The sequence below is a fragment of the Chelon labrosus genome (assembly GCF_963514085.1).
Source record: "Chelon labrosus genome assembly, chromosome: 9".
NCBI lineage: Eukaryota > Metazoa > Chordata > Actinopteri > Mugiliformes > Mugilidae > Chelon > Chelon labrosus.
This window is the reverse complement of record NC_140359.1, coordinates 3,028,133-3,090,817: the sequence shown is the minus strand read 5'-3', so window position 1 is coordinate 3,090,817 and position 62,685 is coordinate 3,028,133. Positions and strand designations below refer to the sequence as shown.

The window sequence follows — 62,685 nt, the reverse complement described above, 5'->3', positions numbered from 1 at the left end:
GTCTAAAATTACGTGGAACTAAATTTAGATCTTTAGTTGAGCAGAGTAGTCACTTGATTATGATTTTATTAAGTGGTTCTTAATAAGCTTTTTTACATTTGACAGTTGCTATTTAAAGTTCATACTATAAACTAGTTATCAATAGTTAAAGATACTAAAATAGAGCACGTTTATGATTTTGACTCTGATAGAAATCTGCAGGGGAATTAAACTGCTGTCAACGACGTTAACTCTTTATTATAGATATGAATGAAGGGTGCATTTATGTTTATTACAAGATGATTCTCTCTTTCAGTAACTGGTTCAGCTCATACCCAGCTGTGATGCCTCCTCCATGTCTGCCACAGTCTGTGTACCAGTACCTGCTTCAACAATAGACGGCTGGTGTTAATCCAACTAATCATATTTGAAAAATGTTTGTCCAGCGTGGTGCCTAGAGAGCTACAGAGACCTTCAGAAGAAACCTCTGCAGGCTGGACACGTGCGTGTTGTGTTGTTTAGCTGGTGTGAACTTTAATGGAAAAGCTTTCTTCTTTCCTACTCCATGTGAGGAAGGGTAGCGCTGAACATCCTCATCGTCCTCTAAGGTGGCAGTGACATGCGAGAGGCCAGCAAAATTGAGTTGGTCATCATGATGAAGGAGGACATGCACCCACTTACACATCTGCTCTTCTTCATTCCTATAACCCCAAATCATAATAATTGATCACTAATCATAAACATTTCCGTTGTGTGAGTTTGCAGCGTGTTGTGTGAGTTTGCAGAGCGTTTCTGTACTTGTGGCGCGTTTTTGTGTTTGCTGGTGTTGTGAGTCTATTTGCACGTGTTTTCTCAAGTTGCAGTGCGTTAAGCTCTCTCGGCCACTGTACGTTATTTCTGTCATTCTATTTACATGTTTATTTCAGTATTGAGTCCTGTGTGAAAATGGCATAGAACAGAAAAATCAACATACAATTTTAAACCCAAAGCTGCTTCTCCAACTACTACGCCACAGCGCCCCAGCTGGACAAAACAGTATTTGTTGTTGATGTGTTGTTGATATGTGTAAACTTATTTACACACCATTTATATATTTATTTTAGAAGAGTTGGGAATGAAAGACATGCTTTTTCTTTAAAAAATGGAAAACAATCAAATGATTCAATTTCCTGTTTTTTCTACAAACTGCTGTGAAACTGTTGAGCAGTGTTGTGACGTTAGACTTGACTGCAGGCCTTTACAGAAATTAATGTTTGGAGCAAGCAAGAGGCAGAGGAAATGGCTGCAATACAAAACACATTTCAGTTCAAAATGAAGTGAAGGAGCTCTGTGACAAGATCAAAAATTACAGCTCCCCTGATGCAGAAGAGTCCACTGAGGTACTGACCTGTCAAAATCACACTCTGCGGCAAGAAATTCAACACCATAAGCAAAGTCTTCAAGACAATGCCATGATGAACAGGTTTAAAGAAATCAAAGAAGAACACGAAGCAGCGAGGCAAGAACACAGGGACCTTGAAAAGGAACTCAAGAACCTGAAAGAAAAGATTGAAAATGAAAGGGTTTTGAGGGAAGAGTGTGAAGACATGAAAGATGCCACTCAAGTTTTGAGACAGCAGAATGACTACTTACAAAGGAAAATCCAGGGACTCTCCGAGAAGAATCAACACAACAAATCTTTAGATGAATTTTACAACTTCGCCAAAGAGGGGAGCAAAGCCATCCACCAGCAGAATGAAGCTTTGCAACAGGAGATTCAAGAGGTCTACAGATGGATCGGCAATGAAAAGGCTTTGCATAAGTTGAACGACGCAGTGAAAGTGTCACGAGAGGCCATCAGCTGCCACAATGATGCCCTAAAACAGGTACTCCAGGGTCCCAACAGAGAATATGAGATGCTAAGTGGCCAGAAGATCCTGTGTGAAGAGACGAGGACCTGCATCAAGGCTTTGAAGAGAGAAAATGAAAATTTGCGTGGCTGAGTGTGGCTGGAGAAACAAATATTTTCCAGGAGAATTATGAAAAGCTGATGGCTCAGAAGAAAAACGTAAAGTCACTGAAGGCAGAGAAAAAGGCTCTTAGTCACCAATTTGACTCTAGAATACAATGTACTGACTGCAAAGCTCTTGAAGGAACAATCCTTGGAGAAGAATAATAAACTGAAAGCCAAAATTGAAGCACCCAAGACTGCAACAGGTGCTTAGCAAGGTGCCATTGAAGGTCTTCATAGCAAACTCCAAGGTGAAACTCCCTGAAAGTGGAGAAAGATGCCATCAACTGTTCAATGAATTAGTGTTTACTGTCTGAGTGAACAAGGAGAACATTAATGCACAGATTACTGGAGCAACACTGAACAACAAAGGGCAATTTAGATGGTCTTTGGTATCTCTGAATGTATACTCTTAGTCTTGACTGTGGATTGTGGCACATGAAGAACAAAAAGTTCAGAGTGACTTCAGTAAGAAAAGTGAGGAAGACAGCAACAATGAAGGCCTCAGTGACAGGTGTCCATTCGTAAGACTCATGTGGTTCAGTAAATGTCCATTCGGTAGACACTGACACATGTATTTACTTTTGTAGAGTATTTAAATATGAACATCTTAGGTTGGTGGACACCTGAAACTCTCATGACTATGGGCCTGTAAGGACCAGCTTCCTACCTGTAATTGGAATCAGTTTTGATTCTGTTTTTTTCCCCACAGGATGATACTCTAATGACATATTAATGGCCAGAGGCTCCAGTCTCAAGGTGTGAACAGATGTGAAACTTTTTGGGTACAGATATTGAGACTGTTGTAAACTGATGATAGATTCTATCTCAGTCGACCTCTGCTGTTCTGAGGATTTTCCAGTTTAACATAGATGATTTCATTTATCCCACCTTCTCTGCATAAAAGGTGTTCTCAGAGGATTTTGCTGAATCCTAGTCTGAAGAGCTGGCTGTCCTGTGCTGAGCCATTCATTCATAAATGTTGTTTTTTGTTTCCCCAGTGTACTAGTCTTTACATTCCTCACTGCACTATATTTAAAATAAAACACTCTTTTTACATACAGGTGTTTATGCATTATAAGGACACTTGTCTCCAGGCCGGAATGTTTGTCTCCCAAAGACATGTTGAATGTCAGAAATCTCACTTTGTTACGCCTCCTTAGATGAGAGCAGAGAGAGATGGGGGAGGAAAGACCAGGAGGGAAACGCATATACAAACAGTTCTGCCCTCTGACCCTGCCTGTCACGTAGCACACTTCAAAAACCAACCACACAAAGCACTCAGGTTTTATGACCTGACAGTAGATGATCATGTGCATCAGGGATATGACAAGCTACATTTTAAGATGAAGGGCGTCTGAATGATGGATGATAGAGTGCTAGATCCAGAAGAGGGCAGTGTTGCAGTAATTGCGCCTGAAAGCATTGTGAATGTAAAAATATCCAGTTTAAAAAGAAAAAGGAAAAAAAAATTACATCTGTCCATGTCCTATTTTTTTTTTTTTCTCAAAGTAAATGATAATATTACTTTTCTTTTTAGGTTAATCTTAAAAGGTTAATCTTAGGTTAATCGTAAAAAAAGAACATCGAAATTATGTTTGACATCAACCGAGAAGAATTTAACACAATAAAACAAATGTGCCATTGTTTCTATACTTTTTCAGAAATTGGTTTGTTAGATAAATTACATAAAGGACACTTCTTAAAGTCAGATATTTGTTAATTTGAGTACAGGTTCTTTCCCAATTAATGTTCTGAAGATGATGATCCAACTGCGTTTGTTACGACAAGTTGCAGCAGTACCTGAACACAGCGCAGAGAGCAGCCAACGGCTTGACGTCACGGCCTTACGTGCCTCCACTAGGGCTCAGTCAGCAGCAGAAGGACCCTGAGCAACCGACACATCACTTCATCCCTGCTGCAGGTCCGCTGGGGACAGAGCGGTAAACACGCAGTGGCAGCGTTCGGCTGAGCCCCGCATATAGTTAACTGTTCACCTAGAGTCCTTTCCTCCCTGAGTACCAGGGGATGGAGGAATGACCAGCGGTGACTCCCCTCTTCCTCCTCCGCATCCTCCTGCTGCTCCTCCCTTGCTCGGTCTCCGTGTCCGCTGTCAGCCGTCGGAGCTCTGCCCAGGATGCGGGCTCCGCTGCTCGGCCAGGCTGCGGTGTTTGCGGCGTTGTTGGCGCTGACCACTGGCCTGACAGGTAAGGAGCTGCTGCGTGTCCGTTGCACATCCAGCGTTTAGTGGAATATTTACTGCGTAGGGCCTCTGGGACGGTGCGCATCAGCCCTCAACCACCTTTAACAGGCACGCCGCCCACTTCTGATGAAATAAGCGACTAATAGCCGAGTGTTTGGGTCCTCAGCTTATAGCCGTCTACCGTGGTGTTTGGTGCTGTTTGTCTGTGTGCTTATATTTTAGTGGATTGGTTTATTTATATCGCTAGCTCACTGTGTAATGTACGGAAGAGGATTAGGGCCACGGTAAAAATCGAGGGGTTATGATGCTTTTCCTAGAACTGATCACAGAAAATGTACTTTTTTTTTCTAAAGGGAAAGTCAGTATTTGTCACTTTATTCTTTTTTTTTATCTCTCAGAAATCTAGGATAAACTCTGAGATTAAAGTCTGATTTATCTCATTATTCTGATTCAGGTTTTAATCCCCAAATTGTGGACTTAATGTCCGAATTTTCAGTTTAATCTCTGAACTGTGACTTAAAATTCTGAGATTAAAAGTCAGAGTTTTGAGCTAAAATTCAGAAAGTCTTCAATCAGGTGTCAGAGAACAAAAGTCGGAATTCTGAAGTTAAAATCCAAATTAGGCAGGAAAAAAAATCAAAAAACTTCTGATGTCAGAAAAAAAGATTAGAGATCAAAGTCAAAATTCATATTTTTTCCCATTAATTCTGAGTTTAATGTCAAAATTGTGATTTTAAATTCTGACAGAACTTTTAATCTGATCTCAAAGCAATAAATCAGACTTCAGGATTTAAAGTCATATTATTTATTTTTATTTATTAATTTTTCAGAATTCCAAGATTAAATTCTGAGACCAAATTGGAATTGAGATTTGCATCCCTTTTAATTCTGACTTTAATCCCCATTATTTGCAGATGATGTCCTAATTTTAAGACTTACAGATGCTTTCCTCTCCTCCTTATCAATTATGACCTGCATTTCACCAGTTTCTAACATTTTATTTTTATGATTATTTAATTGAGGGAATGATCTTCAGATTCATTAAAAAAAAAAAAAAAATAAATCTTGTAGTTCTTCGTTGCATCTGTAATCCTCACTGAGCTGTGCTGATGTTCATTCATGATTAGACGTCATTGCCCTTTTTGTTCTGAGATGTAGTGTGATGGTACCCTCCAGCCTTAAAAGCAGTGCTAAAGAGCAATTGATTAATTAAGTAGCTGGCAAAAAGAAGATGGCTGTTGTGATAATCATCCGCTGAATATTCAAAATAGTGCAGTAATCTGAGTAACTCGCATGAATACTTTGCTTTGTGCTTGAGCGAGTCTCTGCTGGTCAAGATTTAAGATACAGCCAAGAACTGATGGGAGCATTTGGCTTTAGTAAAAATGATAAATATTGTTGTCATGACCAATCGCAGGCTCTAACTGGTGCCACGGTGGCTCTGGGCTTTTCCACTCAGTGATATGTGTTGCTGTTGTTGCGTCTGTCTGGGAGACTGTACGGCAGAGATCCCATTAGAGCAGGGAAATGGATGATTCAGAGGCAGAGATGTGAATGGAACAAGTCTGTCGTGGGCCACGGCTTTGGTCTTTGCTGAAGAGGTGTTGGCGGTGGCCTGGTTGTCCTCAGGGACACATTCCTGCTGTCAGGGCTGAAGAGCTTTCCCCCGTCACCAAACTGGATGATGGTGTAACGTCACACGCTTTATTATTGTCTCTACGGTGAAGTAAAGCGCTATACGGGAAACAGCATTTGAACCGTCATGTTTCCCCACAGTCCACTAGTGGTATATTTCTAATTCATTCATGGTCTGCGAACGCTCTCATGTCATCTCATCCAAGTCATCGTAGATCCAAAAAACAAAGATCTATTTAAAATAGATAGATAGATAGATAGATAGATCCTTTATTTATGCTTTGGGAATTTCCATATCCAGTTTAATTGTTTTTGAATTTAAAGCTGTTTAAGATCTGCATTCACATCTGTTGTAAAAGACAGTGACAGCAATATGAAATTAAAGGACAAGCAATTAGCAGCAGTTAAGGCATTTGTCAAGAATGCCTACGTCACTCAGTGCCACATACTTTGTTGCTCTGATTGGTTTCAGTACTGTCCAAGTGCATGCAGAGGTATTTATTTTCTCTGTATCTGTTGAAACATGCCCTGTAATGAAATCCAAATGGTGTGTTACCAGACTCATATGGCTGCCATGTCCTAGTCTTGTGGTACAACAGGAGGAGGAATTTGCTGAGGTGTTAAAGTGGACATTAGGGGCTCCTTTTGACCTTTTCCGTTCAAACTGGGCGATTATGGTTTTATCTGAATAAATAGAGGAAGTCCAACAACCCTTTATAACAAAGTGAAAGCGTTTATAGTTTAAAATAGTGAGGCAAAACATGACTTCAAACTCAAATCTTCACCTACTTGGGTCCCCAGGAATGCACAAACCAAGTGTGAAGTAGATAGGATGAAGAGTTGGTGAGACATAAGACACACATACACAGTACTAGTTGTAGTGGTGAGTTTGTAACTGGACTTGTAGAGTTTCTTGAAGACGGTTCATCCAAGTAGCTTCTTCAGTTCTGAAGAAAAGACGTAAAACTGGACGTAAGCACAAGCACACATACAACTGAAGGAGCTACTTGGATGAGCGGCCAAATATATTCAAGACACTACACAAGTCCAGTCGCCTTTGTTTCTAGCAGTGAGATTTATCTCATACAATTCAGGTACAAATAAACAATGAAGGAGTAAAGCTATTTCTATTAAATAGAAATTTAAATATTTCTATTTAAATAGCTATTTCTTGGCAACCAGCAACCAGGCATCTCGTCAACACAGCCAGGCATCTTGCCATGTTTGGTGCCATTGTGCCTGTGTGGTGATAACAACCTGAGCTCATCTTAACATGTGCTTTAGCCAGAGACACTGCACAGATGAACTTCTTGAACTCTATGCTATGTTAAAGTAAGCCAAGCTAAGCTAATGACATCCTGACCTTAGCTTTTTAATAAACACAACATTGACATGGTGTCCATCATGCTTCTAGAAGAGTATTGCCTTAAAATGGCTTTTGTTTACCATGTAAACGCCATATGAATATCGTCTTCTTGTGGTGTTCACACCCTCATAACTAGAAATTTTCAGAGAGGTCCAAATGTACAGGTTGTGACATATTTGTTGACGTCTTCAGAAAGGCCGGAAGTTTGTAATTTAGTGCTTTCTTTATTGCGCCTAAGCTAGTTAGCTTGCTAATTGTTAGCCTTGGTGGCTTCCAGGCAGCAGCGGTGTTCTTTTGACCTAGACGGACTTACAGTAAAACACTTCTCACATTGTAACCACAAGCTCACGAGTTCCATTTAATGGCAGCATGAGGATCTGGATCCAGTCTTAACACAGTTAAACCCAGCATCTGTTCTGAATACTGTTACAGTTTCACCACACCTCTAGCACGCAGGCTCTCTGTCTCTCTGTCTCTCTGTCTCTCTGTCTCTCTCTCTCGTCACCTATTAGCAGATATCCTCTCTCAACCCGTGATGTCAGCCCTAAGCCTGTGTCTGACACTAAGCCCCTCACAACTCTGAACTTGTTGTTGAGTGTCAAGCTATCCGTCTGTCTGTCCATCTGGTAGGGACAACATAAGGACTATATCCTCTATGGCCCTGGGAAACCGCTGAGGGCTACTGTTGCAGCAATAAATGTCAAGCATCTCTTTTATTATGAAGAGCGTGCTGCAGGAACCTATCACCTTTGTTGAAAGAACCTCACAGAACCTTGTTATTGAGCCAATCAAGACTGGAACCAATTAAGCAGGTATTCACAAAACAAAGGCATAAACCCCAAAAGCATCACAGGCAAATTCTGAGTCAGAAATTAGTATGAAATTTAAATATTTTTTACAGCACAATTGTAGCCATGCCAGCAGCTTGATTCTTCGGATGTGTCCGTTTAATCCAAATATTTCAATAACCAGAGGATAAATCTGGATGCATCTCTGGCTGTTGACCTAGCCACCAGGTGGCTAATATTTTTATTTTTTTTCATTTTATTTTCAGGAAAAATCAGCAACTATTGGGTGAATTTAAATCAATTAGCAATTTAAATCAAGTACCTACTGTATATCTGTGGTGCCCAGAGGATTCATTCAAGAAAACTTGTTGATCCCCTGGTGCACACAGGTCAGAGTTATTACTCATCTGCTGAAATATCTACTAGTATTGACACACCAGTTCATTGTTTCCAGGAGATGCATCCTAGTGACTTTGGTGAACCTTCTCATTTCATGCCATTATCAGGATAAAATCTGAATTTGTCCCGTATTACAAAACTAATGACATTTGCATCTGCTGGTTCTAGGTGATATTAGGACTGGGTATCGCTACTGATTTCCTGACTCAATTCAGTTCTGATTAGCAGGGCTCGGATATGAATTCATTTAGAAACATTTCTGTGTTTGAATCGTTTCACTTAAAACATTGGTTTAACTGTAGTTTCTCATCTTTTATATGTCATCAGTCCAGTCACCTTTCAGTCCTGACGGTGCTCTCAGAGTTGGAGTTTCTGTCATGTTTTGGATCTCCCTCACATGTCGGCTAATGACAGGATTCAGGAAATGGCGTGTATTTCAAAAATCGATTTGAGGTTTTTGTAAATTGATGTCAGTATTTCCAATAAAATCGTTTTGTTTGTTTTTTTAACCCAGCCCTAAGTAATGCATGAAATAAGTTAATCCCAGCATAATTGCCTCCCTTCTCTCCCCTTCTCTATGCTGACATATTGTTGTTATTTTATTTTTTTTGAGTCACCAGCATATCTGAGTGTTGCTGGTTTACATTCAGCTGTTAGGCCCAGCCCCTCAACAAAAGGAAGTTTCTTGATACTGAATTAGTTCAGTTTGCAATGTCCAGGGCGTAACAGACCTCTGTGGTACGTTTGTAAAAAGTTTATCGAAACTAACCATAGCAGCATGACAAACCCGTGGAAGCACCTGAAACTAAAGCATACAGCAAATGGAAATTTGTGTCTCTGTGAGATCCTCACATTAGCTCCTGTCCCAGCTCCAAAATCATAACTGAATGAGCAGCAAGCTGCGGTGCCCTCATTTTTCAGTTTAACAAGACAGGGTGAGATGCAGGGAAACTACAGAAGCTGAAGTATCTGATGGTGTTGCCCAGAAACTGTGGTCAGTTGTATTTGAATGTGAAAGTATTCAAATCGGTTGAGTGAGTTATAGCGTGTATTCAGTGGGGAGTTTCTTTTGGCAGCCAAATGCAACGGGTTCACATTTTTACTCCTGTCACTTTAAAGTTCAATGGTTCTCAGAGGTTCATCATTCTCTCTGTTTTTTAGGATCAGTGAGTAGATTTTAGAGGGCTTGATTTGCAGAAACGCAGTACACCGTTCATCATTATGTGGAGCGAAGGAATGGAAAGCCAGTGAATCCTGCACGCTGGTCCTTTAAGCATTTAGTCGTCTCTACATTTAAGCACTTTTTGGTCTTCTGGAAATGAAATGACAAAGTTAATACTCTGACACCTAGGATCTCTGTGGTCCACGTTAAGGCTGAGAGGAGCGTGGCACTCTGATCTTAATCATCCCATTGTAAAGCTTTGCATAGATTAAGCGCTGCTGCGCTAGCGTCTAAGGGCAGGCTATTGTGTTCGTTGTATGAACTAGGTGTACAGTGTGATGGCTGCTTCATCTTCAATGCAGCAAGGGCCATTACATAAACATGCACACCTGGGTAACTGTTACGAAAATGCTCATTTCACCATGCCAACCTGCATGTATACATGGGATGTGTGGTGTTGTATTATGCTGCATAGAAGAAATTCATTCGTCTGTAATCTCCCAAAGAGATATCCACTTTACCTTTTTTTGACAGCCTGAAAGGAACCTCTGAATAATGGCTATCTTTTAAATGTTCCCCTGCCTTTTTCTACTTGACACAACAGCCTGAGACAAACCCTCCATCCTTGACTTGTGCATCCCTGCCATGACTCACCCCCAGTGATGATGTCACACCTCCTCGGTTGCCATGGATGTCGTCATGGCAACCAGGGTCTAGTTTCTTGTAGCAGAGATGAGAGCGGTTCCAGTGTGGAAGCTAAAGGGGTTAATATTGAAAGCTGGCCTCATTAATTTCTTTCCCCCGTGGCATCAGGAGCACCTCCAGATGCTCTGCAGGACGGAGAGTCCAGCTTTATTCCGCTCTGCACAGCAGCGCTGGCCTCCGACATCTTCTGTTATCTGTGTGTGAAGTAAATGGATGCACTGTCACAGCAAAACAACAAGTGCAATAGATACTCCCTGTGGGAGGCATATGCAGTAATGCTGTGATTCTGAGTCAGCGTACTGTAGGGGTGTAATGGATAAACCCAGCTAACCCCATTTCATTCATTCCTAGTACAAGGAAATTACTTTGGCACTCCCAAATAATAGATATTACTAAAAACAGACACAGTATAATAAAAGAACATAAACAGATCAGCCATAACACTGATTATCTGGTTATCATGGTACCTATCAATGGGTGGGATATATATAAGGCAGCAAGTGAACATTTTGTTCTCAGAGTTGATGTTAGAAGCAGGAAAAAAATAGAAAGACCTGAGTGACTTTGACAAGAACCAAAATGTGATGGCTAGACGACTGGGTCAGAGCATCTCCAGAACTGCAGCTCTGGTGGGGTGGGGTGTTCCTGGTCTGCAGTGGTCAGTACCTTTCAAAAGTGGTCCAAGGAAGGAAAATAGGTGAACCAGTTAGAGGGTCGTGGGTGGTCAAGACTCACTGATGGTCGTGGGAAGCGACGGCTTCCATGTTTAGTCAAATTGTTGAAAAAAGGACAATTCAGGATAATGCTCAATGCCACAAAGAAAAAAAAATGGTACAGGAATGGTTAGAGGAGCCAACGGCTTCATCTCCTTCACTATCAAACCACCATTCTGTTTATTAAACCTCACTGAATGGGAAAGACAAAATTGCAAGATAAAACAACAGGGCAATAAGTTAAAGGAACAGGTTCAATCAGTTTAAAAAGTCTGTATCATCAGAGAAATTCCAGTCATTCCATGGACACTGGCCTCTGTTTTTTGGAGTCACTGTTAAGCCTTCTTGGGGATTGGGGTGGCATTAGATTGGTGGCACTGGTATTCATTTTTAAATTTCATTATGGGTTCTTCAGTGGAGACGTCTTCCCTTTCTCCTTTCCATTAGAGATCAGCCCCGCTACTGTTATCTCATTTATGCACACTCATTTATGAATAAAATAGCAAGAGGTGCACTGCTTAGTAGGGAACCACAATTACCATTAGAGGATTTAGAAATATATACTAAAACAAATTCTCAAAAAGCAAACAAAACACCAAAACCTTTCAGTACGATTTGCAATAACAATACCACAATCTTAATAGCACTTTACCCCCTCATCTGTTGACGTTCCATTAACTACAGAGGCTGCTTGATTTGTATTGCAGAATTTTTAGAAGATATTCAATAGCATTGGTTTCCCTGTATTATCCTCAGATGCCGATAGCTTGAGGTTTGGATTACCCTACACGTACATGTCCCAACAGTTGTTTACCTACACAGCCATAAAGCCTCCAGGAACATGCTTACGCACCTGCACCATAGACTGTTACATATCACATCAGACAGGCAGCGCTGGCCTCCCATTGACAAAACGGTGTTGCAGCAGCAGACTAGACAAGGTCAGGCTGTCCTCTCCTATCAGTTCTCAAGTTACAGGTATGTTTTCCGGCATGGCTTTTTCATTGAGATGCCTCGTAATAGAGCTTGGCAGTCTTTTATGACCTCGAGTAGACTGCTTTTAATTTCGTATCACTAAAGAATACTTCGGCAGATGTGTTGCAGATAAGCTGTTCGGTAAGCCATCCCGTCTGTTTAGAGGTGGTTGTTCCCGTTTAACATGGATGGCTTCCTTTACTCCTCTCTGCACACCTTGCTGTACTGGACAGCCTATACAACATAGCATAGTTTGGGTGTTTAATTCTTGGAATTCTTGGGACAGTGACAGTTACAAAGAGCCTTTCATCACAGGGATATGTAAAAAGCTTTACCCTCTGTCTCACCACTACTCTTCAGGACCAGGTTTGTGTTCACTCAACCAGTCTGCCGTTCAAGTGGCTGAAAACAACATTGTGTTGCATAGTGTTTTCCGATCAAGTTTCTTTTGCCCCCCACTATGATCTCAAATAAACAAAAGTTCCCTCCCTGGAGATTCCTAAAGTCTTCTCTTCCTTGTATTCTCCTAGATGTGACTGGATTCAGTCCAATAAATAGAGCTGTCAAAGTTGTAGTTGTCAATGTAGTGTGGAAAGGGTAGCTCATACCCTGGCTCTAGAAAACCTGTGTTCTCCAGAAATGTTCTGGTCATCCAACACCATAAACTCCCTAACCGTCTCTGGAATATTTTTCTCCGTGACGCTGTCTCCAGGAAACCTTTCTCTTCTTTTAGACACAGTGTTCCGTGTTTGTTGTTGTTGTTTTGGTGTAGCCTTGGCCTGAGTGGACTCCATGGATTCTGTTTACTGATTATTTTTTGTAGGTGTTGAATCAAGTTGGTAGTATTGAATGAGGACCTCCTACTACCACCTCACTAAACATCCACATTGAACAGTTTACTAACTACTGTCTGACTGACTTCATTTTCCAAAGTAAAGTTGTTCCACACAGCAGACATGTTTAGTCATGTTAAGTTGGTTCTTCTTCTTCTCCTTCTTGCATTTTTGTGGAAGAAGATGCTGTGATGCGACAGGGGCTTCGCTTTGGTTTATGGCATAAATAACTAAGGTACAGAAGATCAAGCTTGGCTGAATTCTGGAAACTGGATTCTGGACAGGAAACTGCTCTTTAACAGGTTAAAGAGCAGTTTCCTGTCAGTGAGTGTGTATGCCTTTGCTCCTGTTGAACATTTAATTACAAAGGGTGAGATGGCTGCAGTAGGCCTTACCCAACCCCTGGTCATGCCATCATAAACGGAGATAATGGCCCTGGAATCAGAATTGTCTTCCAGGTTTCTCTGGGTGAGGCAAATGACGGCCACTCCACAAACTGACCGTTAGCACACGTGATCTGTATTTTCATGTGTCGATCATTTGTTGCTGGGCGAACGAAATTTCTCCGCCTCTCCTTTCAAGAAGTAGAGCTCCACCGCTGTGCACCTTCTCCAAGAGTTTGAAACGGCGTTTGAGCTGCTTTAGAAAATAGTCACTATGTTGGTTTATTCTGGTCAGTGAGTTTAATCCAGCCATGACTTTCTTCTGGGCAAGCAAGTCAAAGGCGTTTTCTAGAATGTCAAAATTTTTCTATTAAAATCAGCAAAAGAAAACATTGAACCTGAAATCCTAGAATTGTATTCTCTGTTTTTGATAGTACAAAATTTTGGAAATACAGTATTTAAAGTGAGGAAATTATGAACACAGAAAACATATTTGCAGAGTGCTGTCAAAAGAAACATCTGTGTCATGTCTTCCTCCACAGGATCTCATCTGTGCCCTCGGAGTTTAGACTGTGCCCGCGAAAAACGACACTTCTGCCCACCGGGCAGCTCATTCTGCGGGCCCTGCCTGCACCCTCTGGTGGAGAACTCCCATGGCCACTGTGTGGTCAAGAGGAGACATTTTCATCACTCTACCCAGCCCAGTAAAGGTAGGTGGTGGGTCCTGACTATGATAGCTAGACAGCTGCATTCAGTTCAGCTTGTTCTGACCGTTTTACACTGGAAACATTGATTTGTTAATGTGACTATGGAACACAAAGAGAACATCAAGCAAATGAGCAGTCAGCAGAGTGCTCAAATATATGCTAATTGCCAGCTAATTCATAAGCTTCCCTGCCCATCTGTGTCCTCTTCACATGAGTCATGTGTTTTAGCCTCCGTTTAACATCAGAGGACGTTTGTGTTAGGAGAAATATGTCAGGTAATTTACAGTGTGATTTTTACTTTGGCTGATTTGAATTAAGATCACAGACGACCTCCTCGTTTAAATTACTACAAGCCCCCATTGTCAAACTAGTAACTGTACAAATAGAGCACGAATCGGCAGCTCTGTGATTTTAGTGGGGAGTTTTTATTTTTTTAAGAGTTTTCTTTGACCCATGTCTTATTTTCTGTCTCTTTTCATCTAAGAATTATAAAGGCTGAGTTATAATTCAGAGCTGGGACGTCTGTTAGGGTGCGAGGTCGAGATGTTGCTGACCCATTCACAGGGAAAAGCTCAAAACCATCAGAAGAATGTTGTCGCGGAAGATGATGAGATGGATGAGATGCGAGGCAGCATATACTGATGTGTTGGATTTTTTTTTATATATATAAATATATTATCATTAATCCATATCTGCATAGTAAATAACGCTGTGATAAAGTACAGAGTTATATATGATCTTACCTGAAGCAGAAAGTAGCAGAGACATCATAACCATGGAGGGGGTCATTTCTAATGACGTCCCCAGGTAAAACTAGTCCTGTGTGAATAGGGCTTGCTGTCTGTCAGAGTTAACGTCCGGTGCTGATTAACAGTCATTGATTGTCGTGTCGGTCATGTCTTCTTCTGCCAGTGACGTCAGAAGCACCATTCACACAGGACTAGTTTTACCTGGAGGCGTCATGTGACTTAGAAATGACCCCATACGTCTGTGTTTTGTGTGGTTCATTCACACAGGATGAATAAACTCCGTGTTGTACTCTAATTTACTGACTTTATCTTTGGTTATGTGTCCACTTTCTGCTTCCACTCCACTACATGTCAGAGGTAATATTCTACCTTTTTTGACAGCTTTAGTTACTTTGTACATTTGGATTAATAAGAAAGATTATATGTTTAATATAAAACATGATTTTAATCTGCTCTTCTTCTGATGTGATGAACACATAAATGCATAACTAAATGATGCAACACTTAAAAATATTCTGCTACGCATGTCATCCATTCTTCTTATGGTTTTGATCCTTTTTTTCGTGAAAGGGTCCCTTCTGTGCGGCGACATAGTGATTTTTCACCCCAACAGCTGTCCAAACTCGAGAGAAAAGGCACAAATCAAACAAAACTCTTAAAAGAATAAAAACACACCACCAAATCACAAAAATTCCGATTGGAGCTGGGTTAGTTTTATCACAGGGCCTGTGTTAGGAGAAATAGAGCAGGTCATTTATGGTGTGATTTTAACTAGTTCTAGGTCTAGCTCCCAGGCTAACAACCCTATTTCATAATATTAAAACCCCTGTAGTCTGAGCTCCAGTCTTGAACCACACAGCCAGTTATTGTTAGAAACAGCACGGTATTATATCTCATAATTGAAACTGTATCAACTTAAAATGATTTCACAGTGTGGCCTTGAATTCAGCTGGACTCTCCTACACACTGTTGACACTGTACTAGGCAACACAAAGCAATATCCTGTCACTTGGCTGTCCTTCTTTCTCTCCTCCTCATCCTTAACCCTGTTGCCATGGAGAGAAATTCCATTCATGACTCTGTGGAAGACCTGCTCCATCATTCACATGTACATCTCTTTGTTTCCTCGCCTGTTTTGCCTTCTCTTTTTCATTGTTGCCCTCTGCCCCCACTTGTAGTCTGGAGTGAGATCAGAGCACAGAGCAGCCGGCCCACACACGCACACACATCACTATTTTCCTGCAAACCGAATAGTAATCTGACTCAGTTCCACCTGTCCAACACATATTCATCCTCCCACGTACAGTTTAATGAGCAACACACTCCATCACCCTCAGCTCTGGTGTGTTTGTAACCTGCGTGACTGCAGTGCAGCACAGGATCTCATTGGTGGAGGGACAGTAACGCTGTTCAAACAGTAATGACTGCAGTTATTTTTTATACCACATGAGGGCATGGTTATCCTTTTTTGAAATCATGAGTGGGCATCCTACTATAAGGGCTTCATGGAAATAGACATGATTTCGGAACCATGTATGGAAGTATCGTGTTGTGAAAGTTCTTTAATAAATCACTAGAATGATTCTTTAATTTACAATTTAAGTACTAAAGAACTTTTGATATAGGATTTTTATTTTGGAGGCCTCCACCTTTACACCTGCTGCTGACGTCGTTGGAGTCCGTTCTTCAACACGTCAGGGCTCTTTTAATGGCAAAAGGAAGACCCACGCAATAAGTGTCAGGGGGTTGTAATGTTATGGCTGATCGATTGTGATTGTTTCCTGCTGCCACGTGATTCTTCTGAGGGCGGGGGGAGGTATTATTTGGATGCTTGGTTAAAAGGCAGCGATGGATTCTGATTCTGTGTTCCTCCAGGTAAGGCGAGCACCTACCCTGAGCTGGACGAGGAGATCGACTTCCTCTCTGCAATCATCAGTGAGCAGAGGACCGAGTCCAGGCTGCCAGGTACAGGACGGGTCAGCATTTGTTTCACAGCACGAATAAATCCGACTGAATAAATGCAAACTTTTCACTCCTTATTCCAGCTCCACCCTCGAAGGATGTCAAATCTGGCTCTGTCCATGGAGCAGCTTCCACAGAGCAGCCCACCATCCAGAGCGCATCCTTCACCAGCACATCTCCACCCATGACCACCACCGCGAACCACACCCCTGCTCTGCTCAGCCAACCCATCATCCTCCCCTACCACTCTAATGACCACGTCTTCATCAGTAAGTAAAATCCAGTAAAATATGAATCACTTGTACTCTCCCAAGCCCACATGACCATCAGCACAACCTCCCGCAGGACCTTTCAGACTAGATTTAAGCAAAACTTTTCGGGGAAGGCCATGACTTAATTTCCTGCTAATTAACCGAAGAAAGGATCATTCATTGATTTGAGATCTTAACTCAGCAGAACATTGAGGCCATTTCAGTTAAATGATCGCCTTTGTTCGGCCAAATGTTAGCACTCCACATTCTGGAATCTCGAGACCGACCATGAATTAACCGTAGTGTTGGGCACAACAGAGCCCATATGTGACTGTTGATCAGTTCTGCCTCGCTCCGTTATTGCAGTTGCTTGATTCACTCATTCTCAGCAGCTCCCCTTTCAGCTCCGCACTCATTCCCTGAGCTTTCAGATAGGAATCATGTCTTCGTCTGATGGCCGCAGACCCTTGCAGCATTCTCTCCCCCTGACTGTCTGTTTCCATCTCTTCTCAGTCATGAGCAGCGTCTTTATTGTGGCGGGTTTGCTGGTGTTCATTGCAGCAGGAGCTTGTTGGGTCAGGTAAGATATTTATTACTTCATCTCTACATTGCTGTATGAGACCTGTTTTAGGTCAGTTAGGATTACCAAAATTATTTCTATTTGCTAAATGCCACAATAATGAGAGAGAATTTCTTAGAGAATTTTTTATTACTTTCTTCAAAGTCAGACACAAAGATTACTATGTCTTTAAACAATGAAGGAAAGCCCTGATGATGATGTCATGGCTTTGGAAGCTTCTGATAGGTTAACAGACAACATTTGAGTTAATTGGAGGCACACCTGTGGATGTATTTTAAGGCTACACCTCAAACACACTGCTTTCTTGTTTGACATCATGGGAAAATCAAAAGAAATCAGCCAAGATATCAGGAAGAGAACTGTGGAGCTCCACAAGTCTGGTTCATCCTTGGGTATAATTTCCAGATGCTTGAAGGTGCCACGTTCATCTGTTCAAACAATTATACGCAAGTATAGACACCATTGGAATGTCCAGCCATCAAACCGGTCAGGAAGGAGACGTTTTCTGTGTCCCAGAGATGAACGTATTTTGGTCCAAAACATGTGAATCAACCCCAAAACAAAAACTAAAGACCTTGTCAAGATGATGGCTGAAGCTGGTAAGAGAGTGTCATTCTCCAAAGTGAAACGAGTCCTGTACTGACATGGACTGAAAGGCCACTCACCGAGGAAGAAGCCATTACTCCAAAAGCAACATAAAAAAAGCCAGATTACAGTTTGCAAATACACACAGGGACGAAGACCTTAATTTTTGGAGACATGTTCTGTGATCTGATGAAACTGTTTGGCCATAATGACCATCGTTACATTTGGAGGAAAAAGGGGGAAGCTTGTAAGCCTGAGAACACCATCCCAACTGTGAAGTATGGGAGTGGTAGCATCATGTTGTGGGGCTGTTTTGCCACAGGAGGAACTGGGGCACTTCATAAAATAGATGGCATCATGAGGAAAGAACATTATGTGGAAATATTGAAGCACCATCTCAAGACATCAGCCAGGAAGTTAAAGCTTGGGCACAAATGGGTCTTCCAAATGGACAATGACCCTAAGCATACTGCCAAAGTAGCTACAAAGTGGCTTAAGGACAACAAAAAATGTTTTGGAGTTGCCATCACAAAGCCCCGATCTCAATCCCATAGAAAATTTGTGGGCAGATCTGAAAAGGCGTGTGCGAGTGAGGTGGCCTACAACCCTGACTCAGTTACACAAGTTCTGTCAGGAGGAATGGACCAGAATTCCAGCAGACTATTGTGAGAAGCTTGTGGAAGGATACCCAAAACGTTTGACCCAAATCATACAGTTTAAAGGCAATGCTACCAAATACTAAGGAAATGTATGTAAACTTCTGACTTTGAAGAAAGATAAAATAAAAAATTCTCTAACAAATTGTCTCTTTCATTATTGTGGCATTTAGCAAATAGAAATAATTTTGGTAATCCTAACTGACCTAAAACAGGAGAGGTTTGTTCTGATTTAACTTCAGACTAAAATTCTAAAATACACATTCAGTAAAAAAAAAAACTTGATTGATCAACTTGAGGGTTTAACTTTTTTATTGTCATTCAACACATACCACTACTCTATAGCTCCTTTTTCAATCATAAAAGCATTCTAATGATTCACTGAAGACTAAGGAACTCATTCTGGACTTCAGGAAGTGCAACCTGGCCTCCACATTCCCCAGATCTCAATCCAATCAAGGCCTCTGCTATATGTCTATACATTTGTGATGTTTACATTTAGCGACTGTTCAGAATAATGTCGGTCGCTTTCAAACATCTCGTTTCTGTTTGTTTGTCACAGATTGCAGAAAGGGGTGCGTCTAACTCAGAAGGTGGACTACCGTGCTTACGGACTAATGAGAGCCCAAACCTTTGACAATTTGGTGAGTAGGAAGTTGCTGAAACTTTCACTGAAAGTTGGTTAAAATCTTGGCGAAAGCGTTTTATGAATTTCTTTAAAACCACCATATACGAATATATGGAGCATAAGAATATATACGTCTATAAAGGAATATATAAAGCAACATAAGACTATACAGGTCTATATAATAATATATAAGGTGACAAAAGACCATACAGGTCTATAGCCTATAAGAAAGGTGACCAGGGGTCGCGTTAACCGAATATTTTCAACGGTCAATGACGGAAAAATCTGAGTCTGCCATTCTGACAGATTGCAATTCACACCCCAGACCACTTGGTGGCGAGTGAGCATATTAATTGGCTCTTGTCTCTCTTGATTAGTAGTGTAAGAGTCGGTTAAGTTTCGTTTCTCTGCCGGCCGAATAGATGGCTGCTGACTCCCGATTAAGCAGGGATCCACGAGTATCGGTTATGAGTCGGTTAAGTTTCGTTTCTCTGCCGGCCGAATAGATGGCGGCTGACTCCCGATTAAGCAGGGATCCACGAGTATCGGTTATGAGTCGGTTAAGTTTCGTTTCTCTGCCTATTGTGAGTGAGTGGCTTAGTGCCTTAGTTTTTGCTGTTTGCTGGTGGTCAAGTCGGGTAGTACGTTTTGTTTCTCTGATGAGTGAGATGTAAGATGCTTGAATGGTGCCGTTTATTGATTATATATCAATCAAACGTGATAGGACTCAACTGAGCCGGTTAAATACACGTCTAGATTCATGATTCTAAGAGTCGTCTTTGACGGCCGGTTGTATGAGCCGGATCTTTTTTTCCACCGCTACTGAATATTAATTAAAAATTTGTGAAAATTAAATACTATTTGTGTCAGTATAATTATTTAAAAAAAAAAAAAAAAAAAATGAAAGTGACGGGTAAAAATGGATTATGACGGATTTTTATGACCCTGTCAGTCAAAATGACAGACAACAAAAACGTCTAGTGCAACCTCTGAAGGTGACATAACACTATACAGGCCTATATAAGAATATATAAGGTGACATAAGATTATACAGGTCTATATAAGAATTGTAAGGTGACTTAAGACTATACAGGCCTATATAAGAATATATAAGGTGACTTAAGACTATACAGGCCTATATAAGAATATATAAGGTGACATAAGACTATACAGGCCTATATAAGAATATATAAGGTGACATAAGACTATACAGGTCTATATAAGAATATATAAGGTGACATAAGACTATAAGAATTATAAGGTGACATAAGAATACACAGGTCTATATAAGAATATATAAGGTGACATAAGACTATACAGGTCTATATAAGAATTATAAGGTGACATAAGCAAATACAGGTCTATATGAGAATATATAATGTGACATAAGAATATATAGGTCTATATAAGAATATACAGTATAAGGTGCTACAAGAATATATAGGTCTAGATAAGAATATATAAAGCAATATGAGAACATATATGTCACCACAAATAGAATAGAATATTTATTGGAGGACCAACGGCTGGTCCTTTCATCAGTTTCAGAACTTCAACACGTGCAGTAGGGGCACGTCCTGTGTGTAAATGTCAGCTAAACGATGTGACTGGATGTGGGTGAATACCTCTGAGTTTCTCATGTCCCCTCTGACCCATGGTGTTTTCCAGCCTGGGGACAGGAACTTGGCTCACAGTGCCCAGATGTACCACTACCAGCACCAGAAGCAGCAGATGCTCTCCCTGGAGAAGTGAGTCACACTCCTGGGCCAGACATGCTCATCCCTCCTGGCCATGTGTGTCTGCCTCAGGCCCTTGTCTCTTCCTGCCCTCTCTGCCTCATTGAATCAGTGCTGAATGTTTTATGACGTTGCGTATGTGATCTTTGCAGACACAAGGACGAGCCAAAAGTTCCTGACTCAGGAGCATCAACAGATGAGGAGAACGAGGACGGAGATTTCACGGTGTATGAGTGTCCTGGGTTGGCACCAGTGAGTAAACTGTTCTGAATTAAACTCATTTATCAGTAACAAGTAACATTTATGCAAACTTCGGACTTTTAGTTTGGACTTGACAAGTTTGATTCTGAAGTACAGACTCTTAAGGACAGGAGGATACCTGATGATCAATCTGGAATTGGAAAAGCGGTGTACTTGAAATGCATTCTGGGATCCATGGTTGTCCCAAGTCCACAAAAGTAATCTCTCAGTAAATTCTTGATAAAATGGACGGGGAAAGGAAGACCTCTGAGTATTTGAACTGGTACTTTGAATATGTTGCCAGTCTCTTGATACCGATTGGGACATCCCTAGTTTTAACCACGATCTTCATATGTAGAGGGCATGGTCATTTTTCTTCTCCATAGAAAACATTTCATGTCTGATAATGAACTATGTTCTGTCCATCTTTAGACAGGGGAAATGGAGGTGAAGAACCCGCTGTTTGACGACTCCACCCTTTACGTGCAGAGATTCCACAAGTAAACCTGGACACTGAGGCGTTTCACACTCCTAACGCAGCACCTGTGTGTACAAATGGTTGAATTTACACACTCCACATAGACTGCTGTGCTCAGTCCAACCCTTTAAATGGACAGGATGGAAAGAGTGAAGTAGCCCACATGGAGGAGGGAGAGGAGCATTTCTTGTTTGAAGTAGGACTGAAACTGGGACCAATGTTTCCCACTCTACAGACGCTTTCCATTTGGTTTTATGACACCAACCTTTTTTCTTTGTTGTGTTCACACATTTACTGTCAGCCTCTACCTAAGAACTTCTTCTGGTCAGGTTGTAGATAAACATATCGTATCTGAAAGAATCTGGTTGTATAGGAGACACCGGTGACACAGAGGTTTCTTGTGTTCACTAATGAGTAAATTCTCCTTCTTCCGTTGAGTTCTCACCACAGGCTTTTGTTTTATTTCAGTATTTAAAAAAAACAAAAACGAATGCAGTTTTAATATTTCATGAGCACACCTCCATGCCGCACCGTGAACTGTATCAGTATGTTGCTGTATGTAGCCATTGTGGTCTCAGTCTAGTTCCTCTATCCATTAACTGACGACGCTCTGTAAGAAACCTGAGAGATAATATGCATTTACAAGTTTCTTGTGCAAACTTGCTAATGAAGATTTATACACACACTCTTATACAGTATACAGTATACAGTATACAGTATATATATACCTTGAATGATTTCAAAGGAATTTGAAACCTCTTTATCTGAGCTCTGAAACAGAGTCCGTCTGTATATAGGGTACCTGGCTAACATGGCCCGTCCCCATGGTTTTGTGATTTGTATATAGCTGCTAATATGTACAGGGAAGCAACCTTACGTCTCACTCTGTGGGTTTGTACACATGTTCCTCTCAGTTCCTTAGTGCTGTGTCCTTTATATAGCCTGTATTTGCAGGGTTCCTACACAAGTGTCAGAGAGGTAGAGATGCCCACGTTTTTAAAAAATAATAATTTGACGCATTCTATTTTTTGTACCAGTTAACAAAAGTGAAATCATGTGTAGATGGGGTTAGATAGTACAATGCTTTTATTGAAAGAAAGTGAATGGGGAAATGTTTTCAATTTTGGTAAGTCTGCATTGTGCAAAAGCAAAGGAAAAAGATTACGTCATGCAGCCACGTGACTGCTCACTCAAGGCTTATTTTCATTAAAGACACTAATATGTACACATAATTGAGAACAATTCAGGTGAGACACACTAAAATAGACCCTTCTGACTCCAGACGAACGTCCCTGCTCATCCAAGAATATCTATAAAAGCTTGGAAGCCCATTTATATACCGGAGCTGCAAATTTTACAGTGGAGCATCTCAGAAAAAAACATCCACATTTGCTTTAAGCAGCCAGATAGACACTAGTCCAACCCTTTAAACGAATGGAATGGTGTCCTTTGTCATGCATATATAACCCGATCAGCCACAATATCAAAAACCATGAAGAGTAAAACAGTGAAAACATTGATCATCTCGCTACAATGCAATGATGCAATGCTGGGAAACCTTTCATCCTGGCATGTGCTACACAAACGTAAACATACATAAACGTTATTGTCCCATAGCTATGACACTTCCCAATGGCTGCAGCCTTCCCAACAGGACAGCTCGGCCTATAACAATACAGAAACTGCTCAACAAAAAACATTAAAATAGCAAAAGGTCTTGGCCTCCACACTCCTCACATCCCAAACTAATTGAGTATCTACTGGATGCACTGGAACAAACCTGATCCACATGGATCCCTCCACTCAACCCATAGGTCCCGAAGGCCCCCACTAATAACGTCCTGGTTGCATATATCACAGGACACCCTCAGAAGACTCCTGTCCATTCCCAGATTAACTAATTTGGACACAAAATGTTAGGCATGTGGTTGTAATGTTGTGGCTGATTGGTGTACATCATCATTTGTGGATGATGTATTACACTATTATCACACTGATTCCAGTGGATGAGTTACACCCATCTAAGACTAAAGCAGTCTAAAACCTTCTTTCACGAACGCTCAGTTTTTGTTGAGCTTTTAAAACTGCATCATACACAGATGTGTTCTGTTGATTTCAGTGATGTGGGTGGAACAAGAGGAACAACCTCTGCTCCCTCCAAAAATCACCAGTCTTTTGTCATCAAGCTAGGCTCTGTATAGGGACACGTGTATTAGCCTGCATTAGCTTTAGCTTGGTGTCCCCAATAAGCCTCCAACTGAGTGTATACAGTCCACATAATGGGATATAAAGAATGCACCGATCAACAACTGTCAGTGGACCGCCATGTCAAAATACCTCCGCATCAATTGGATAGTCCTACAACCAATCAGAGACATTTAGTTTTAAACAAATTCAACTCATAAAGCCCGCACAAATGCTTTGATTGGCCCAGCAGATCAGTTCCCAGTGGAACAAACTATGTTTGTAGGTGGGGAAGTTGGTCTGACTTGCAGGCTAGGGAGTTGGGGTTTTAATGGGAACATCTGTCCGTGTTTCCCACCTATAAATCTCATGGCTAGGGGCTGTTAATGACCAGATTACTTATGATTGGAGGAATCAGTTTTCTTTCTCCAATGAAAGGGACTCTTAACAATTCATTACTGGCCAGAGACTCCAGTCTCAGGTTGTACTCTTGTAGGCGGCTCCCAGGGTTTATGGATGATATTATGTACAGATTGTTACCTGCTGTGAATCCCTGATGGATGTTCTTTTACTGAAGCTATTCTTCTCGCCTAGTCTACAGTATATAGGCTGTTTAGGGCTGGATGTGCACAACTACCTTTCTGTATGCTGTATATCGCCCCGTCGCATAGATTTCACCACACGCCCAGGAGGTCTTCTCAGATCCAGGGTTAGACAGATGTGGGGCAGTAACCCCGGATGTAGCTGTGGCCTCTCGCTGTCGTCTCTCAGGAAAGCCACTCTCTGTGGTTCCTCTCTTTTGCCTGCTCCCAACGTCTCAGCACTCCTAAACTCTACTTGACCTGCACACATACACGAACATGTCAATATGTAAAAAGTAAAAATATCTACAGCCCCTACCAGGGAGTATTAACACTGGAGCTCTTTAATTATGTTGTAAAGCCTGTTTTATTCAAAGTTGCCGAGCTTGTGGAACAAAACGACGGACTGTTTATCAGTTGGAGGGTTCTCATGTTGTTTGCCTTTTTTTTTTTTTTATGTTATGTAGCTCTGCTTTCCCTTAACCACCTGAGAGCTAAATTAAAAGCTGGTTGTTTTCTTTTGGTCGTTCTTTCTCTGAGGACAGATTAGTCTCAGAAAAGAACTCTAGAACAAGTTGCTACCGAGGCTAGCTGCCTTTGATATGGACTGTTTTTCGATTACAAGTGATAAGTTCTGTATACTAAGGAGAACTTCTTTACCACCGTGTTTAGCATGCATGTGGATATACCAGAGCTGAAATGAAGGTAATAAATATTTATATAATCTGAAATGAATCGTGGTTTGTTCTCTGGGTTTTTTTTTTTTTTTTCCAAGAAATGACATCTAATCGCATAATTCAGAGCTGTGGGGAAAGATTTTATTAGATTTTAAAGGTCAGATTCACTCAAAAGATTTGGAAACTCCACAGCACACACTGATTCTTTTTACATTAGTTCCAGATAAAACTGCTGACAGCACAGTTTTAATGCAAATACTTTGCTTATATTAGTTACTCAGCTCTGTTCATCTCCATTGCACTCGAGTGGAAAAATACCAGAGATATGTGTGCTGCACTTGAGAAATTATCAAAATCACTAAAAAGAAATTTTTTCCTGATATATAGAGAAATGCTGATGTTGAAGAGTCCAGCTGCTCTTAGAGCTTCTTCTTCCCCTGTGGGTGCAGCAGTCTCTGGATGAAGAAGCTACCTGAGGTCCCAGCAGCCGCATACAGTGGGGTCAGAGGAGTTGTTCAGGATGTTTTACAGTTTGTCCAACATCCTCCTCTCACCTACCTGCTTCACTGAGTCCAGAGGACAGCCCAGGATGCAGCTGGCCCTCTTTATCAGTTTGTCCACGACTTGACTAACTGCACGGATGAATACCACAAGAAGAAAGACAGAAAAATGTTTATATATATACATACACACACACACACACCCACACACACACACACACACATACACACAGAACTTACTACAGCTCAGGTCCAAATGAGGAGTGATAGTGATGGCACTAATTCCAGAGAACCTTCCCGATTGGCCAATCCAGGTGAAAGTGAACTTCGTTCTTCAGAGACGTGCTCCACCCTCTGGTTTCATCTAAGTGGAGGAGGAGGATGATCCCAAACACATGTCAAAGTAGAAGACCAAGGAGTGCTGACCGTCGTGGACCTTCCTCCAGGGTCCGTGCACATTGATGGACACTAACAAAGACAAACATTCCTGACATCCAGTAGCTCTTTTACTGGGACAACATGAGTTATCAGGTTTGAAGTCCCTGCTGCAGTCCATGCAGCTCAGGGGTTGGGGTCATTAAAACAAAGGAACCAAGCAGAAGTCAGTTATATAAACTTGTTATGCTGATACTTTTATCTGTAACAACGCATTTTGTAATAATTTGAAAAAAAAAAGGAAAACAGAAGTATTTATTCATTCAGTTAGAGGTTTTATCATCATGTGAAGTAGATGGAAGTGCTACTTTTCTTACCAGGTCTTCAAAGTTGTCACAGATCTTTAACCCTCTATTGCTTAGTGTTGCCCTGTACATTAACAATTACTGTGTCTCAGTTTTACAATGTTTTCTATGTTTTTACAGTTTTATTATGAAAATCTTAATCTGAATCTACAAATATTTCATGACATTACATATCCATGAAATTCTCTTTGCCTCTTCCTCTTCTATGGACACTGTGCAGGTCATGGTCTGAGGTCAGGTCTCTAAGAACTTTGGGAACAATTCCTTCAAAGAAATGTTATATTGAAATTATAATTTAAACCAATTATAATTAATTATATTTTTATATAGATGTCAAATGGAAACTATGTGTGAGTATGGATGTTTACTGCGTGCATTCAACCTAATGGAGTGTAATTAAATTACATAGACTTTGTCTACAAGGATTCATCACAATATTCATTTTATTTATATTTCAGACAAGTTTCAAATAGTACAAAATAAAGTAAAATGATATTCATTTGACTGTATAAACATGTATAACATGGCAGGGGCCGAGCTGGAGTCATTGACATCGGTGGCAGATGCAAGGACATTGAACAAACTCCGGTCCATCATGAACAATGTCCACCACCCTCTACACAACACCATAGTCAGGAAGAGAAGTGTGTCTATCTATCTATCAATCTATCAATCAATCAATCAATCTATCTATCTATCTATCTATCTATCTATCTATCTATCTATCTATCTATCTATCTATCTATCTATCTATCTATCTATCTATCATCTAAGTAATAAAAACACATTAAAACATTGTCAGCAAGTAATAATTCATACAATACAGGGCTAAGTTAGACAACCAATTCTAGGTATTAAGATCATGAGTCTAAGTCCTCCCAGTGCACAGTAAATCTTCTCAGGACTGATAATCTAAAAATTTAGGTCACTTTGTCACAACATGGACGTGACCTCTGTGTCGTACTTTGATGCAGAGATGCAGAGCGTGTCTACACTGAGTATGCTTCAGAATAACCAGTTTGCTTTACAACTCTTCTGTTGTCTGTCTAGGTTCTCAGTCATCCAGGTCATGGTATTTTCAATAAAAACTAGCTGAAACAAGGGACACTGGACTTCCTTGAAGACGTTTCATCCAAGTAGCTTCTTCAGTTCTTACAGACTGGTGGGGAGACGGGGTTTAAATAGGAACATCTGTAGCATCTGCAACACCTACAGATGTTCTTATTCAACACCCCAACTCCCCAGTCTTTTAGAACTGAAGGAGCTACTTGGATGAAATGTCTTCAAGAAATTCTACAGGTCCAGTGTCCCTTGTTTCAGCTTGTATTTTGGAAATGTATGACACACAACCTTGACATTTAACAGCAGCCTGTTGTGAAAAGTGACTTCCCATGTGGTTGCAACAGCTGGTACAACTTATTTATGGTTACACATACATTACCACTTCCGCATTTTCATACCAAGCGCATACCCAGCCGACCACTGAAGATGTGTTTTGTGGTGCCGTTCCTCCCAGTTTTCTAAAAGCTGGTGCATTTAATCTTAAGTCAAACTTGTTCATTTGCATGCGGTAACCCAAAAATCAGCTGTCTCAATCAAAATGCGCCAACCACCTGTAAGCATGACAAGATCAAATCATTAGTTGTTGACCCAACTGTCCAGGTCCTGGTAGACCTTCCTAGCGGGTAAGCTGGGATACTTGATGCAGATCTGACACAACCTTTCTCTCCAGTCAGTGTAGGTTTTGATTCTGTGGGTGCGGTGCCACTGGAAATATTCTTCGTAGACCGTCTTGTTTACAGCCACATATTTCAGATGGGCAGCCAGATCGGCTGTGCTCTTGAAATCAGCAACGTGAATAAAGGAATGAGGGGGAGCCACAGCTTCGTAGGTGGCCCTGCTGGGGCCAAGAACCACTGGTATGGCACCTGCTTGTAAAGCGTTCCTCCAGAACTTCTCGCTGATGTAGTCCTTCGCCTCTGAGTTCTCGAAAGACAGGTAAAACATACAGTTTGAGATGATGGGCAACAGCTTCTTGTTTAGCAGAGGTTTCTTTTTCCACTGGCCATAAACCTCTATGCGGATGTGCTTCTTTAGACTTTGGTAAATAGCCGCCCGAGTCTGCTGAGGCTTGTATTTGCTGACCACCCAGCTGACGAGGCAGGAGCGAGTTGAGGGAACCTGGACGGCACGCTCATCACCTCCTACCAGTGTCTTCCCATAAGGGATGGATATGTCTGCATCCTTCCTGTAGCTCATTGTCCAGTTGAAGAGGCCGTTGAGCTGTGTGAGGTTTGCGTTGTTGACAGGAGGCTCCAAGGACAGCCACACCCACCGCTGGGAGGCCGGGCGATGCAGGTGCAGGGGCAGGGATGACAGACCCCTGCTCAGCTCCTGGTGGTGGAACACAACCACGTCAGCGTCAGAGAAGGCAGAGGTGTTGTCAGTGAGGACACAGCGGCTGATGTTGTACATCTTGAGGCATTTGTCGCCGTCGAGACTGTAGGGGCGGCCGAATGGCCAGTGCCACAGCAGGATGGTGACGGTTCTCTGAGGATGATGCTGTTGCACACTCTGCTTCTGCTCCAACAAGTTGTAGTAAAACAGGGGTAAGAGGGAGCTAACGAGTAGGAGAAGAAGGAGGGCTCTGGATCCAAGTGTTGTCATGGTAGCTGGGTGTATTCCAGGTTAAAAGGGCACAGATCACTGGCATGGAACATTAGAAAGGAAGGAAGGGTAGATCAGAGACATTTTTTCACATGTTGTCCTCAGAGCAGGAACTGCAGAAGGCACTGTGTCAACATCAAACACATCTGCTGCAGACTACGTTCCATTGTATTTGCACTCAAATCAGATAAGAGTCCTGACTACATTTGTCAGCTGGCTAACATTCTTTATCACAAATTATTTAAAGCTGAACTATGGTTCTGCAATGGTCATTTTGTTCTAATATGATTTTTGAGAATATGTTGTCCATAAACAGCCCTTAAGTCGATTAGAAATCAGAAAAACTCTGTCAGAGCATTTGCAGAAATCCATGCTGCTGCCCCTCTCACTCTTTCACTGTCTTCCTGTTCAACATTCTGCTTCATGCCTGTTCTCTTTAGGATTTCGTCATGAATGTTGCACAGTTATGCTGTAACTGCTCAAAAAATGTTTAAGGTTTCAGCCTTTTTTTTTTTTTTTTTTTTTTTTTAAATACAATTTTGCAAACCATCAAATAATTCAAACTGGTGGCCTATCGAGATTGATTCGGACTAAGGGGTCTTCGATCATTAGTTTCAAGTGAAACTGTTTGTCGTTACCAGTAATAAATTTGTTTCTGACCTTGTGATATTCTAGCATTGTGTGGGTTGATGATGAGGCGTATTGTAAAATGAAACTGGCACAGCAGAAGTTTTCTCTTGAGACACACCCTGCTAGCTGGGTACAACACAGCGGCAAACTGGCTTCAGAGCAGAGCACAGATAAGATTCAAAATGAAAATTCTAGATGGATTACTAGTAAGACCAGACTTCGACACCGTTTTCAGCAACATCTGCAGCGGCATTCCCTGAACTATGAATTTCTAAACCAGCCCAATGAAATAAAAGTAAGGTTGGCAGAAAAGTTGCCACTTACCTGTGATAAAGGCATCAAACAGTCTGCTGCCTGTCCCCCTGCGCATCTCATATAGGAAATCCTGCCCATGCAATTTTTTTGACTCATCTCTTACTTGACACTTCATTCACGCGCAGAACTTCCCACAGAGTGACGGTTGGCTTAAAACACAACCAGTGGTCAGCAGAAATGAGAAGTAGCAGTATCATTATATTACAATTATAAATGAGCATTCAATGAGAAATCTGAATGAATATAATTATTATTCAGTTAATAATCAGCTGATACATTGAGTGCGGATTTGTTTTTGTTCATTTTTTTTAATTCTCATATTGATGTGGATAGCCGTTAGAGGTGATAAACCCCCCACCCGCCACCACACCCAAACACCTGCCACCCATTCTCATTACCTGCAAAACTGCTCATGTTCTGTTTGAATATGCACAGCCACCTGTGGCAAGGCAGAGATGTTACCACTGTTGATTTTAGATTGATCAACCACAAGCTGGTCTTCCTCTTCCTGTTCTTGCAGCTCTGCAGAGGCAAGGGGCCCGAGGTTATGTGGCTTCTGTAGGCACCGACCGCATTCTAACTGTCTCAACGAGGAGTTTCGCCCTCAGCCTCCCCGCGCAGGTTTGGTTTTGCGATGCAAAATCTGTGGCTCCGACTCCCACACTGTCCCTGCTGAATTAGCATTCTGCGCTACGTTGACTCACACTTTTAAGATTTGTTTCATGAGTTTCTGAGCTTACTAATATTAAGACAGTGTAGAAAGAGCCAAAAGTTGGATGAACATTCCTCCTGGTACAATTTATGATGAATTCAGTTCAGTTTGCTTTTATTTATATACCATCATTAGCCATTCAAATAGCCATTCAAATTGTCCCAAGACTCTCCACAGAACCCAGGACTTTTAACAGGAAGAGGCAGAACCCAGCTCATAAAGGGGGGCTTACCTGCTACCAGTTAGAGAGAGAGAGAAGAGGAGGAGAAAAGAGCAGGAGGAATATCTGAATAAAACGTACGTGCATCATTTAAACATGGTGCAGACAGGACTGGATGGAGCTAGCATTCAGAATATTCACTGGAGAAAGGTTTAGTGGGTATACAGTGTACTCAGAGAGTTACTGTTATATGAACAAGAGCACAGGGACATTAAACTGTCAGTGACATTAGCAGCTCTTTTACAGGTGACCTGGCTTCTACGATTTCTGAATGTAAGAGGAATCATAAAACAGGCTGGAGAATGATACATTCAGGTAGGAGTGGACAACTGTAAGCCATGAACAGTGGGCAGCTTGGTGAGGGCCAGGACCACAGATGAGTAGCATGGAGCACACAAGAAGATGGAGGAGGAAGAGAGATGGAGAGAGTGACACACAGCTAATAACATGCTTTACAATAGTAGAACACTATAGCTGCCAGCAGCATAACTAAGGGATGGTTCAGTCCAGCCCTAACTATAAGCTTGATCAAAAAGGAAGGTCTTAAGCCTGACCTTAAAAGTAGAGAGGGTGTCTGCCTCCTGAACCCAAATTGGGAGCTGGTTCTACAGGAGAGGAGCCTGATAGCTGAAAGCTCTACCTCCCATTCTAACTTGACTCATATCCACAAAGACTAAAATGCATCAGTTCACACTACAGGGTGACAGGAGGCAGCGCTGGCAGTGACTCCCAGAGGAGTAATATGATATATTGTTCATGGCTTACTAATACTTCCAAAAAGAGTTTAGTATTCTGTCATAATGGTGTTGATATTACATGCGTGAGTATGGTACTGAACGTAGGTTATTACCAGGCATCACTTCACTTTCCGTTAACAGTTTTTTTCAGTCGCTAACAAGCGTTGGTCCAACCAGTTGTCACATTTTCAAAACTCTAAACACAATTAGCACAGCATCGGCCTTTTGTGGCCATACCATTCACACAATATGCAGTCAGTGAACACATTTCCACAATGCTTACATTTTCTTACAGTTTTTTCCAATTGCTTAAACACAATTTTGCAAACTAGGCTGGTTTTATCAAAATACTAACACAATTCACCAAACCACTCACCCAAACTACAAAATACCTCATATATCCCGCAAAATGAAGCACTTCAACCAAAATCAATCTTTTGCACCAGATGGCACACACTTCATTCGTATTACAGATTTTTGTCTAACCAACTACACACTGTTGGGCATAATGAAAAGCACTCTCATCTTTAGTATGCTTTGCCATAATGCTAACATAGTTCAAACTGTAGAGAATTCTTCAGATTGTTCACATGCACAGAAATATTTGCAGATACACACACGTGCTATTGAAATATTTATTTTTTTATTTTTCACCAAACAAGTCAGTGCAACATATGCACAGCAGATATATTTATATTGGAGTGAACTAAAATGTGCTCACAAAACAGTAAGCTGAAAAATACAATTGCAGAAAAAATTAAAAAAAAAAATAAAGAGGAAAGCAAAATAATTAGACAATTAGGTATGGCCACAACACCCCGTCAACATTGCACTCTCACCCTCCCTCTTCCTCTTCCTGTCTCAGCAATGTCTTCCATCGTTGTTGTAAAAGAAAAAAAGATGCTCACCTGTGGTCTTTTATTGCTTACTTCCTGATTGAAGTGTTAACAATTACATAACACCTGTTTGGCCAGGTGGCACATATAGTGGCCAATGAGCTCATGTAGTGCGTCATTTTAAATGGCAGTGTTTTGAAATCGCAAACATGTGACTTTATGTCAGATTGTTGTGTCTTATGCAGAGAACCGCGTTCAGTTAACCTTAAAAAGTGCCATTTCGAATTGCAAAATGTGTGTAAAGCAGTAAACAGTATTTCTACTGTACCTCCTGTAGTAAACAGTAAAGGAAAAAAAAATGATTTGCTTTTTACTGGAATGCTTCTGAATGTGAACATTACATGTGGACATACAGTTCCCAACCAAGAAATTTAGTGTAAAAAACGGTAGATTGCATGTTTTGCATGCAAATACCTGTAAAACTGAAACATAAACATCTATGCAGTTTTTGTAATGTCAACAATAGCCAGTATTTTGAAACCTGGTGTACTTTGATTGACTGCATGTACTTTGTGAAGTGAAAACAAGTGTTAGTTACTGAATAATTTCATTTTGAGTCAGATTTCCAGTGTTTTGGTATAAAGTTGGTGTGTGCAGAGAAAGATGTGTTCTGTTTTGAAATGAAGAGTTAGTATATATTTAACAAAATGTGTTTTTGAGAAGAAAATTATCCATTTGGCCAGTTGTGTTTTGTAGGTGTGAGTTTGTGTTAAGAGTTTAGAAAAAGTAACTGAAGCATGGGTAAGCGCTTGTTAGCAATTGAAAAGAACTGTAATAGTGTAATGCTGTCACTGAAGTGAGAAATGGCAGCCCATCTGTTAAATATCTATCCTCTGTAGAGTCAAACTCATTGTGGACAAACCAGAAGACTACAGGGAAATGTTTTATAGCTAGATAAGACCAAAGTATCAATGGATCAATGAATACTGAATTAAACAATAGAATTCTAAAAGATAAATGCCAGGACATCTGTCATGTGCGAAAACCAATCCACATCTCAGAACTGCAGTTGTGTGCTGAGGAATGGAATATAAATCCTTCAAGCCACTGTAGACGACTGATCAGCAGTTACCAGAAACATTTAGTTTAGTTTAGCTCTTAAAAGAAATGCACAAGCGGATTATTTCTGTTTCATTTGTTTGATTGTAAGAGAGAAGAGCAGAATTTCATGTCATTTAATTCGAGTTAGTTGTAATTCTTGTTGAAATGAATTCATTGCATATTATCAACCACTTTGCCACTGCTCTTTATTCTGGATCTGCTGCCCCTAAATGTAATGTGATGAATGGAACGAGTTTATATTGCATTAACACTCAAGCAGGTGTCTTTGCATCCCAAGCTGCTGAACTGATACTGGCTACATCTAGTGGTAACTGGTGGTATTACTACCAAAGTTGAAACTTCAGGGTTTGGGGCTCCGAGGCCTCGAGGAATGGGCAGCTTGCAGGGACACAACTATGAACTATGGTGCTAAAGTGTCTTGAGCAACCTCTCAACGCCAAAGACTTCCTAACCATGGAACTGCATGGCTTCAGCCCCCGGAGTGAATGGGTAAATCAGTAAAAGGGGATAAAAACTAAAGCGAACCCGCCAAGAAAGTGACTGATGCTAAGACCCCAGCATCATCACAGCTTGGAATCTTCAAGTCATCTTCTTAGAGCCGAGCACTCTTGCAAACAGATGAAAAGAAGAAACTTATGGTTATGGAAGGGTAGACAAAGCCCAGATTTGAAAATGTGTTTAAAATGGGCAGTACATGAAGTAAAATGAAAATTAAACCAATCAAAAACACTTCATGGGAGGCCAATGTCTGAGACAGAAACACTGACAATGTTTTTTTATTTTATTTTTTTTTTTGCTAAAATACTACAGGAGCTTCTTATGGCCAAGGGTTTACTTACTTTTTCCTTCTGATTACTCAATTATGGTAAATGGCCTTGCTTATATATAGCGCTTTTCTACCTATTGGTACTCAAAGCGCTTTACAGTCACAGACACATCTACACAAGCACACACACATTCACACACCAGTGCCACGCACTGGGAGCAACTGGGGGTTCAGTGTCTTGCTCAAGGACACTTCGGCATGCGGCACATTCCGGGGATCAAACCGCTAACCCTCTGGTTCGTGGACAACCCGCTCTACCTACTGAGCCACAGCCGCCCCATAACACTAAACACATGAAGTAAATATATTTCTAAAGGTGACGTGAAATTTTCACCAGATGTCAGTGAAAAACAACCCATGCAACCCACACATGCAAAGAAATCAAACCTTAGATGTTCATAAATTAAGTTAAATGTATTGAACACACTTACTTAAATTTATTTAATACTTTCTGCAAAAGCCTTTGTTGGTGATAACAGCTTCAAGACGCCTCCCATATGGCCAAACTATAGTTGCATGCATTGCTCAGGTGATTGGCTGGGCCAGGGCCATTCTAGCAGCTTTATTTACTTTCTCTGAAACCAAGTGAGAGTTTCCATGGCTGTGTCTTTGGGATCATTGTCTTGCTGAAATGTCCACCCTCGTTTCATCTTCATCATCCTGGTAGATGGCAGATTTTTGTCTCAGTACATTTTTCCATTCATCCTTCCTTCCATTATATGAAGTTTGCCAGTGCCGTATGCTTAAAAACAGCCCCACACCGCGATGTTCCCACCTCCAAACTTCACTGTTGGTATAGTGTTTTTGGGGTGATGTACAGTGCCATTTGACCTCCAAACATGATGTGTATTATGGCATCCAAAGAGTTCAGGTTTGGTCTCTTCTGACCAGACTATACCCTCCCAGTATTTCACAGACTTGACTAAATGTTGTGCAGCAAACTTTAAACGAGCTTCAACGTGTTTTTTTTCTTCACCAATGGAGTCGTGCGTGGTGAGCGTGCATACAGGCCACGGCTGTTGAGTGCATTACTTATTGTTTTCTTTGAAACAAATGAACCTGTTAATTCCAGGTCTTTCTGAAGCTCTTGGCTCTTGGATAACTCTTCTGATCATTCTTTTAACTCCTCTATCAGAAATCTTGCGAGGAGCACCTGGTTGTGGCCGGTTTATGGTGAAATGATGTGTTTCCACTTCCGGATTATGGCCCCAACAGTGCTCACTGGAACATTTAGAAGTTTAGAAATCCTTCAGTAACAATGCCATCAGTGTGTTTCGCAACAATAAGGTTGCAAAGGTCTTGAAAGAGAACATCATAAGATGTTGACACGTTGCCAATGAGACACCTTTTTATTGGCCGTCAGTTGGACCTGAACCAGCTGATATTAATCTGCACTGACCAGGGGCAGGATTGCTTTCTATTTACTGATAGATTTCAGCTGGTGTCTGAGCTCTCCGTGCCTTTTTGTTCATATGTTCAATACTTTTTGACCCTGTGTCATTCCACTTAATTTATGGACATCTAAGGTTTGATTTCTGTGCATGTGTGGGTTGCATGGGTTGTTGCCGACATCTGGTGAAAATTTCATGTCAGTAGCACCTTTAGAAATATATTTACTGAGAAAAATGGTGGTGTTCAATACTTATTTTACCTGCTGTATGTCCAAAAAGCCAACAAACTGATGCCTTTTGAAGTACACTGAAGGAAAGCTTCTGTACTCTTAGTTCACATTAACCTACATATCTGCACCATATCTGCACCTTTACTTTTGTAACTTTTATATTAAATCAGTACAATCTCAAAATAATGTGGTTTTGATTTGGATTTGTCACCATGTCCTATACTGTCCATGTAATCTATAGTAAACAGGCTAATTCCATATTGATGCCGACTACTGAGACGAGAACATTCTTCAATGTCCACTAGCTTTTTCAATAATCAACTATTTTTGAGCAGCGAACGGATTGAAACGTTTAAAGCTCTAATCACAGACTGTGCGACGACTTTTGCCAAACTATGGACAAACTGAGACTTTCTCCAAGTCTATGTTGTTTCAGCATGTTTTTTTAGGATATGCTATGACCTGGATGACTGAGAACCTTTGCAGACAAGGAAAAACTCATTGATTTATTCATCTTCTGTAACTGCTTGTCCTCCGGAGGGTCGTGGCGGGGCTGGAGCCTATCCCAGCTGTCATCGGGCGAGAGGCGAGGTAAACCCTGGACAGGTCTCCAGTCTATCAGGGCTAACACAGAGAGACAGACAACCATTCACACTCACATTCACACCTACGGCCAATTTAGAATCACCAATGAACCTAACCAGCATGTCTTTGGATGGTGGGAGGAAGCTGGAGTACACGGAGAGAACCCACGCAGACACAAGGGGAACATCCAAACTCCACACAGAAAGGCCCCAGTTGACCCATGGATTCAAACCCGGAACCTTTAAGGAAAAACTGTTCCTGACAAAGGTTACTCAAAATACACCCATCGGTCATCTACTAAAGATTATACTCTTGAGGGTCATGGGGGGCTGAAGCCTATCCCAGGTGTCCAGGCCATAGTGTAGCTCATGGTTTGAAAGAGGAGCAAGGACAGTCATATGTCAAATTGGACAACCCCTCTTTGGACACGGGACATGGGCCGAGATATAATCTGGCATCAAGTCTAAACATCTGTCCCCAAAACGTTTCACCCCGTTCAGACCTTAACACTGGAGTCTCAGGTCAGTAATGGGTCATATGAGTAAAATTCACTGGAGAAGGAAAACATGATCAAACCAGTTTCCTCCATCCCATGTGAGAATCTGGTTAACAGACTCTAGTCACGCAATTTTCAGATTGGCACCACATATAGATGTTCCTATTTAAACTCCAACTCTCCACCAGTCTTTTACAAGACCAACTTGCCCTTGTTTCAGCAAGTTTTAGATTTTTATAGACCAGGGTTGAATTAATCGTTCCTCTGTGCGGTCACGACAAAACAAACATGCGAAAACACCCACTTCATCACCAGGCAGACAGTGAGGCCAAATGGTTAGCCATCTTTATTATGAAACAATATTGGGACCACATCAAATAGGTGTTACATGGTGGTTTTTCTTGGCCACTGCAGTCCCTTTCCATGTCCTGCCACATCCCCGGACAGCCAGCCAGCCCTCTCTCCCAGCTACCTTGGAGGCGCTTCATTCTAGGACCGTCTCTAGGAGCCGATATTCACTGAAGCCGAGTGCATCTCTGTCCAGTTTCTCTTTCCCCCTCTCCTGATAATTTGGGACCCATCCAGCTGAGTGCAGCTGTGGTACGTCTCTGTGTTTGGTAGATGGCTATGTTTGTGATGTGGCCGTGGTGCCCGACGGCAGCGGTTATGGGGGTTGGAGGGGCATGCATGGAAGATTCAAATAATAAATCAAACACATTCGTTCCCACTTTCCCACGATTTTATATCTCAAGTGCCAAATCAAAACAATTTAAAGTGGAAAAAAAGCAAATGATTATTCAGGAAAAGAAAATCACATTAGCCATTTGTTAAGCAGTGAAAAGCTTTAACAGCGTGGTTTGAGAGTGCAAGTGGATCTGTGTTGCAAAAAAAAAAAAAATCATCAAAGGAACAAAAATGTGGGGATAGTGCACTAATTTGTCTTTGAGGGTATGCTAATAATAACAGGAGGGTTGACGTGTTTGAGACCAAATGTTCTAACTTTGACAATGAAGCATCCTCTGTCACCTATTCAGAAAAGAATTCAATTTGCGTTCAGCATGCCATTGTTTGTTTCTGTGTTGCGGGACACAAACTCGGGGAAGGAGATGTGAGAAGCACTGCTCCACAAAGTGAGTGAGGGGAACATTACAGTCAGCACACTTCCTATCACCTTACATTTCAGCTTAAAAGTTTAACGGGGCAAATCACAAAAAAAAAAAAAAAAAAAAAAAAGAGCAAATCAGCGGGTTATGCTGCTCTTCAAAAGAAAATATAAATAAATAAAACACTTCAAGAAATTATGTCTGAGATCTATTTAAAACCAGAGCTGTTTGAATAGAGGATAAGCCAACAGAAAATTACCACAATATTCTGAGTTTTTCTATCTAACTCTTCATCTGAACGTCGTGTTCCCTTAGCATTTCTTTATTCCATTTTTAACTTTAAGAAAGAGTAGAAAGTTAGAAATGGTCTGGAGATTTATGGCAGAGGAAGAGGAGGGAGAGGAAGCTGTCTGATCCACAGAGAGTCCCGAACGGGGAGCAGGGTTGAGGCGGCCGCCGCCTGGCTTCAACTGGGCGGCTCCAGGGGCAACATGGAGGAAGAGTGGTGTTGAGGGAATGGGGGGTGAGCAAGATAGATGGCAAGGTGTGGGGGTGGGGGAGCGGGAAGGGGGAGGAGGGGAAAAAAAGATCAGTATTTGGTCAGGCAGGTGAGACAAGAGGAGAGGAGGGGGAGGAAAAAGACAGAGTGAGGCTACGCGCTCGTCAAGTGATCAGTCCATTGGCCGCTTCTCGCCGTGTTTCTTTGTAAACTCTTCCGCGTTCTTCAAGAATTTTTTACGGTCCTTTGAGTATTCTTCTGCTAGGTCTGCCCTCAGGGGGTGCTCCGGCTGGGGGTCGTTCACCAGCGCAATGAGGGACTGAATTACTGCAAGACACACACAAACCAAGAAATCTAGTGAGATTGGATTCTCCATTATACATAGCATGCAAGGAGCCTGTTGGTGGTACTTTCTCTGGGGGCCCCGGGCCACCGTGTTCTACTGCTCTGGTCCAGAAACCAGGATGTCATAAAGCAGACCACGTTTCTGGGGTTGGAGGCTATTTTTGGGCGAGCCCCAGGAAATGATCTCACGATTCTTGCACGATCGGCTGTTGCAATTGCAGAGGTAGCCCGATCAGACTATTTAGATGTCAGCAGATAATGACTGCCGCACCCTTAAGTACATTTTCTTTGCTTCACTTCATTTTGCTAAATTTATTATCCAAATGTGACTGTATACTTGCTCAACATAGCTTATAACGCATAATGAAACCCACAGGATCTTTGACGCTTCCTTTGTTCGTGGTCTGCTATATGGATTTACAACACCTTTGCTGAGTTTTCACAGATTAGATAAGGTATTCAGGTGTCGTGGCTTTTTAACAACTCCTGGTTATTTTTACCAATTTGGCACAGGCTAGTGGTCGAGCTATCTGATGTATGTGATAAGCCCTCCTGAGTTTTATAGCTCTCACAGCTATTAGTTTTGTGCGGATATGACTTTGACCTTGCTGCAGAACTTCCTGCATATCACGCTCACAACAATAATTCATTTATAACCTCAAAGACATGCAAGTCAGAAGGTAACCAGTCTGTTAACACTGGCGTACAGCATGAGATCCGTGTGGGGACAAAAGCGGCATGTTGCAGACAGTTTACACACATCTCATTCAACGTTTTCTTTATTTTTATTGTTTTCTACATCGTAGACTAATATTGAAGACATCAAAACTATGAAAGAACACATATGGAATTATGTAGTACACAAAACAGTGTGAAACAAACCAGAATATGTTCTATATTTTAAATTCTATGATGACAGCTTTGCACATTCTTGTACACAATCTTTTTCCACAAATACATGGCAGGTGTAACCAAAAAGTCCAGATTGTCTAATGCCCATTCCTTGTGTCTCTCTTGGCCCACGCTACTCTCTTCTTCATGTTCTTCCTCAGCAGTGGCTTCTCTGAGTGAACCAGGCCTTCATGGTCAAACGGCTGCGGTTTCCTCTGAACAGCTAATGTTGACATACGACTACTTGAACTCTCAAGTATTTATACTAATCTGAGGTGCAGTTCATTTGAGGTTTCTGAGGCTGGCAACGCTGACAACACTGACTGGGCTGTAGCTTTTGTTGCTTGTGGTGTGAACACACCACAGGGAGGCACGGAACTGCAAAAACTCACTTCTGACACACCTGTTTAGTGACCACCTCATGAGGTTGACTGAGATAATGCAAAGAATGTGCAAATATATCATCAAAGTATAAACATATTCTGGGTTGCTTAACACTTTTTTTTTGTTTGCTACTTCATCCCATATGTGTTGCTTCATAGTTTAGATGTCTTCAGTATTAACCTATGATCTAAAAAAGAAAAAACATTGAATGAGAAAGTGTGTGGTACTGTTTTATAAGACTGTGTACCATGTACTGAAATGTAGTACTGACTTGTTTTATTTTTTAATAATAATCTCCAATTTAGATTATTTCATTCATATTGTACTTATTTAGGTTACATGTACATCCTACACATTTAACAAATTTACTGTTGTTCTAAAAAATGTTCAGCCCATGATACCGACAGTGCTTTATTTGAGTACTACAACTTGTATTAGCACTTTTATCGAACACTTCCATCCAAGTTTCTGCTCTCTGCAGACACATGGACATAATATGATGGGACTGAACACAGAAAGGGATCCCGTAGCATCAGTTTGCTTCAAGGAGCCACTCTGTATCACTTGCACAACCCACCTTGGTCAGTTTTGGTGGCAGGCTTCCAGTTCTCTGCACTGATCACAGGCAAGCACACCTGGCCCTTCTCGTCAATGTTTGGGTGATAGATCTTGGTCTTGAATGTGATCTTGGGAGGCTTGAAAGGATACTCGGTGGGGAAAATGATTTCGATCCTGAACGCACCTTTGTCATAAGGAGGGTTGTCCTGAAAAGTGAGTGAAGGAAGTTAGTAAAATAAACGTGGCAGATGTCAAAGCAGTCAAACAGGAACGGCCACTTACAGGAACAATGAGCCCTTGCCATGACAATAGATTTGATTCCTCAACTTGAATGTTTCTGAAGTTTTTCATTCCAGACATGCGAATCTCTTCGAGTTCCTGAAAGGAAAAGCATACAATTGATATAACGTTAAAAACATAAATGCAGGATGGCCATTTTCTGGAAGGAAGTTTTTATTGTCCTGGCTTCTTCCTTCTTTTGGTAGTGTCAATGCTGTCCTTTTTTGTCTCTTTTTGTCATTCTGTACACACAGTAAATGGACAGTTAGTGAATAATAATTGTTATACTTGTCTGCCTTGTTGCATGTGCTTGTCTGGGGGTCAGGACAACCGCTAGTGCTCTTGCATAACTTTTATTATACTCACCACATTCAGTCTGGTTGCATTTAAAACAAACTGGACAAATATTTCAGACTGAATTTCAGATGTTTGGGCCGATGTCTGTTTTGGTTTTTGACATTTAAACTTTTTATTTTTGTCAAGTTGTTGTCAACCCAAGTTAAGTATTCTTCACTCATTCTTTTAATAAGAGTCTGAGTTACAAACTCAATAAAATGTACACATAGGTTGATGGAAGAATGACAACGAGCACAAATCAGTTTTATTAGGCTGGTGTAGTCAGACTCAACTCTTAAGTCTGGTACCACTCCATTAGGATTTCATTATGTATATGCATTATCTTTTAGAGAAAAAATACCTGTGCATGCTTTTGGACAGTCCATCAACTAATCAGAGCAACAAAGTATGTGAAATAAGTGACTTAGGCGTTCTCGTTAAATGCCTTTTGTCCTTTGAAGGTATTTCTCTTTAAATTTATTTTTTTTTTTACAGTCAGGATAGTGGACTTTAAACATTGCGGTTCCCAGACGGAAGCCATTTTGTTGTAACCAAATTCAACTACACAACGTTCAGGTAATGTGTATGACTATGTCATTCTGCTGTCCATTACCGCATAAAGCCCACCTGAATGATGTGATTGCACGTCTATGTGAGAGGAAACACAGCAGATACAGGGAGGACATAGAAACTCCACATAAAAAGACAGCAGTGGCCGACAGGTTAGAACCCAGAACCTTCATGCAGTGATGCTAAAGATTTAGGGAACACTAAAGATTTCAATCTTTTAGTAAGTGTGCAACCACTTCTCAAGGGTTCTTTCAGTTTTGAGGGACTGTTTGCGTTACTGCCCTCTGCAGGTTAACAGTATTAACAACTGTAATAATCTCAAGTGTCTGGGTCTCTGTTTAATGAATTTCCTTACTTTTCACATTTGGATAAGGGATTTTGTAGTTAACAGTGTGACACGCTGATGTATTCTATGTAAATCAAAATATTTATGTCATTGATGACATCAACAAGTCATTGCAGTTCTAAGGGAAATATTTCTAACCATTCTGCAAAATGATCAAGTTAAGCTTGACTAATTGAGATCTAGCAATTATGTAACCATTGACCTAGTTAAAATGTGTAAGACTGATATTCAGCCACTGACTGCTGAGCTGAGTCTTGTAGATCCTGTTGTCCCATGTTTTGTAATAAGTTTGGTTTCTAGATGTTAACCCTGAGACACGTTGGTCTGTGAAAAGATGCTGCTATCCAAGGCAATACTTAACCCAAGGCTCAGTGTTTTACACTGATACCATTGTTGGTGTGCTGTCATGTTTAAACTTGCTCATATGCAGACTGTCACTGACTTTGGCATATTCCATGTTATGAGCACAAAAACTGCCACACATAAAATGCAGGGTAGTATGTTTTTTAATCCTGTGTTGGAATACTCTGGAGACATGTTGCTTCTTCAAAATCACTTGCCAGTTCATTAGGAACAGTAGTTTAAAAAAAAAAAAAAAAATGCATTCTAATAAAATACTCCTGCATGTAATCCTATCTGCTTAAAGCGTAGGGTTTACAAAATGTGTCTAAAATAACAGAAAGGTTTTGATTCAACCGTGTTTTCATTTTGGAGGTTTTGGTTTGTAGGTACTACTGAACTGTATTGTGTTGTACCAACACATGCTCCTATTATTTTGACATTTTAGTCAGTGGGCTAGGCTGATAACAGAAACACTGTAGTTTTTAATTCAATACAGTGTAACAGCAAAATATTTTAAAGTGTAAAATGTTGTTCTATAACAGGTCTGGTTAATAAGTACCACGCCTGTCTTTATGGGCCAACAGCAATGACATTGCTCATGACTTTTACTTTCATATAGCCGAAAAGCTTCCTTGTTTCGTCAATGGCAACTCGTGACTATTCCATACAACCAGTGAAAATGGGAGCCAAGAACACATAATACGTTTATATACTAACAAAAACAGTGTCTATCAATGGAAATATGAATTGGGTTGACTTCTTTTTTTCTTTAATCGTGCAAACACCGACTGAGCTTTCGACACCATTATGCCATCATAGGGGTAAAGAAATCATATATCTTGTGTACTTATGAGCGTATATGCGTTTATTTAAAAAAAAAATCACTTTTAGTTTCCCAGTTTAGCTCAACTCCGTCGAGTGATTGAATAAGTGGCTACCGCCACTGAGTTTCGTTCTCTGTGGTTTCACTTTTGTCTCGTCGACGCTCGCCACCATTAACGGCACTACTATTAAACCACGGTAAACTCGTTAGTTAGCGTATTTAGTAGATTCAACGTAATATCAATTTAGTTGGGCAAAGATAGCAGATGGCTGTAAGAGAACCAAACAGCGTTGCGATAAATAAATTTAACACAGGTTCACGCACAACACGTACAACGTGCTACTGCCGCGTAAGAAAACGAAAGGGACTTTCTGTCTCTGTAACAAAAAACATGTGTAAACTGTGGATTTACTCAAGTTCATTCCTCGCCCATTCGCTAATGACGAACTCCAAAACCGGGCTAACGGGGTTTAGCTGCTAGCTAGCTAGCAGAAACGCAAGTATGAGATAGCAAAGTTAGCAGGTTAGCAAGACGCCTTATGCCGTGGAAATTAGCACACGGTGTTACGCCGGCCACAGCGCACGCACTCCATCGATCACACAAAACACGTCTGCCCGACGTCCTCCACCCGCTAAAAAACTAAACATGAGCTCAATGATTGTTTTTGAATACTGCTTCTAGACCCCGTGGCCTAATTTACCGGTGCTTTGCTGCCTAACGTTAATATTTGGTAGGCTAGCTGGGCAGTAGTGACCTCTCGTTTTTATTAAATCTACAGCTAAATACGGGTACTAATTGTGACTTCACACACCGATATTATCTTAAATAAGCCAAAGACAAAGAACCAACGAGGCCACGAATCACTAATGCGCACTCACTGATTACAAATGATCTGAAAATAAGGGGATCGGAAGATTTACCTTGGCCAGCCTCCTGCTCGCCGCCATCTTGAAATTACTGTGTGTTCCCAGAATACACAGCGCGGCGAGTATGAGTCTGGTCCTCGTCCTGTTACTAAAGGATCAGCTCAGCCTCTTATATCTGTTCAATCAAAACCAAGGAAATCCCACAACTTTCTGCGACAGAAAACCCCCATCACAAAAAAAAAGAAAGTTGACCTATTTTACAAAAGGTTAACAGTGTTAAGAAGGCTAATTTTCTGGCTGCTTCTTCAGATCGATGTAAAAATTGTATTTGACATGTTTTTAATTATTAGCTATATTAAATTTTCTAATCCAAGTAAGTAGTTCAAGTAATAGTAATAATAATAATCTTTATTTATATAGCACTTTTCAAGTCAGCAGTAGAAAGTACTTAACGAAGACTCAAAAATAGCAATTTTAGAAACAGGTGCATAAAACATAATAAAAACATTAAATATCTATCTATCTATCCAGCTGAGACTTACTAGAACCAGAATTATATGATCTCTTTACCTGGTTTTGGTTAAGATCCTGGCAGATGATTTGTGTACTGTCTGACGTTGTGACATTGGATATTGAAAATGTTTCTGAGAAGGATTGGACTAATTTAGTTGAATTTCAAAACTTAAGTTAGTGACAAACCAGACACTCAGGTTTCTCACAACACCACCGATGTTGTTGCAGAGGAAACAAGCCGAGGTAAAATTAGTTTTATCAGCTGCTGCAGTCCAATCACGCAGATTTCAGTCTTGTCTGAGTTCACCTGCAGAAAGTAGTTACTCCCATGTTTGATGGGTTAACAGCCTAAAAGTGGAATGAGACAATATGTGTCCAAGCATGTACAAAGAAAACGAAATAGGTTCTTGAACTGATCCCTGAGGTACACCATACACCACATGGCATAGAGAGAAACATGAAACCTTCTACTAGCAAAGAACTACTTGAGTTTAGAAATCTCTCCTTCCTGTGTGGTAGTCTGTAAATCCAAACATACAAAAAGATACATATAATACAAAATTTAAAATAACTAGTGCAAATGTGCAGTCCAAGATTTTAGTCTATGATTATAGACTCCTGTCAGCTTTCGAAAGGAGTCTGATGGCAGTGGGGACAATGGAGTTCTGGAATCTGTGTTGGGGGTGGGTAGGATCCTTAGTGATGGAGGCAGCTCTCCTGTAGCCTCTGCTGGTAGATGCTCAGATGCTTCCAATCTGCATCCCTCAATTCTTTCAGATTGCTCTGCTCTCAGTCCCCAACATCCCTCCAGTGGCCCTGTACACTTCTAGCCCTCTGTATAAATAACAGTCAAAATTCATTGTACAAAATAACTTTCACTTTAAAAATTCCACATTCATATTCTGTATCATGTAGTAGTAGTTGTAATAGTTGAAGTAATCAATCAGTAGTTGTACTACAAATAGAAGTAGGTAATGTCTGGCACAATGGCAGGCCTACTAGAAGAAATGCATATCATTTCTCCGTGCGTTTTCATTAACATTGTAAAAGTGTCAACGGCTCAAATCTTGGATGTTTTTATCAGAAAAATACAGAACTCTGACTTCAAAGTCAAATGTTTACATTTGACCAGTTTATCAGTTTACAAACTGATTGTTTGAGACACAAAGCAGGCCTCGCGAAAACTGTGTCTTGTACACATAGCATATTTGCATCCGAAATCTGCAATTCTAGAAAAAGATGCAGTTAGATTTTTTGTGTTTTGCATCTGCTCCACAGAAAGGCGTCACCCGGAAGTAGTCACGCTGGGCGGCATGACCGTAACAACAAGATGGCGGACGATGGGGAGTTTCGGGTAAGCGTAAAGGAAAACACTGTTTGTGTCTTACTTCTGTCGACGTTACGACATGTAACAATTGCTTGCAGCGTATGCAACTAGTTGATATATGTCGTCATGGCCTGATAGGCTCGGAGGATACTGCTTGACAGAATGCCCATTATTACTCAGGTAGTTAACGGTTCAGTAGTTAGCCTTAATGCTAACAGTTTGTCATTAGCTTGTCGCCAATAGGTTTCTTGTAGCTCTTTGCAACTAGCTAAAAGCATAGCGCTGTGTTGTTGTTTATAATTCCGTTTAACGTTGTTACTGTGTTATTATCCAAGTGAATATATCTGGTGACACTCTAAAAGTATAATTAATCATTTTCTTTGTTACAATTCGATGGTAAAAACAAATAACACAGGGACTTACACTATTGGCAAAAAGTTAACAAACGGTTCCTACATATTGCAGTTTTCTGAAACGCTTTTCCGAGATTTTAGTAATAATCTATTGTTCTTATTGTCTGAATGGTACATTTTAATATGAACAAACATAACCTGCGTAGATTCGAGTAGAATTTGCTGTTACATGAGTAATTTATTGTTAAGAGAACCACATACATTGTTTTACGCTCTGTATGCAGATAAACACTGGCATCATTTGTTCAGCTGGATAGCTGATGTTTCTAATGGTTCACTACCCACTGCTGGATCAGAACCACAAGCAGCTATATGTATGTGTCTGTGCGTCATAACTTGGGAAGATTTGAACAAACTGTGAAGTCTCTCTGTCACTGACAACAAATGACTTCAAGTATTATTATGTATTTATATTATCTCCACTTATTTAAGAGACTACAACGTTTTTATACGCATAATAGCTTCACAGCTGAGCTGTTTGAAGCAGTGACAGAAAAATCTCTGGTAATAATGACGCCAGTGATTATTGAGGAAATACAAACTCAACTCCATGTGGCTCCAACAGTACTGCGTCAATAATTAACCACATGCCGATAAGTTTCTTTTAATGGCAGAATCATGCACAGTGTACTCATGTTCAATAGTTTCATTTGTTAAGTATAGTTTAGATTAATTTATTATTTAATTAGTTAAAAGCTACAAGGTCAGAATATTTGACAACGCTCTCATCACTAATGAACAGACGTCACTTATGGTGGGTTTTCTTTTTCTGATGATCATTTACAATAGTGGTTGCATGCGGATGTTTTTTCCTTTTTTCTGAATGAGTACACAAATCTCTGCATACACGACCCTGTTGAGTAGGTGGTGTTTATTGTGATTCAGGACTCATTGTGTACCAAAGGAATGAGGTTGAATGTGTCCTGGAACACCTCCAAATGTGGTCTGAGATCAGATTATTTATGACTATGACTTCAGTGCATCCTGGGTGCGACACCTGTACTGTAAGATGGACAACTGACAGATGTTAATGCAAGGTCTAAACTGGGCCTAGCGGAACAGAACCGCGGTTGGGACAAAACTCCACAGTGATGTAGATTAGCGTACTTGCTTGTAGGGTCTCATTTATTATTATTTAACAACCCATCAAAACTATAACCTACTACAGGGTTGACAAGACTTTTCATACTTGTGCCACCAACTCCGGACGTAATATTTGAAACTGACTGACTTCTCGCTGCACTGTTTAAGATACTCCCACACAGCTGATATCTTGTCTTCGCTTTAACAGCTAAGGTGAACTGAAGCGTCACAGCGTTATGAGGACTGTCATGTAATTAATCTGTGATGGTGTACACCGATCAGGCATAACATTATAACCACCTTCCTAATATTGTGTAGGTCTCCCTTGTGCCTCCAAAACAGTTGTGACTCCTCAGAGAATGGACATGGGCCTTCTGAGGGTGTCCTGTGGTGTCTGGCAACAGAATGTTGTTAGTGGGGGCCTTTGGGTCCTGAGGGTTGAGGGGAGGGGCCTCTGTGGATCATCCCACAGATACTTGATCAGTTTGAGATCTAGTGAATTTGGAGGCCAGGTCAACAGCATGTGCTGTTCTTCATGTTTTTTGAGTTGTTCCTAAACCGTGCTTGTGTGTGTACCTCTGCCATCAAGGAGTGTCATTGCTGTAGGGTGGGGGTCCTGGGTCTTGTCTGGCGGTTGTACATGTCTAAGTAACATCCACATGAATGCCAGGTCCAAAAGTTTCCCAGCAGAACATTGTATTGTCACAAGATGGTCGATGTTGCTTACTTCACCTGTCAGTGGATTTAATGTTGTGACTGATCGGTGTATACGACATTTAAAAAAAAAAAAAAAAAAAAACAACATTGAAAATTAAATTGCACTTGTCTATGATTTGTTTGTAACTGTTCATTGATTGGTAACTATAATGAAGACAGACATCTTTGTTAACAGGAGCCAGTCCTGTAACACTGACTTCAGCCCATTGACTGGTGAATCAGCCGTGTGGCACCACGACGAAAACAGCATGAACCTCCAGCAGCCAGCCCCTCTGATCCCCCCCGTCCACCCAGATGTGCAGATGAAGCCACTGCCCTTCTATGATGTGCTCGACATTCTAATCAAGCCTTCAAGTCTAGGTCTGTAGTGTTTCCTGTCTCTTTTGGTTTTAAAAAAATGAAAATCATCATTGGACTGTTTTTTTTAAATACACTGCTGAAAATATAACATAAAATATCACAGATTTTCTCAAATTATTTTAAAGGTGTTCATACAACCAGCCAAAATCAGATGCCTCAAATCTACCTGTCTTGCAGTGTCCCTTAAACTCAACAGTAAAGGGACCGGTGTGTAGGACTGAGTGACTTGTAGTGGTGAGGTTCCAGATGGCAACCAACTGAAGCCCCTCTCATTCCAAGCATGCAGGAGATTAAACTTGTGAGACTAATACAGTTACACAGAGAAGTTGTCCGTGGCAGTTTTTTGGCAGTCTTTCATGGGCTAACTTCGATGTACTGAGTAATGTAGTTGACATGTCGCATGTAAAAGCCACACACTTCATAGAAAACAGACTGGTTGAACCTCTGTGGTCCAGCCACACTTAAACTTGAGGGCTGGCAAGATGGATTCCTACATGGTTTTGTACTGTTTCAATCTTAGTAGGGATATCCTGAACTAAATCTCACTTCATGACTATTCTAACGCTCAGTTCATGTTGAAACAGCATCAGAAAGGTGGTAATTCAACTGAATGATCACTGGAGGATGTCGTTTGTCATGCTGTTAAACTGAAATGAGTTAAACACAACACAAGTGTTTCAGCTGTTTAGCCTATCCCAAGCAATTCACCATCACACTCCTAACGTGTGTGAAAAAGTGGAACACTTGATAACAGCCATTATTTGCGTTTCAGGAGCAAGTACTGCACAGAGGTACCACCAAGAAAAATATTTTATTTTTGCCTTGACACCACAGCAAGTTCGAGAAGTATGCATATCCAGGTAGGTCTGTTATTGGTTCATTTACTTTACATTCACTGACGAGAACATGCCACCAAAGTGCAAAACAAACTTGTTTGTTTACAGGGACTTTCTACCGGGTGGCAGAAGGGACTATATGGTTCAAATTCAACTGAGGTATGCATTTTCTGATGTTTTCGACCTGTATATACTAACATGTGCAACTAATTTTGATCACTCGTAGTGTGAACGCAGCAGAGTGAAATCAAAACACCTTTTCTCTCTTCATATCATACCTGACTGACTCAGTGATGTTGAGATCAGGGCTCTGTACACCAAACACCAGCCACCCAAAACAACAAGCCTAAACCAGGGCAACTGGACTTTTAGGGTTTCTGAAGATGTTTAATCAAGGTAGCTTCTTTTTCTTGTTCTAAAGGACTTGTGGGTAGTTGGGGTTTAAATAGCAATATGTGTAGCTTACTACTCATGGAGGAAGGAAAACTGGATCCAAAAGTAGGACTGCAACAAAGGATTATTTTTACAATCAATTTATCTGGTGATTATTTAATGTATTGACTATTTTGTGAGTAGTCCTTTTAGTCCTACTAAAACACAACTTTTCCTAATAAATGTTATTCAGATGTATTGATGACATATATAAACATAATGTCTGAATGAAACTTAGGGTTTTACCAAATGATATTTACCAAAACTTCAGATTTATTGAGTTTTAATTGAGAAAAGCCACTTGGAAGAAAACCTGCAAGCCCAGTTGCCTATGCTTCTGCTTGTTTTTAGACCATGACCTAGATAACTTAGAACCATCGCAGACATATTACCATAGTAAATAATATGTCTATATAAAGCAACAACAAAGAACCTGGTTTGGTGCTATTTGCAAAACGAATTAAATCTAATGTGTGATATATTCTGTTGACACATTAGAAGAAAAATGATTTTGTGAAACATCTAAAGTACTTATACATTTGCACAGTGCTGTATATTTAGTCTCACAAATGTTTCTTTGTGTTGTCAGGTTCTGCTTGTCAGAAACGAGTTGCCCTCAAGAGGATAATTACCCCAACAGTCTTTGTATAAAGGTCAACGGGAAACTTTTTCCTTTGCCAGTAAGTGCTTGTTTTACGCCAGAACTATCAAGTACAAAACAAGTTTAACTGAAATGTTCTACCATGAAGACCCTACCCTAAGTATCTTATTCTTATCTTATTCCTCTAGGGTTATGCACCACCACCAAAAAATGGTGTTGAACAGAAGAGACCAGGAAGACCTCTAAACATTACCTCCCTCGTCAGACTCTCATCTGCAGTACCCAATCAGATTTCAGTGACATGGGCACCAGAAATTGGAAAAGTGAGGGAAAAAATGCGTAACACTCTTGAACTTTTCTTCCTTTCTTTCATGTATGAGAGATGAAGTCTGGAGACGGTAACAGTTAAGATTGTTTGATAAATTTTCCTTACTGTTGTTTTTTTCAGACCTATTCCATGTCTGTGTACCTGGTGAGGCAGCTGACATCACCGCTGCTCCTGCAGAGGCTGAGGATGAAGGGCATCAGAAACCCAGACCACTCCAGAGCACTAAGTAACTTTACATTAAAGCACTGTGACAACATTTCAAGGTTTCACTCCAGAGATTATGCAGCAGCAGTTTTCCCTTGATGTAATGATACTTGATTGGATCTTCACAAATTCAACATTTTTAACTAGGGATGTCCCGATCAAGTTTGCTTGCCCCCTAACTGATCCTGATCATTTAATAATGATCAGGATCATTACAGCCGTTGTGACTCCTGATCCAATCTTGGATAAATTAAATTTCCTCTTCTGGATATTCATAAAGTCTTCTCTTCCTTGTATTCAGTCCAATAAACAGAACTGTCAGAGTTAATGTAGTGTGGAGAGGGTAGCTCTCTACTACTCCAGAAATGTTCTGGTCATCCAATGCCATAACCTCCCTAACCCTCTCTGGAATATGTTTCTCAAATTACTGTGCCTAGATCAGCAATGTTCATAGTATTTTTTTATTGTAAATTCATGACAAAACAGCCAAATTATGTTGTCCATGATTCACTGGTAAAACTAATCAAAGCACACTGTTTATAGGCAGTTATACAATTATGGAAGCCAAGTTTCTTACATGCACATGCAAGACACCAGTGACATCACGCATCATAGTCATGCTAACTGCAGGACATTGATTTAAAGACAGTGGTCAGTGTATGACTGCTGATGTAATCCACTGGCTGGCATACTGTTTTTAATATTTTAAAAATGAATCTTTTCCTTCATTGTGAACTCATCTCTTATCCTTGTGTTTCAGTTAAAGAGAAGCTCACAGCAGATCCAGACAGTGAGATTGCTACGACGAGCCTTCGAGTGTCGCTTATGTGCCCGGTAAATGAAAAATCTTTATGTGATGATAGACAAATGCACATTGTCACATTTACTGTTGGGCTTTTTGAACCTTTATTTGATAAATTAAGAGTTTGGAATTAGGAGGGACAGTAGAGAAAGATCTAAGAATATAACCATCATCTTCTCCGGTGTTACAGAATTTGCTCACATGCTGAGCAGCTTAATAACTCTGCTATTGGGTCGGTACAATAACACAGAATCTAACTGCACAGAAATTAGTCACCACTGACCATACTGTTCTCCAAAATAACTAATATTTCACTTTTACTGGCTACTACCTATTTCGGCAACTTCACATTTCTGTTATAAAATAGGGTCAGAGCCCTGCAGAAAGCTCATCACTTGCTGTCACGTTACCAATCACCTCTCAGACCATAAACCTTTACCAGTTGAAATTTTACAAAGGAGGCTCTGATCAACAACAACAACAAATTCAACAAATTTGTAACTGACCAGTTTGTTTTGGCTGACGTCAGTTATGATTTGTCTTTCAGCTTGGTAAGATGCGACTGACGGTTCCGTGCAGGGCGGTGACGTGCTCCCATCTGCAGTGCTTTGACGCCGCCCTCTACCTGCAAATGAACGAGAAGAAACCAACATGGATTTGTCCTGTGTGTGACAAGAAGGCCACATATGAGAGCCTCATCATCGACGGGTGAGTCAGATCAATTCACAAAAACATGGCCTGACAGTTGATGCTTCTAAAAGAGTTGTGCATTCAGATATAAGCCGAATTTACACCTCGCTCCAAAATATATGTTATCTCCCCAAGTCAACACACACACACAGCAGCAAGCTGTTCATGTAGGTAGAGATCCATTCATAGAACTATCTGCAACAGAGGTTGACTGTGTTGTCGAGTGTCTTTGTAGGCCTAGCAACTCCAACATAGTGAGACATTGGTTCTCTAATGGATAAGTTCATTATAGTGTCACATATTTACAGTTATACTTCTCTATCATGCCCTGTGATAGACTGGCGACCTGTCCAGGGTGTACCCCGCCTCTCGTCCGATGACAGCTGGGATAGGCTCCAGCAGACCCCCGCGACCCTTAACAGGAATAAGCGGGTACAGAAGATGAATGAATGAATGAACTTCTCTATCATTTTAAAAGATGAGATTTATATTTTAAAATGTTCCTTCATTACTTGAATCAAATACCTTATACAGTGTCTCAACTTTTCCAAGTAGATGGAAATGTATGAATAGCACCACCAACCCATGTAATCTTGTCCGATAACAAAATACCTGTTATCTTAACTGACAGGAGAAGTAAGTACTTAGACGTGTAGCACCCACCTAGACCAGACCAGGCACCCTCACCCCATAGCAATGACACTCCTTGATGGCAGCAGCCATCCCCAGCAGGATGCAGCCTGTCACAGGCACACACACAAAAACGGTTTAGGAACAACTAAAGAAACATGAAGAACAGCACAAGGTGTTGACTTGGCCTCCAAATTCCCTAGATCCCAAACTGATCAAGTATCTGTGGGATGCACTGGAACAAGCTTGGCAATTTTAATGAATTAAATCAATTTATTGCTCAGTCTTATAATAAATATGTTTGAAATGTATCATTGCAGTTTAATCTGTTTGCAGAGTCCTTGCATACATACTAAAATTCTCATGAGATTTTGGCGTCTTAAACTGCTGGGGCCGTAAGAAATTTGATACAGGCATCTTGATCAGAGAAACCCGTCAGTCTGCTTGTGTGACCAATTAGTGTCCAATTTTTTGTATCAGTTATTTCAAAGTCCTTCTATCTTTGTTCAGTTTATTCTTAGAGATCCTGAATGACTGTTCAGATGTGGATGAGATCAAGTTCCAGGAGGATGGAACCTGGTGTCCCATGAGACCAAAGAAAGAGGCTGTCAAGGTCCCATCTCAGTCGGTGCCAAAAATTGAGAGTAAGTACATCATGTTGATAAGGTTTTAATTAATCGAGTTAGTAGACTCATGTATTTGTGTTTTCTGAGGTTTATGTCATGAGTAGAAGCTTGTCTGAGGGCTACTAGCAGGGTGACAGATTAAAAGCAGAGTCTCACAAACTCATTGTTGGTTTTGGTCTTTATCTTTATCTTTTAGCCTCCCCTCCATTGCGCCAGCCGTCTGTGGTCCCCCATCCTATTGAGCCTGGCTCAACTAAAAAGGCTGATGTGATTGATTTGACTCTGGAAAGCTCCTCCTCTGATGAAGATGAAGAGGACACAGACCCTCCACTGAAGAAGCGCTGTGTTTACATTTCCAAGAGTGAGGAGATGCATACAAAGGGGTGAGGTTTCCAAGCTTTTTGACCAACAGAGAGAGCCATTTCGGTTTTTATTTGCAAACAGGAAGGTTATCCAAAAAACAAAGCTGAAACAAAGGCAACTAGACTTGTAGAGTTTCTTGTATATGTTTCACCACTCTAGTTGCCCTTGTTTCAGCTTTGTTTTTTGGATATACCAAGACCTGGATGACTGAGCACATTCAAAAACATATGAAAATAGGTTGGTTTGGAACTTACAATATTAGTTTGCATTATCACCAGATACCAGTTGGATCAGAATAGGAATCAGGCCTATGCAGGTGCATAGGAAACCCATGAAAATCAATAATCAAATTGAGAGAAAGGTAAAGGTCACATTTAGTCACCTACCAACCTTCTCTGTGGTCATCATTCTTGGGATTCTACAAGACAGCTGGTTTTAAATGGTTCACAAACAAACTCTGCCAAACTAGACCGGTCCTCTGTTGGTCAGTGGTTTTATCATTTTAGTCACATTGGTATCCATCTAGTTACTGTCAGTATTCACACAATTGTATTTATTTCACACATTTGACTCTGAGTCTGACCTGTAAGCCTGCCCAAACTCTTTGATTGGCTGATCAGATCTTTGATGGAGTATAATCAGTTCCTAGCCTAAACTATTTTTGGAGGGGAAAAGTCAGGTTTTCAGGCTAACATTTGACAACCGGACACTAGAATAATTTAGAGTTTTCAACAGAGGTTGCACTAGACTTTGTCATTGTTTGTCATTTTGACTGACAGGGTCAATATATAATGCCACAGTTTTAAAAAAAAAAACAGTCAGTGATGGAAAATATTCAGTTAATGGGACCCCTGGTTTTCAATGTTTACTGAGACCTGGAGCAAGTTGTTTTAGAAATGTATGTGTGCAGCCATTAATGTTGTATCCCTTTACTGTACCCTCTCAGTGTGTTGAGCTACCAGCCCACTGTGCGTGTGCCAAACGTTCAGGCCCTGGATGCGTCGTATCTGACCTCTACACTGGCTGACTATGCAGTGCCCTTCCACCCATCCACGCTGGCCACCATCCCAACAGACATGCAGAGTGAGTCATCCACATAGAATTGCTCAAAGCATTGTCAAGGAGTTGGGACTCTTCATAATCTTTTTTCTTCTGCCTCTTCTGTATCTATAGGTCTGGATTTGTTTACCTTGATTCAAGCAGATCCTCAGGTATGTTTGTGGTGCCCTCCCAGCAGTTAAAAGCTGAACTGTCTGGGATTATTCTTTGTGCGTAGAAACACTGAACTTCCTAAACTTTAACTGAGTGAATCTAAAAACAAAAGAAAAAGAAAAAAAATTGTGTAGCTTGCTTGGGTTTGTATATTTGGATTTTCTTATAGATATAGAGTTCTAGTCAAATATTTGGACTCAATTTACAGGTTTTCTTTATTTTTACAAATCTCTCATTGAACCAGTGAAACATTAACTGAGGAAGGCCGTAAGGAATATAACTAATAGTAAATCACTTACTGGTGAGTGTGGTGTGGTGAGTCATATTGGTCCTTTCGTGAGATGAGATTGTTCCACGTGTGAGGGAGATCAGAAGCACATCAGCTCCAACTCTGAGAGCACCATCAGGAAATGAAAGCTGATTGGATTTACAAAGCATGACGACAAAAGCAAAGACATAAGATATGAAACTAATGGCAAAATATTGTGGAAATACCACAAATCTCTGGAACCAATGACATTAGTTTTAAGTAAAATTGTTTCTAAACTGAAATATCGCTGATAAATTGACATTGAATTGAATTAAATCAGAAAATTTGCTGCGGCACCCAGACCTACACGGTATAGATGTCTTAAAAAGCTTACGGTGCTTGTTCATATGAGAGACAGTGTCATGGCAGAGTCACCATTGAATTGTCACTCAAGGGCTCTGGCTTCGCTGATGAGGTTGTGTATAGAGGGAGGCATGAGTATACTGATAATGTTTCCATTTCAGTGTGTTGTAGAAGCTGTTGCTGAGTCTAGAGAAATGCCACACACTGACTAGAAGACGTTGTGTTGTAGCAGGTCACTCTCTAAAGGCTCCTGACCTTTCACAGGGGAATGATGTTCATCATCCTCACCTGAACTTGCTTTTCCTGCTCAGCATTACAGGCCTCAGATGTTCCTGGACAACCTGTCAAGCAGCATGCAGAGCGCAGCCTCAGCCAGCACTAGCTCCACCCTGGTCTCCTCCAGCAGCCACTATGACACCAGCAGCCATGGCGCCAGCTCCGTCCACGAGACCCGGGTCATCACAGGAGGAGGCAGCGGAGGCTCCAGAGCAGGGGCCGACAGCAGCATATCGGATATCATTTCACTAGACTGAGCCACAGCTCGCTGGACCGTCTCAGGCCTGTTTTTGTGGCCGTTTTTAGCGAATTGCTATGTGTACATGGAATTTTTACACAAAAGCCCCTAAATTGGTATACATGAGCACTTTGATGACCTGAACATTTTCACTATCCAGGCATGATTTTTTTTTTGGATTTGTAAACTGCAGCTTAGTTTGTCTTTCTGCTAACCTGCATTGGTAGGATGATAAATCCTTGATTGACCGAGGACAAGATGGCCTGAAGGCGTACAACAGTTTCTCAGCCGTGTCAGTGAAGTTCCATTTTTCTTGAGCTTTCGTCAGTTCAACATCTGTGAAATAGTCATGTTAATGTTAAAACATCATAATAACAAAAGGGAAGGTTTTAGCTTTGCTTTACTCCAGCTCTGTGGTAGCGTAAGGATAACACTCCATTTAGATTTCATTTTCCTGTTTCAGCCGATGCAGGAATAAAGAAATACCTCTCAACGCAATTGGATAGTCCTACAACCAATCAGGGCCATTTTGTTGTAAACAATTTCACTCCACAGAGCTCGGATTAAGTGTATGACAACATTTCTGTCCATCACCACATAAGTCCCGCCCAAACGATTTCATTGGCCTGGCAGGTCTCTGCAGGAGTGTAATCATTTCCCAACGGAGAGACTCCAGACCGATTTCAGCCACAAAAGATTTGTATGGAAGTTGGTCTGCGGGAGGCTGGGAGAAATCACGAGTGGAATCAGAGGAACTGCAAACCACCTCACATTGCAGAGAATCATTTATTTCATCCTCATATGATTGCTCGCTGAATTACTCGTGTTTTTATAATTCGTCCTCATTAGATGACGATCTAACCTTACCTCCACAAGTCTAAACGCCTTTTATACTTTGGAAATATTTAGAACATCGGACTCTTCATTTATACCAATTTGTTTGCTTGCACATACACGTAAATCTCTCGTCGTTGACCTGAACTGCGTGCCTCATTAGAGCGAAACAGAGTCAGAATGAATGGAGAGCTCCACTAACTCACACTTCATCCTTGCAGATGAAGGAGTGGTTAGACGTAGGAAGCACCACTGTGGAAAAAGTCTGATGAACTGACTTTTTCACAGCGGAGGCCAACCGTCTCACACAACGTGGATGGTTGTTTCTGGCTGTTTTTTTGTTTGTTTGTTGTTTGTTTTTTTATTATTACTGTATCTCTTTTGTATCTGCCTATTTGGCCTGTCTTTTACACTACTCATAACATGGAGCCTCAGTAACCAGTGTTTTCCTCAGTTCTGCAGCGACACTGTTCAGTCAGTACTTCGACAACTTAGTTTGTTCCATGGCAGCTTTATCTCATTCCAGTGTAAAATGTTCATTTGTTCCACTGTCATTTAGTCCGAGCAATAATAATTGAACTGATGTTAGGTTAAATAAATTTGTAAGTGTAGATTTCAGCTAGTCCGTATCACTCTGCCACTCTGCTCTCCCAAACAGGATTCTTTTTTTCCACGATTCTGATCAGCTTATCATCTTATTGCCAAGAGATGTCCCTTCATCCTCCTCCCCGTGTCCCTCACCACCTTATCCCTTAAGCTCACCATGCTCCCCAAGCCCTCATCCCCACCCTCCATCCTTTCTGTGCAAGGGGATGCATTTGAATACTCAAAGTGGCAGACATACAAATACCCTAGCATGAACTAAAGTTCATCTTTCTATATCCTCATGCAAACAGGAAGTTTGTGGTTTGATAGGGCATCACATGCTGCCCCTGGCTAACTGTCTCCTCCACTTCCACTAGTGTTTGTTCGAAGCTCTGGTTAACCACATCCTGACTCCAGCTCTGCGCTCAAACCCTGACACGGCATGGATATCCACCTTTTCATCTTTCTCACAAAATTCAGCCAGAATGGAAGCGAACCGTTTCTTCTCTGACAAGTACGAGGTCCTTCAATATATTTTGATATGCTGTAAATGAAAGCGTTTATTTGTATCAGAGGTGTAAAGTTTCATGCTGCCAACAGTCTCATGTTCTTCTCTTCATTTGTTGGTTTTCTTTTTCTGAGCTGTGACTTTATGACATCAACGTAAAGAATGATAAACAGAGCTGCTACTGTATGGTGTTTCTTGTGGAAGCTCAACCTCAGGGACCTGCTCTCAGGTGGTCTGGGCTAGACGGTATGAGGGAATTAAAATAAAGACAGAAACTAAAAGTTAGATTCATTCCTAACAGTTTTAGCTCTGTGTATCGTTTTTTACTCAAACACTATGCTGATGAGGTTGGCTTTTATGTGTTAGTAGTGCAAGCCGGAAGCTCTGGCCATGGTTTTAATATTTCATTCAACACACAATTTAATATGAATATTTCAAAACTACTAAATGGTTGAAAAACTTAATTAATCTTGGTGAACCAGCCCTTAGGGAGTATAATTGGCATAATTCGTTTCAAAACGTTTCACCAAAACCTTTTTACAACTGCTCACACACAACAGAAACACATCAGTGAAGAGTGTTTGTAAGTCCTCATTTTGTGAAACCAATGATTAGATTTCTAACACTGTCTCGATTCATCTGCAGGCAGATGGTGGTGATGTGGATCTATAGGATTCTGTTTTCCTCTTTCTTTCCTCTTTCTTTGTACCTTCAGTACTCGAACCAGGTGGAGTCCATACTCTATCTGGGTTTTGTTTCACTTTTTAAACTATGTTAAAAGTTCTCCCTTTGGCTTGTCTCAGATTCTTCCCCTATCTGTAAACTTGTATCGTGGTACCATGTGTGGGTGTTTTTTATTATTAAAAGTTTTCGTTTTCTATTCAGCTCAGATTTGTTGAGTCTTGGAGACTTTGTGTTTGACTAAGTTTGTTCCTAGGAAATGAGGATCACTCATTCATCTCCTTATCCCTTCATCCCTTCTTCCTCCTCCCTTACCCACCCATAACCCAATTCTTCTCCACACCCCCACACCCTTTCTTTTCTTTTCAGGCACCACCTGAGTCTCCTCCACCAATGCCAAGAAGCCAGTATGAGCCTGACTAGCCAACCTCCACATCCATTTTCTCCCTTCACTTCCGTCACTATTCCCTCCTCTGCATCTCTGTCCAATCAGATCCTTTATTCGTCATTTTTGTGTGGTTCCCGGTGACCATGTTTGCATATACATTACTCTGACATTTGCATCCATGTGAAGGAGGTTCAGCTGAACTATTTCCTTCTTCTTCTCTTCCACACGAGGGCAGTGCTAGCTCAGCTACGCTGGCCGTAGCCAGCCGATACATTCTATTCAATAACGAAGATCCAAAACTCCCTGTTAACAGGAACAAACCTTGAGCAGCTTGTTTGGGGCGACTCATCTAGAGAGTTATGGACCATTGATTTCTTTACAGCAAGAACTCCCTTAATAGAAACAACACAAACTATTTTGGTAGGTAAATCAGCAAATTTTAAATGAGGACATGGTAAGCACTACAAAAACAAAGCTGAAACAAGGTCAACTGGACTGTAGGGCTTTCTTCAAGACGTTGTGTTCAAGTGGCTTCCTTAGTTCTAAAAGACAGTCATTTAGAACTGGAGACTTATGAAACGTCTTCAAGAAAACCCAACACGTCCACTTACCTTTGACCCACTAAATTTTTATTTTTGGGGGGCAGAACAGTTATCTCAGAATACTTGTGTGTTTATATCTGGAAACAGGACTGCAAAGAAAGTTCTTGACAGCTAGTCTCAAAACATAATATGGAATCTACACCTTTTTTTTTTCTTTCAACAGTTTAACTATGAACCTTTTGAATGGATGAACCGTATTATCATTATACACAGTGCAATGAAATTGTGTTTGGCTTTTCTCTTATCCTCAACAAAGGACACGAGGCAAGACGACCAGGTCAAATAATAAAAGTGGAATGAATAAGCCCTGATACAGAAGGGAATTTAATAACAACGGCATTTTTCCTAATGTAAAAATGACCATTAAAAAGCAGCAGCATGGTCATAGGAAATTGCAATGTTTAAGAAGCAGCATATCAAAAGTAGCAGCATGATGAAAAGAGTGGAAGTGGAGACATGATTGAACAGATGTGCTTTCAGTGCAGACCTTGTTTTTGTTGGCACGTGCTGTACATGTGTCAGTCCTTATTTCAGGATGCTTGTATCTATTTATTGTCCACACTGGAGCATCAAATAGATTCGGATGTTAAATTTGTTTCAAGTCAGCTGATCTGATGTCCATTGGTCAGATTTGGATGTAGTCAGCAAGAGCTGACACATGGACTGAATACGTCAGATCCAAATCCACATAATTTCCCAACTTCATGTCCTGTTAACCATTCCTGAAGAACCTGATTGAATTACTCTGTCAGACGATATGTTTACTGAATTCAATGTAAAGCCCCACACTGGTACTTCCATCAGCAAACTCTTCCAGTGAGATCTTATTTGGCTTCAAAAAGCCTAGGCCCCAGTTTGCCCACCACCCTCCCAAACCTGATTGTGACCTCTGTGACTTGGCTCCTCTTGAATTTGGGGCTCAAATCAGAGAAAAAACGTAACGCTAACATCCCCCACAGTGACCGCCTGTAAACCGGGGAACATTTTTAATGTTTGTGAAATGGTCAGGGGCCCACAAGGTCCAATTAATCATTGTACGCGAAACATGTCAGATGACAACCGGAGGGCGGAGGTGGAGGAAATAAGGAGAAAGAAAGCAGAGGCCAGCTTGGGAAATCAGGTTTGACTGTGAGACATGAACTCAGCGAAGGTTGAGTTGAAGTTAAGGTCGGTTCCTAAGTGTTTGTTTTCCTGCTCTCAAAAATATAAAAAAAAAGGTAGATGTGATGACTGTCAGCAAGTATGATGAAACACTTTAAGCCCTTCATCATACTTGTGTACTTTTTCTCCTGTTGCCTTCTGCGCTGCATCCCACCACGATGGGATAAATTAAAGGATTATCTTAAAGGATTATTTTATATATAGATGTAGATATATACACAGATCAGGCATAACATTATGACCACCTTCCTAATATTGTGCAGGTCTCCTTTATGTCTCCAAAACAGTTGAGATTCATCAGAGAATGGGCATGGGCCTTCTGAGGGTGTCCTGTGGTGTCTGGCAACAGAATGTTGTTAGTGGGGGCCTTTGAGGGGAGGGGCCTCTGTGGATCATCCCACAGATACTTGATCAGTTTGGGATCTAGTGAATTTGGAGGCCAGGTCAACACCTTTTGCTGTTCTTCATGTTTCTTTAGTTGTTCCTAAAGCGTTTTTGTGTGTGTCTGTGTCAGGCTGCATCCTGCTGGGGATGGCTGCTGCCATCAAGGAGTGTCATTGCTATGGGGTGGGGGTGCCTGGTCTGGTCTAGGTGGGTGCTACATGTCTAAGTAACATCCACATGAATGCCAGGTCTAAAAGTTTCCCAGCAGAACATTGAATTGTCACAAGATGGTCAATGCTATTAACTTCTCCTCTCAGTGGTTTTAATGTTGTGGTTAATCGATGTATATATAAAAAAATGTACCTCTCACGCACTGTAGGTAGTCTTTGTTATCAGCGTCCAGGGGGCTTGAAGGTCCTGAACAGTATCTTAGTTCCTCGTTCATCTTTTAGCTCATGGTATTTCTCAACTTCTTCCTTCTTCCTGATGTCGCTACCACTCAGGATTACTAGATCTACTACTGTGCCTCTCTCCTCTGCTGCTTTTTAGCAGAAAATAATATGGTTCATTGAATATGGAGCATTCCAAACAGTTCTTTCGATTTGGTTGGATTTCTTTTCCCAAGCAGAATTCTTCTTATGACCTTTTTATTTCCTCTTTTGGTAGAAAAAAACTGTCCTTGCAAAGGCAAAGGTAAAGGTTGAAGGTCAAAACCGAGGAAGACAATAATTAGCAAGTGAACCTCTGCAACATTAGAGCGACTATAAAAAAAACATAAATATC

At 40.9% G+C, this 62,685-nt stretch overlaps 4 protein-coding genes across 5 annotated transcripts; 2 read left to right on the top strand and 2 right to left on the bottom strand.

The window, feature by feature from the left end:
- Nucleotides 1–2,728: 2,728 nt before the first annotated feature.
- Nucleotides 2,729–22,388, top strand: npdc1b (neural proliferation, differentiation and control, 1b). The gene is given in 10 exon segments (XM_084552006.1): nucleotides 2,729–4,087; nucleotides 4,090–4,176; nucleotides 13,674–13,841; nucleotides 16,463–16,552; nucleotides 16,633–16,818; nucleotides 17,314–17,380; nucleotides 19,184–19,265; nucleotides 20,918–20,997; nucleotides 21,138–21,237; nucleotides 21,658–22,388. Coding segments are annotated over 10 exon segments (1,014 nt in total). The 5' UTR covers nucleotides 2,729–4,005; the 3' UTR covers nucleotides 21,730–22,388.
- A 4,512-nt stretch (nucleotides 22,389–26,900) lies between these two features.
- LOC311492527 (alpha-(1,3)-fucosyltransferase 7-like) lies at nucleotides 26,901–30,055 on the bottom strand. The gene is made up of 2 exons (XM_084550817.1): nucleotides 30,007–30,055; nucleotides 26,901–29,091 (listed from the first exon to the last, which is right to left on the bottom strand). The coding sequence occupies exon 2, from the start codon at nucleotides 29,050–29,052 to the stop codon at nucleotides 28,024–28,026; it is 1,029 nt and encodes a 342-aa protein (XP_084406943.1). The 5' UTR covers nucleotides 29,053–29,091; nucleotides 30,007–30,055; the 3' UTR covers nucleotides 26,901–28,023.
- Nucleotides 30,056–37,470: 7,415 nt separating this feature from the next.
- LOC311492669 (ubiquitin-conjugating enzyme E2 L3) lies at nucleotides 37,471–44,613 on the bottom strand. The gene is made up of 4 exons (XM_084551008.1): nucleotides 44,550–44,613; nucleotides 41,215–41,310; nucleotides 40,952–41,138; nucleotides 37,471–39,081 (listed from the first exon to the last, which is right to left on the bottom strand). Exons 1-4 carry the CDS (start codon nucleotides 44,574–44,576, stop codon nucleotides 38,927–38,929), a joined length of 465 nt encoding a protein of 154 aa, XP_084407134.1. The 5' UTR covers nucleotides 44,577–44,613; the 3' UTR covers nucleotides 37,471–38,926.
- Nucleotides 44,614–46,321: 1,708 nt separating this feature from the next.
- Nucleotides 46,322–60,231, top strand: pias2 (protein inhibitor of activated STAT, 2; the record flags this gene model as incomplete). Of its 2 annotated transcripts, XR_014699246.1 has the most annotated exons (15): nucleotides 46,322–46,362; nucleotides 48,724–48,908; nucleotides 49,681–49,768; nucleotides 49,853–49,903; nucleotides 50,766–50,856; nucleotides 50,966–51,100; nucleotides 51,226–51,331; nucleotides 52,070–52,143; nucleotides 52,659–52,819; nucleotides 53,942–54,075; nucleotides 54,254–54,440; nucleotides 55,367–55,503; nucleotides 55,594–55,631; nucleotides 56,557–58,692; nucleotides 59,737–60,231. XR_014699246.1 is itself a non-coding variant. In XM_084552370.1 (14 exons), the coding sequence occupies 14 exons, from the start codon at nucleotides 46,322–46,324 to the stop codon at nucleotides 56,776–56,778; spliced, it is 1,650 nt and encodes a 549-aa protein (XP_084408496.1). In that variant the 3' UTR covers nucleotides 56,779–59,575. The 2 variants fall into 2 exon arrangements, 1 of the variants encoding a protein (XP_084408496.1); XM_084552370.1 differs by lacking the exon at nucleotides 59,737–60,231 and having other exon boundaries at nucleotides 56,557–59,575.
- Nucleotides 60,232–62,685: the final 2,454 nt, after the last annotated feature.

Bases quoted from the DNA above. Each gene is read 5' to 3' on its own strand.
- LOC311492527 (XM_084550817.1), bottom strand. From the start codon at position 29,052: ATGACAACACTTGGATCCAGAGCCCTCCTTCTTCTCCTACTCGTTAGC.
- LOC311492669 (XM_084551008.1), bottom strand. From the start codon at position 44,576: ATGGCGGCGAGCAGGAGGCTGGCCAAG. The intron at 41,311-44,549 runs GTAAATCTTCCG...TTTTCCTTTCAG, and splicing joins CGAGCAGGAGGCTGGCCAAG to GAACTCGAAGAGATTCGCAT. The intron at 41,139-41,214 runs GTAAGTGGCCGT...CTCACTTTTCAG, and splicing joins GGCAAGGGCTCATTGTTCCT to GACAACCCTCCTTATGACAA.